Source organism: Poecile atricapillus, chromosome 2 (genome assembly GCF_030490865.1).
Source record: "Poecile atricapillus isolate bPoeAtr1 chromosome 2, bPoeAtr1.hap1, whole genome shotgun sequence".
Taxonomy (NCBI): domain Eukaryota; kingdom Metazoa; phylum Chordata; class Aves; order Passeriformes; family Paridae; genus Poecile; species Poecile atricapillus.
The window spans coordinates 82718009-82790097 of NC_081250.1; the positions used below are offsets into that span (position 1 = coordinate 82718009).

General features: G+C 41.0%; 1 long non-coding RNA gene across 1 annotated transcript; it reads left to right on the top strand.

The window, feature by feature from the left end:
• The first annotated feature begins 30576 nt into the window (after positions 1–30576).
• LOC131575712 (uncharacterized) lies at positions 30577–36185 on the top strand. Its single transcript, XR_009276840.1, has 3 exons — positions 30577–30622; positions 31462–31552; positions 36105–36185. It is a non-coding gene; the product is annotated as an uncharacterized LOC131575712 (long non-coding RNA).
• Positions 36186–72089: the final 35904 nt, after the last annotated feature.

Genomic DNA, 72089 nt, shown 5'->3' on the forward strand with positions numbered 1-72089 from the left:
TGCACAGCATCGAGGCTTCCTCTGTTTCTTAGACTGTGAGTAGACTGGCATGCTAGGGTAGGGAAGAGCTTGGGAGGGGGCAGCACAGCTGACCCTGACCGACCATATTCAACACATAACACTGTGCTCAAACTTTGTGTGTGTGAGGGTTTTTCTGAACTAGCCACTGATCAGAGTATGAGTGAGCATTGACGTGATACTGCTGAGATGCTGAGTGATTGCCTGTGCAACACTTGTTTTCTTGTTTTTACTTCACTTACTAAACTGTCCTTATTTAAACTCACAAGTTTTTTCTTGCTTTTGCCCTTAAGATTTTCTCCCTGATCCCACTGGTGCAGTGTGAGCAAGCAACAGGATGGTGGCTTAGTTGCTGGTGGGAGTCAACCCACCATGTGCTTACATTTCTAACTGTTTTGAGAGACTGTGATCGCTCACTTGCTAGTTACAGCCATTACAAATGTGTCATTGCTTGATCATCTTGTGCAGACTTTCTATTGCTCTCAAAGAGAGACAAAGATTTGAGTATGAGGTAATATACTGTAAAAGAACTAGGATTTTAATGGAAGGTATTAAAATATGGGATTTTACTGAAATGTATTTGTGTTTTAGAATAAAGGTGAACAAAGTTATATTGGCAAATCAAAGATCTGCCTTAGAAACTTGTGTATTTTTGTTCAGTCTCCCTTGTTTCAAGTTAGTTTTCCTGAACTCAGGCTTTAGAAATTAGCTTGGCTTTGTTTGTACATTTTTATTTTCTTTTTCTATGTTGGGATTGCATTGGTGCTTAGAAATAATGGTTAAAATAAGTTCCAGAGATAAATTACTTGGGATAGAATTTAAAAAGTCTAATAAGAAACATAAGAGACATCTAATAAGAAAAATAATAAGTGGAGTGAAAAAGCAGCGCAAATAGAAGAGCTGGTGTCTGCTGTCAGATCAAGAATCAAAACATTCACTAGAAGACCCATCTTCCAGTTTCATTATTTATTCTAATGACATCCTTCTACCTCTGCAATGTCCCTAAAAGATGTTTTAATGGCCTACATTTTATTCTGGGGGAGAATGGTGCTACCCATTTCTTTCAATGAACCTGATCCACCTTCTATAAAGTAACATTTCTGGAATAAGTACTGACATCTGTATGTACAGACTTATAAATGAATATCATAACTAATAGGCTTGTAATATTTTCTCTTTAGTGCATGTATTTAATTAATGAACACTCAAGTTTGACATTTCAAGTAGAATTGCCTAGTATGAGACTGCAAGTTTTGCCTTCTTCTCCCAGTGTAGTTATAGGATCTTGGTAGGAAATGTTTTTTAGAGAGAGATATATATGTGTTAAAATCCTCTCAAATACCGCCCCAAAAACGTAATCAAACAAACAAACACAAAAATCCCAAAAACCAACTTTGCTGTTCCATCATTAAGCATTAGATGTTGAACTGAATTTTATTTCCTCCAGAATGCCTGTAAACACAAAACCCATTTTTCTTCTCTGCCAAATATAATTTTAAATTGTGGGCCATTCTTGGAGAACAGAAGCTACAGTAGTTTGTAAAAATAGATTCACAGGAATTAATTGTAATAGCTTTTGTAATGCTGTTACTAAATGCACATGGAGAAAGTAGTGAATATAGTTTGTTTTATATAGACCAAGAGTTACAAAGTTTCTGAAGCTAATTATACAGGGAAAAATTTTGTGCAAAAGGAAATTACTCATTTGCATAGTGTTAATAGCCATATTTAGAACAGTGCTAATATAAATACTTATTTGCACTTCTGCAAATTCAGTAAGGTTTCTAGATTGATCATAGGATGATCGAAAAATTCTGGTCAAGAATCATCTCCGGTGATACAGTCTTACCTATTATTTGAAAAAGCATCATTGTGTGGTCAGACCAGGTTGTCTAAGACCTTTCCCAGACTGACCTTGAAAATATCTAAGAATGAAGACTGTATAACCTTTCTAGGCAACTTGATCCACTGCTTGACTGTCTTCATGCTGGAAAAGTATCTCCTTCTATCCAGTCTGTATCTCTGTTCATTCAACTTACACACCTTGTCTCAACCCACTGGCACACACAGGCGGAAAGCCTTCTTCCATCTTCCATTTTTTTGACAACATCCTTCCAGATTTTAGAAGGTTGCTACAGGGTTTGTGTCCCACCCCAAGCCTTCTTTTCTCCAGGCTGACAGGCTCTGTTCCCTCAGTCTCTCCTTCCAGAGCAGATGCTCAAGTCCCTTGACTGATCAGGTGGCCTCTGCACAGTGTTCCAGCTTGTCAAGTTTGTCAAGCATAAGTGGGGCCCAAGGCTGAGTGCAGATTTTGAGATGCAGTCTGATGAAGGCTGAGCAGCAAGGAACAGCAATTTTCCTCAATATGACACCTACAATACTATTTATGCACTCCTTGGTAGAGTTGACCTGTTTGGCTGACAGAGCACACTGCTGGCTCATGTTCAGCTTGCTGCTACCAAGACTCCCATTCCAGCAAAGCTGTTCCCCCACCTGGAACATCACCAGCCTGTGCTGTTGCAAGCACAAGTTTCTTCTTCCTAAGTACAGGACTTGTTGAATCTTTTAAGTTTCCTTCTAGACCCTCCCTGAACCCTGTCAAGTTCTACTGAATGGTAACTCCACCCTTAACCATGTCCAGGATGCTGGATTCTGCTACCCTTCTCAGGTACACATCCATAGGCATTCAAGCTATTTCCCATCAATGTTATTTGTGGTAGAAGTGTGTAAAAATGGAAAAAAAGCAATATAATTTAATTAAAAAAAAAAAAAAGAAAAGGAAAATGGTACATCTAAAATAACAAACATGGAGCCAACACGTGCTTAGCTAAAGTGAGCTTTGGACCATCTCTTGGCACAACAAATGTGACAAGTGAATGCAAAACGAAAAATGTAAAACTTTTCAGTTAAAAGCACCTCTAAATAACCCATGCTTTTTCTGTGAAGTAACTGCCCTTTTTATAAACTATTTTCATACTTCACACCTGAGTAGACACGCTGTGAGATACCCTCATTTCTGTGACACACACAAAAAAAAGAATTCTAGGATATTTCTTATCCTGAAGCCATGCAGTACTAAAAAAAGAAGATAAAAGAATCATAAAAACTACTATTTATGAAACCTAGTAATTCAGGTTGTAATGTTTTCTGATAAATGTCATTAATGTTTTCATTAACATGGAAGTTTACAACCAATTTAACCTGAAGATAATTTTCTCCATGGAAAAGTCCTGGCAGTCTGATACAGGAGCTAAAAATGGATAAGTGGGGAACAAGTGGCAGGAAACTTACAAAATGAATGGTATATATTGGATTGAGCTGGTTGAACAGGATTATTAAATTACAAATTCAAATTGGTATCTACCAGCCAGTTTGGTTGACTTCTTTTGCCAAAGCGTATAGATAATTGTACAGATAATTGGACAAGAATCAGCAACCAGTAATTTTAGTTCAATGTAGGCTTTCATTTTATGATAGGCTTTGCTCAAAATAATTTCAATTAAAAAAAAAATCTATAAATAAAATAAATTAATTTGTACATTGTGGCCCTTACCTGGTTGCTGGTTAAGTCTGACATCCAAGAGAATTTTCAGACCTGCAGGTGCTGAGTTGAGACTAAATACAATAAAATATCCATAGCAGGTAAGCTATCAAACAGTGCCTTGATAGTGTAGATCACTTCTCCGGGAAAAAAGAATCAACAGAAAATAGAAAATTTCTAGTCTGTAAGACAAAAGGAAACCTTGCTAAGGTACTTCCCATTCATGAAGAAAACATACCAGTTGTGCTGATAATAGCGTCACTATATCTTTTTCTGTATACTCAGCCATTCCGACTTACATTTCAGTCCTTTGGAATGAACCAGGAACTTTAAACTCAACTCCTTCCCATCTATACAACCACACACAGGACATGTTTTTGTTCTGTTCTTTTTTCATGCTCATTCCCAAAGGGAATCACCACCTACCTGGCAAAAGTCATGAGCAAGATTTGTTTATTATTATTTTCTTGAATGATTAAGTCATGTATATTTTCACTTTGCAAGTAAATGCAAGTTTACAGCACTGGTAAACTTAACCCCCTTTTTGTTTCTTCCTACTCTCATTACACTTCTGGAATATTATTAAACCATAAATTGTAGTCTCTTTCACTCAATGAGTGCCAAATACTGTTCAAAATTTGGAACCCAGTACTGTCTGAGGAACTTAGGAGCGCTGTTTCCATATGGTACTGGAACCAAAGTGCACTGGAACCATCTGAATATCACTCTGCCTCCCCATCCTACCTTCATATAATGTATCACCTCACACGATACACATACAAGCAGAAATCAATTAGATGTTTTATATTTAAATTTATTTTATTCACTCTAGTTCAATGGTACAGGAAATTTATATTGTATAATACTCATTGGTATGGTTCATTTGAAATAACACACTTAAAAGCTTAAATTTCACCAGATGAACCATCATAAACGGTAAACATGAAAAAATAACATGGAATAGAAGATAGAAATTACATAATATGGTGCAAAATCCTTTCAGAAAATATGTCTGAGAAAATCTGAAGTTTATGAAGACTACAGTTAGACCGCATATGATGTGATCTACTGAGCTTTTAAAAATAAATTTGAATTATAAAACACTGTTTGTATTTTTCTTACAAAGAAACCAGAGAGCATCCTTTTTGACTCCCTATTATTGGAATAATATTTAAATAGACATTTTATGCCTTCCACAGCTGTAAATATTGCTGTGTTAAAATGATTTAATAGCCTTTTCTGCTTGAAAGTGAGCCTGTCTCCATGTGGACATTACACACTCTGCATTCACGATTTTGCAATCCATGCCTTAACCTTCCTATGACAGAAATTCTGGCTTCTGTACCATTCATATGAATTCTCAAATCTTAATTAGATATGAGCTTAGCTATGCAATGTGTGGGCAGCATTGTGCACCTGAGAAATGTTAACAGAAGCCATAACACTAAGCCAGAAGCAACTTTCGTGAGCCGGCAAGAAATGCCAAGACAAGTGATAAGACCTTGGAGCCTAAATTGTGTGGTTTAATTTATGTTTATTTTTCAGGAAGATGAGGATTGTTGTGTTTGACAAGTAGACTTGCAGAGGTGACTCCCAACCAGTATTATTCTATGAATCCATGACTCTGTGACTCCAAGTGGAGGAAGTGACCATTACTTCAGTCTTTGTGTCACATTAATGACAAAAATCTGAATGCCAGTTTGCACCCATGGTGCTGGCCTGGGGCGATCAGCTATAGTTGTTGCTCTGGCCAGGCCCCACGGAAGTCTGAGTGAATTTCTGCTTGGCATGTGGAATACACACAATGGTACCAGCACTTCTGAGAGCTCTTCACCAATCAGTAAAGACCAGTTTGAGCTTGGCAAGACCACACAAAATGGGCAAGATTACAATAAATGTCCTCCCTTCCCTTCACCCTTGCCTTTACTTACTTCCCAATGGCACCTGCAGTATCTGTAGTATCCTACTAAGGTGCTTCTAAGGCTCAGCTGCCCTGCTAAGTCTGACAGACAGCACAGACAGACAGACAGCAGGGTCTTTTGGGGCAGTTGGCTTCTAAACAACACTTAGAGCAAGAGGATAAATTGGAGCTGCATAAATTCTGTGTGCAGAGAGACTGCATGGCTGGTACAAATCCATGAATAAAATGCAGAATCCAGGGAAAGTCAAAATGTAATGAACTTGGCCAGGGCTAAAGGTTTGCCTTGGCAGTGGCTGGTAGAAGGCAGAGAAAACCTGTTGCAGCGTGTGTTTGTTTTAATAGGTTGTTAATTTATGCTTGTATAGTTAATGGTTTGTTTGTATGTTCCCCCTCATATTTTCCTCCAGAGTTGGCTTGACCCTAAGTTGTATCCTTCCCCTATCATTGGGCCTATCATTGTGACCCAATCCCTTATTCCTGAATCTTCCCTGCCTGTCACTGCAACCCTGCCCATTCTTCCAGGTCCTTCCAAGTCAATCCCCAGTTGGGCCAATCCCTGTTTGTACCACCCCCCTGGAAATCCCCTAACCCTCAATGCCCCATTGGCTTGTGTGACTTGTCCTCTCCTCCCCCTTATCCTTATTGGTTCTGCTGTAAATCCCACCTCATGTTCCTCCCCTGTATGTTCCTGATTGGGTAAAATTTTGTACCCACCGCCTGAAATCTCCCTGTGTTTAATCTTGAGGTGCTCAGGGCTCTTTGTGACCCCTTCAGATAATAAATGTGTTCCCAGAATTCCTTATGGAGAGCCTTTTCCTTGTCCTTTGCCTCTTCCATGTGCTGACAGCTTAACATGCTGTAGAGCAGCAGCTTTAAGGTTCAGCTCCTGCTGCTTAATTCAGGAGCTGTTCCCCACACTTGGCATGGTGCCCTGAACTGAGGGCTAGCTGAAACTCTGGCACTTTGTCAAAAACCCACAGATAGGAGGAAAGATTGGAGGTCATGGGTGCTTATGCAGGAAGTGGAGTTCTTTGGCCACTGCTGCACGGGTATAGATGGCCTCATACCTCTGCTTTCCCTATCAGCAGCTCAGACACGTGGGGAAAGAATATACAAATAGAGGAAACATAATGATAAATGCCTCAAATACTTTTCCAGAGTGAAGGAATTACAGCTTGGAAACTTGCCAATACAGAAGTGAATTCTCTGTATTTTACCACCCTGTGGATGTATCTCTTACACCATTCCTTCTCCCTTCAAAGCCAGACAAACAATCAGACCTCACCAGCACCTGGCAAGAGAATTCTTAACATCTGGTGAAGAACCTCCTCTGTTGATTATTTCAAAACTGCTACTAACTAGCATTATTTGATGGCTCCTAGGGATTTTTTGCAAGAAGCAATGTCCTTTGTCCTTTCTCTCTCCCAGGGCACTTTTGATGTTGTAGGCTTATTTTGGTACATTTTCCATTACCTTAGTCATCTTCAACCTAAATTGAAGAGTTAGTGTCCAGTTGTTATGATACAGAGGCTTCCCATACCCTTTATCTTCAATGTTGACCATATTCATATGTTTTCCAATCGTGCTATAGCCTATTTTGCAGTTAAGTTGTATAGAGGAGGAAGTTGGCAGTTTGAGAAATGCATGGCAATAGCGTAGCAGTATCTTTCATTTTCTATTCTTTGTCTAGTAATTTAGCAGCACTTACCATGGATTTTGGCCCTCACTGAGCACTGATTTGACATTTCCATGGAGCTATTCATTTCATGAAACAGGCAACTCTATCATATGCATACCAAAGAAGCATTAAAAGTTGCTAATTTAAGAGAGACTGTGGTATGTTAATAGAATTTGTAGAGCAATCTTGATAATTCCAAGGGGAAAAAATGCTGTATGATTTTATTTATTTGTGGAAAGAGAAGCTGCAGACAATATCCAGACAGTAAAGAAAATTCTGTGAACAAAATTTTCAGATTATGAAAGTTAGGATTCCTGTACCTTTTTGTGTCAAGAAACACAGTGAGGAATACAGTTGACCCAGAAACTCCACAGGTCATTTTTACCCTATTACGTAGAACTTTATAATTTAAAATACACAAGTGCTGAATTGCATTTTCTGAGTTCAACCAAGAGAATCTCAACAGCAAATGAATTGGGAGGGGATTTTCTGTTTGGGTTTTGTGTCTGTTTGGTTTTAGCAGTTTGATCTTCAGTTTTGTTCCAGACAATTCCATTATTTTTCCATGTATTCTAATCTACTGGTTTGAATATGTGTTAGCTCTATGAGAAAAAGTAAGAACTTGGGATTTGAATTCCAACATGGAGGATGAGTATTTTATTACCTCTATGACTTTATTCATTGAGACTGTCCAAACCTTTTATTTATGAAACAGAAGAAAAAATGAAAATGAACAAGCCTTTTTCTGCCAATTTAATGGTCTATTCCTGTGCATTTCCACTAAAGATTCTGCAACATTTTCTTTCCATTTTAACCCTGAAAAAATGAGAAATAAACAGCAGAATATGCTTCCAAAACTTCATGTAGAAATTGGAAATGAGAAAATTTCTTTTAATACCTTGGAGAAAAAAAAAAACTGGCAAAAAAGAATTGGGAGAAAATGTTTGGCAACACCTAGCAATATTTTTCCACTGTGCTTTGATTATGTACACAATTTTTGCTTACTTCACTCAGAAATTTGAAATAAATATGCTTATAAAAATTCTAAATGACTAGTAAGGTAGGTAAAGTTGCACTTACGGATAAAAGTTTGTTTACCCTTGAACAATACAGCAAGGAACATTAACCTCCACTTAATGGAACATTATATTCATTAGCTGACCACCTGTTAGTGTGAATGGTATTATCAATATCACTTGTGTAACAGCATGAATAATTACCTAGATATGCTGCCTGGACTTGAGAAACATTTGGTTTACTCTGCATTCAGTGAGTCAGCTGAAAAAAGGAGAGGCCCTAAAAAAATCTGGCATCCCTGGAACCTTCTGAAAGACGCTTCACATCTATGGACTGATTTTGTCTTCAGCCATTGTATTTACAACCCAACACCAAAATTTCAAGTAAGATTGGTTGTCATAAAACCTGAGAGAGACTCTGGTGAAACATATCCTGCAAAGAGCGCTCCAGGGTAAAGGAACTGGGAGATGTGATTCCCAAGATGTACATCTTTGTCCAGTGACTGTGGAAGGTACAATGATGGCAGCTTCAAGCAGTGAAGCAAAAATGGGTGACTTTTCCAACTTCTATGGACTTCTGCTTTTGCTCTGCGAAATAACCATCTGGGCTCAATAGAATGTCATCATTCCTCACTTCTTACTTTGGCTTTTATTTATGGTTGAGTCATTTTCATTTTGTCTTATTGCAATATCTTACGCCTTTGTGCTTACTGTGGATAAGTATTATTGCTTTTTCTTTTGTAGCAATGCCCAGAAGCCAACAGAGAACAGAATCCTGGTATATTTGGAAAACATTTGGTACATACAAGTGGTAGGAGCAATTCCTACTTATAAGCATTCACATCGCAAAAGGACATAGTTAACGAAGTGGCAAGAGAAAAAGAAAAATTGTTGTGGTTTGGTCTTCTCAGAGTTCCACACCTGGATAGTGGAAGAGGCATGAATAAATCAAAAGCCAACGGCTGCTATAGACTTTGCAGCACTACAGAACTGCAGTTAATCTAGCAGGGGGCCAGAATGAGATGTCTGAGGGGCTGGAGCATATGATATAAAGTGAGAAGCCAGGAATTTGAATTGTTTAGCTTAAAGAGAGGCTTGGGGAATCCAATTGTGTTATTCTGTCCAGAGGGGTACAAAGAAAGGAGTCAAGACAATACTCAGACTGGAAGAAGGAAAATTCCAAATGGATGGGAGGAAAAGTTTCTCTTCCGTTATGATTCTGTGTATTCACTATAGAATTTTGTCCCCAAGCTCTTTCACAAAACACAAGATTGTCTGGTGGGGTAAGAAGTCATCTGTGTTTCAAGCAGGGAAACAAGTGAGAAGAATAGATGGTTTCAAAGAAAAATGTTTGTATACATTTGCTGGCTGTCCAGTAGTTCTTCTGAGATTTCATATTCATAGTGAGGTATTCTTACAGCCAGACCCAGATCCTTTTCTAATGTCCCACAAGAATATGATTCTGTGCTATCACATTGTCTTACTGGTTATAAAAAATTCACCTGACTTTGTATCCTTGAACTGAGTCTGGTTACATAAAAAAGACAAATCATGGGCACTGCTGATAACTAAGACAAGCACTGAAACAATTTGCTGGTGTCACCCTCTACTACAAAAAACCATTTTTCTAAGATAGCAGTGGTTGTCTTTCTGTTGTGTTTTATGTGAAATTTACTACTTTTTTTCTCACAGCATTTCATAGAAGCTCTATCTGTGAACACTATTATGTTGCAGAACCGGCAAAATCTAATAGTGAATACTTGGGAGCTGAAGGTGAAGGGTAATAAAAACAGAATCTTCTTGATTAAATGAGAGAAAAACTTAAATATCAATTCTGTAGTGAGTAAAAAAAAAATCTCACTTGATGTCTTTATTCTTCAGTGTTAGTCAGTTGTTTTTGGAGAACAGTGAGAAGCCCTTAAGGAAGTGTTGGTTTTGTCACTACAGCATCCATTTTATTTACAGCTTGCACTGAATAAGTAATGCATACTAATGTGGCCTATTTGTACTGCTTTGAATAGATATCCATTTATACATTAAGATATTTATCAGCTTTTATCCTAATAAGTATGCCACAAGAAGTCTGTTGGGTTTTGGGAGTTTTTTGTTGGTACTGTGAGGGTTCTTTTGTTGTTTGTTTTAGTATATTCCTTTGAATATACTTGTTAGTTTCCTTTAAATATACTTGTTAGTTTTTTGGATGTCTGAGTGAAGGTCTGTACACCTTAGATTTCAATAATTTAAGTGCACAATTAGTCTGAGAAGTTTGCCACAAAACAGCTTAGTTAATATAAAATATGTACAGTTCTACTTGCTCTATTATGATGTGGACTGTTCACTTTTAAATTGCAGACAGTGATGTGGATTTCAGTAAATTTTGCAACCCATCCCAGATCTCTTTAGGAAGAATTTATTTTAAATATATGTGACAGAGCAGGCTGTATATTCATGTCTATTAACTTCTGCTTTACTTTTAATCACCAGACGAAAGGGGGAAGGGGTGATACTTGATAGCTTGAAAAAAGCTATCTGGAAAGCTTTTGCATTTTAGATTGTGGTTGCATACTTCATATATTTGTATATAAATTGTACCTCAGAAAATTTTCTATAGAATTACAAAATAAACTTTAAGTAATTAGTGCAAATAAAACAGAATATGTCTGTCTGTCTGTCTTTATGTATTTATTTCTGCACTGGGAACAGGGTGTCTTAATATATTTTTCCCAAAGTAAAATCTTTCTTGGACAATTTCTTTCTGCCTTTTGTCTGTGAAACACAATAAAATTTATTGATCTGAGAACTTCCATCACGTGTTATAATTGCATCAAGTGAAACATCTGGTCCATAATATTGTTTAGTAGACCTAAGTACTTAGCCAGTATTTTGTGCTCTACACACTGTTTATGTTGGTTTAGATAGAGAAAATAACGATGGAAGGCAGCTTATCAATTTAAAAAAAAAAAACAAAAACTTTCAGAATGGCACATAATTTTGTTATCTTGCACTACAAAAGCTCTAATTTAACTTACTTTCTCTGGAGAGGCAGCTCTGGAGCTTCAGAGAGAGTTATATCTTAGAGCCACACCGTTTCTCTATTCTTAAGGCCATGGCTATTTTTTTGTTCTTCTCTAATGGTTCTTTTCATTGTCTCTTTTCTTTGGTTAATGGGAAATTAGGCTCTGGAAATGTCTCCCATAAGCAGTTAAAGCCCAGTTCTGACAAACTTTTCAGGAAGCCCTGATATCTACAGGACAGGAGGCTGAACTGCTGAGATACCCAAACTTCTTTATCAGGTTCATCCTAACTTTCTACAATATTTTGACAGTCAGATATACTCATCGTTTGAGTCTAACTCATAATAGTCCAAAGGACTCATTTAGGTTAGAGAAAGCATAAGTAGGAATCAGCACCCTTCCTGAGCAGATTTTCTCCTATGCCACCTGGTAGGCAGCAGGAACTGGTATAATCTAAGGGCTGGCTCTCGCAGAACCTGCTCTGGAAGTGCAGAGTCACTTAACTGTTCCGTGGTTCACTGAAATCGGGATTTTCAGCTTTTCCTGTTCCTCAGCCTTCCTTGAGGAACATCTATGATGTTAAGGGGATAACAGAGGTTTTATGGAAGGAGTTCTGACCACATCAAAAGGCACTTTAGTAAAATTATTGTCAATCTACAGAGAATAGCAATTACTCTACTTGTTTAGATTGCTCCCTTCATTTCAAATAGCTGCTCTGACAAAAGTTTAAGTATTTTACAGCAGGTATTCTTTCAATAAGAAATTGGAATTCAAGTAGTTTTCCTCTAGAGAGCTTCTGGTCACAAACTAGAAGATCGCATTTTATTCTCATTTAGACAGATAACTCACGGAATAATAGAAAATGTGTTACAACTGTCAGTTTGCTGCCTAGGCTACAGTCTACCAAAAGCAGTATCTGTTTTCAATTGTTTTTAACATTGAACTAGTTTGTCTCATTCCTGCTGTCAACATAATTCTTTTGTTTGCTGTCTATTGTAATTACTTAATTAAATAGCTTAATTAAATAGACAAAATGCAGTATATCATAGGATCATAGAATGGGTTTGGTTTGGAAGGGAATCTTGAAGATCACCTAGTTCCACCCCCACTGCTGTGGGCAGGGACATCTTTCACTAGACCAAGTTGCTCAGAGCTCTACCCAGCCTGACCTTGAGCACTTTCAGGGATGGGGAATCCAGTTTCTCTGGGCAACCTGTTCCGTTGCCTCACCACCCTCACAGCAAAGAAATTTTCCTAATATCTAATCTAAACCTACTTTCATTTAGTCTTTTCTCCCTTGTCCTGTTACTATGTTTCATAAACAGTCTTGCCCCATCTTTCCTTTAAGTTCCCTTCAAGGTACTAGAAGGCCACAATTAAATCACCTTAAAGCCTTCTCTTTTTCCAGGCTCAGCAATCCGGATTCTCTCAACCTTTCCTCACAGGAGAAGTGTATCATCCTTTAATTCATCTTAGTGGTCTCCTCTGGATTACTTTAACAGGTCCTTTGCTGGGGTCCCCAGAACTGGATGTAGCACTGCAGGTGAGGTCTCACCAGAGCAGAACAGAGGGGCAGAATCCCCTCTCTTGCTGTTGTGGTTTTAAAGCAGCAACTAAAAAATTACTAGAAAACTTACCTATTTCTTGCTGTGAGATATGGATTAGAACATATTGAGAGACCGCCAGCTCTTCACCAGTCTTCACAGAAGTAATTGTGAATGCCGTTTATTTCTATCTTTAGCACACCTTTTATAGGGTTCTACAGGGTCTGCAAGCAGAGCAAGCTACTATTGGCTAACACACACAGTTTACATTTTTTCTCTTACACACAGGGATATTGTTTTGCTTTACTCTCTCTTCAGCATGAAGGTTTCAAGGACTTTAGCCCTTAATATCACGACTTATTTCAAAGGCTGGTTTGTGCATACAGGCCTTTACTAATATATAAAATATAGCAACAAGAACAAGAGCAAAACAGGCATAAAACTTAAAAGGAATAAAGAAAGTTTATTACCAAAAACTACAAGAATAAGAAAACCAGAATAAAACTTCCAGAAAAACCTTTTTCTCCCCCCACTATTCAACTGTTCCCTTGTTCACATGACAACATAGAGACAAAAAACCTTTGGTGTTTGAAACAGTCTCAATTCTTGCTAGAGTCTTCTTATCAGTCTTTGTAGAGAAACAGAAGTCTTCTTCTGCTAATCTATGGAGTTTCTCACAAGAAAACTAATTTTCTTCATAGCTTTCTATTTCTCTAATGCCAGCTGCTCGAAAATCTGTCATCAGTTGTCTCCTCCCATTTCACATCACTCTGAGGTGTGTTATGGGTCAAATGAGTCTAGGGATGTTATTTTTAAGGATGAGTTATTCAAAGGTAAAAGTTCTCTTCATCTGTCTCTGTGAGCCTCTCTGGAAACAGAAGTTTTTCCTTTGCCTCTACAAAGCTACAAATCTTCAGCTATTACTTCTCTCCCTCTGTTCCAGCAACTCACTCTATCACAACTACTTTACTTTTTCTCAAAATCCACACTTTGAACTCCCAATATACTCTGTCATGAATTAAAGGAGTTTTTTCAGAACACTACTGTCCATCTCCATAGCTTTAACAGAAAAATATTTCAGCTTATTAAAGCATCTTCTTCTTCTCTACCTCTTCTGAAGCTTAATTCCTTTCTTTACTGTCTCTGATAGTTTATAAAGTCTCTTAGCATGTTGATTACTCTCTCTTTCTCTCTCTGGAAAAAAAGGATTAATCTGCAAGTCTCCTCTGGGTAATGAAAGGGTTAAAATCTTGCCCAGGCTTTGTAGATGTTTCTGTGATCTCTGCCGGAGCAGCGACTGGAGCTGTTTGCGATGGAAGATTCTGCATGGCTGCTCTGGAGAGTGTGGTCACTGTCTCAGCCTGCCGCAGGTGAAGGGCTTCTTTTCGTTTTTTTACTCGACAGTCTCTGGTGAATTCAGTCATGGCAAAAACTGCAGCCGAGCCAGGGACCAGCCTGGCCCGGCCAGAACCTGGGGAGAAGCCCTGCAGGCCCCATCTCCCAGCCAGGAGCCACAGCATGCCCAGCCCAGCCCCTGCCTGGGCCGCATGGCCCGGGCAGGGGAGCAGGAGCCAGCTAGAGCTCTGTTACCTTTCACAGCCGGGAAACAAAGAGACAAAGAAATTCCCAGGCTTAGGTCTTAAGGTGGTGTTCACAAGTTGATCTCACTTTTCAATGGTCAAAACTGCTGTCAATTCTTAGAAATGGCCAGATGTTGGCCGGGAGAAAAACTCCCATCAGCCTCCAGCAGTTTTAACTTCTTTAGGTGTTTCTCTTTGTTTTCTTAAATGCTAATCTATCACACTTGCCCTGCTAGCCACACTGCTTTGGATGCGGCCCAGGACACGTTTGGCTTTCTGGACTGCAAACACACTTTGCCAACTCATGTCCAGCCTCCCATCCACCAGCACCCCAAAGTCCTTCTTGTCAGGGCTGCTCTCAGTCTGTTCATTCCCCAGCCTTTGTTGGTGTTGGGGGTTGTCCTCATCCAGGTGCAGCACCTTGTACTTGATCTTGTTAAATCTCATGAGATTCCCATGTGCCCACTTCTTGAGCTTATCCAGGTCCCTCTGGATGGTATCCCATCCTTCAGATGTGGCAAGTGCACCACTCAGTTCAGTGGCATCTGCAAATTTGCTGAGGGTGCACTCAATCCCTTTGTCTGTATCATTAGAAATTAAATAACACTGGTCCCAGTATGACTCCCTTGAGGGACGTCTCTTATCAATGATGACCATTGGGACTCTGAGCCATTGACTACTGACTTCTGGATGTGACTCTCCAATCTGGAGAGAAGGATTTTGTGGGGGTTCATGTCAGGGGCTTTACAGAAGACCAGAGAAATTACTTCTGTAGCACTTCTCTTGTTCACTAGTGCAGTCACTCCCTCATAAAAAGTCACAAATTTGCTCAGACAGAATTTTCCCTTAGTGAAGATGTGCTGTCTGTCTCAAACCACCTCACTCTTCTCCATGTGCCTTAGCACAGCTTCTAGAATATCTGTCCCATGATCTTCCTGGGCTCAGAGGTGAGGCTGTTAGTTCAGTAGTTCCCAGGGTCCTCCTTTCTTCTTAAAAATATTTCTCTTTTTCCAGTCACCCAGGACTTCCTCTGATCACCATGACTTTTTGAATATCATGGAAAGTGGCTTGGCAACTACATCAGCCAATTCCTTCAGGACTCTGGGGACGCATTCTCTGGGTCCCAGGAGCTAGCATGAAAAACAGTCTTCAGAGAATATACTGTACAGCAATGCCTGGGCTCACATCCATGCCAGGATGAGGCACCATTCTCAAGTATACCATGGTCTTGTCTGCCCTGCATGAGATCACCAGTATCATAAGGTTTTGACTTTTCTGAATCCTGCAGGTGTAACAGCTGTCTGGAAAGCTTCAGAATATGTAACCTTTGCTCCAGTGAAGAAAATGTTCTCCTACACAGCTTTAGATAGGGCTGTCTGCTGGCCTGCAGTCCTATGAAATAAGTGATTGGGAACATCCAGCAGATTCTTTGGATGCTTTGGCATTTGGAGAAGAATGTCAGGGAGCAAAGCATGGCAGAAGAAGCAGCACTACAGTCAGCAGCACGATGGGATGTCATTGATGTGCTTAATACCATGCTTGGCTTGCTATAAATCTGAACTACCCCTGTGGGGGGGGGTGCATGTCTCTCTAATGTGTTACCTCTGTGATCTTTGAACAGCCAGTGTCAGAGATGAGCCCTTTTTTCACCTAGGGCTAGATTCACAAGAAGATAGGTGAGTCCAAAAATGTAAATGGGCACCTGCTGGGTTTAATTTTTGTTCTTTTGATTGATTTTCAATTCTCATTACTTTTTAATAAGAGGGATGTTGAGCATTTATCCACAGTCCCATCCCATTTTAAAAGCAGTCCTTATACCTCAGAGAAGAGACACAGAGTCCCTCTAGATTCTTTCTGCAGCTGTTATGTCCCAGACATTCTGGTTTCATTAATCCCTACAGCCCAGTTGTTGCTGAGGAACTTCCAGAGGAATATTGCTGCTGAGCTGGGGAAGCAGTGCAATGCAATGGTTCAAAGTAGCCACAAGAGCACTGAACATGATTTCAAAATACCAAGTTGTTTTTACTAAGTATGGAATTTTTAAACTTTAATTTATTGAAGTTGCAAAAGCTTTTGCATATGTGAAAAAACGTGGTTGCTTAAGCAAAACAATACTTGTCCCATCCCAAAATATAAAAGCAAAAGTTAGGGGAAAGCATTTTAATTGTTTATTTGCAATGCTATACAACTGTAAATAAAAAAGCTAAAGCCAAGTTGTAACTTCAGTGAAAGAAAGAGAAGGAAATGCTTTGGCTGCAGTGGTAAATTCAATCTCCCAAATCTGTGACTTCTATTTTTATTGCTGTCTAAAATGCTCGCTCGCGGTGAGAGACTTCTCCAGGGTCAAGCTGTTCGGGTATAAGCAATTTATTATATGGGTAAAGAGAGGGGAGACCTGTGTCTGCCACCAGCCTCAGCGTCCACGTGGTCCGGGGGAGGGGAGAGAGAGCGGGGAGAGCAGGAGAGGAGAGGTTGGAAAAGGGGAGGGAGGGAGTAAGAGCGCAAGGCTCTTGTTACAATCCATTGTATGCTTTCCTATAGTGAATATTCTAATTCTTAGTAACCAATCACCATGAGACACACCCACTAAAGAATTTACATACAGCCTATGCGCTTCCCTATATTAACATACAGTGTTGCATTTTAGACTCTACAAAGCTTTACAAGTTTTTTCCTTGCTTCTTTACCTTTGGACTTTCTATCAGCAGAAGGACATTGTTTTGTCAGCAGGGATTCTCCTTTAGCTGGCTAGGCTATTGTTCTTTGGTCATATAGTAACCAGTACTCTGTATCTTATGACTCAAAGCAGGCTTTCATTTCTATCTCGATTCTAGGCCTCATACCTTCAGAATCTTTTGTTAAACAATCATATTCACAAGGTTTCCCTGTTTCATCCTCCCCAACATATTTTGATAGTACATTTCCTTTTTTTTTTTTTTAACATTATATTTGCCTCTGCTCGCTCCAGGATTCCAAGGCCTGGGCTTCAGTATGACTGGATTTACAGCAATTAAGTGAGTCTGTTTTGCAACATGTCATGTCCTTTGTATAAAGTGAAAGGCCACTTAAATCATAGGACCTATCTTTGCATCTGGTCAAAGCAGATAACAGTGCTATTTGTTAGGCGCAGGCCAGTTGTTATCCCTCCAGACTGTTTGTGTAGTCCTTGTGAATAGATTACAAAGTTTAGAATAGGTGCACTTAAGTCAACAGGCAAAATAGATGTTCTCATGCTAAATCACTTCTTTGACAGACTTCCCAAGTCAATGGTTATGTCTGCCTTTTTCATTGTAATAACCTGTGATGGATGACTTTACCTGGATTTGTTTAATTGCTTTTATGAATTATATATATTTTGGGCAAGTATGGCTTTATGAGGGAAATAATTATATAGTTTAGCTTTTAATTTTAATTTTAATTATAGTTTTTGTGGAAGTAGTCCTTTGCTTGCTTCTGATCTACAGCTTGGTAATTTCTTTTGATGTTTACTATAGTTCTTGTCAAAAATAGTGAATTATTCCCTAGTCACCATTTTTAGGGCATCATGGCTTTATAAACTTCTTCATAATGTCTCATGCAATTATTTATTTTCTATATTGAATGATTCTAAATTCACTTAATCTCTGCTTGTGTAAAAATTCTTAGATGCATTTGCTTCTTTGTTCTATGCCCAGCACTTCCATAAAATAGATCCTGGATGGGAAGCTGTACATACTGAAAACTAGAAAAGCATTTATCAAAAATTTACCCTAAGTAGGCAGTGTGTTGAGGTCAGTGAGACTACCATGGATAACGTCTAGTTCTCCAGGCCTCCATGAAACTTCTTTTCTTACTACAAAGCTTTCTTCGCTGACTTGAGTAGCTGCAATGAATCAGAACACAGTCTTGACAATGCCGCCTTTTCTGCTGCACAGCCCTAAGTCAGCCCAATACCTAAATAAAACAGAGATCATGTGGCTGAAGTGTAAGGCTGCAACTGAAAAGGCTCTAAAATAATTCATGCTAGAAGCTATCAAACCAAGGCTGTGAAGATAAGAAATGCCAGGACTAAGACAAACTTTTGTCTGCTTGATTGTGGTGCATGCAAGTTTTAGATTTTCTTCACTTCCAATAGAAACTCCCCCAAAAGCTCCCCCAGAAAATGCATATTGCATTCATAGAATGATACAGATTAGAAGAGGCCCCTGCTGGTCTTCCATCAAGCCTTCTGCTTCATACAAGAGCACTGTTGAAGATGAAGCAGGTAGCTCACAACCATGTGCAAACAAGAACATCTTTGACATCTTTAATGATGGAAATTTCACAGTCTCCCTTGGCAAGCTGCTCTGCTGCTAAAACAACTTCACTGTGAAATTTTTTTTCCAGTATCAGAACTGTGATATCTCTTTAGTAACTTGTGTGGTAACAAGATTAGATTTTTTTCGGAGGTCCCTTTTAATTGTCACAAAAGAGTGACTGGCAAGAAAAAAAGTTTTCCTCTTTTTTTAACTTAACCACTGAAAAGACAGGCTCAACCAGTGGACTTCACACTGATTTTGATAGAGTCAAATTATACTGGTTAGACATCTTAAGTCTTGTTCAGTCTTCCACTTTTCTGTACCTTTGTCCTTTGGTGTTATCATTCTCTGGGCCATGACCTCATCTTACTTAAGGCTCTCCTCTCATCTCTGCCTGACTCTTTTTCGTTTTATTCCCATTTCCCCACACCCTTTGGATTTTTCCCAGGTTCAGTCTCCCTGATGAAGCAATTATTTCCAGTCTTCTCATGAAAATTGGCCCCTGCACCATCATTCTGGCCCAGTCTGTGCCTAGGACTGCGTCCTGCTTAAGTGGTTTTTCACCAGCCGGAGGAGTGCTGTGATTGCAAGAGAGGCATCACCTTTTTTCACAGCCAGGTGCTGCAGCACTGGAGCAGAAACCACAGGTGCATTTCCACTCACTTCCTCAACTTCAAACTCGCTTCAGGTGGACTACTGAAAAAATTACCTGTCCTGGCATTTCAAGAGGAAAATAAGATTTTTGTCTGAAAAACAAACAAAAAAATGTGTATAACTCATATTTGTATGGTTTGATTTGACTAGAAATTCCTCAAAAAACTGTTACACCGCTTTCTTGTATTCACATATAGTATTTATGTATTTATTTATGTCCTAATATTATACTTAGACATTTTTTCTTACTTCAATAGTAATTTTGAAACCTATCGTGTCTCAAAATGGCATCAGGATTTTCCAGAATAACTAGGGGGCAGGGGATGTGTGAACCATACATCAGATACTTTATTTCTACCAAGGTCTTCATCCTAGAGAACAGATATGTACTAAAGCATTAGCTTTGTAATATGCATAGTATTTTGTATTATAAAATGACATCACACTAAAACAAATACTGTGTGAAAATAACAATTTCTAACTGGTTTCTAAGAACCTGTTGTGTGTCAATTTGATATATGAAAATCTGTTAATTCGGTAGCATTATTATGCAACTTACCCTGTGTGTTGAAAAGGAGCAGAACCCTGTTCGATAATGCAGGTGTGTGGACTCCTTCCTGCCCATGAGTCTGTTTATGCTACCCAAATCCTAACAACAGCACAGAGAACAAATTGTTTAGTGTACTTATGAAGAACCTAAAGGAAAACTGGCCTGGCTGGTGGTACCTGGGAGACTAGCTGTAGTGCACCCCTGCAGCTTGTTTCACCGACTACCCTGCTAGGTTATATGAAGTTTGTTCTAAACTGTTTCAACATTTAGTTCTCCCTGACCAACTTTCTTACACTGTTATGGAAATGACTGTTTTGTCACCAGCAGTCACTAGTAATGGAACTTAACTCCTCGTTTTTGATAATTTTACATTTTCTTATGTATTTGAAAATCAAGAGCTGAATTAGAAGTTCTAGTCAATTTTCACTTCCTATAGTAGAATTTCAGAATAGCTTTCAAAGCTCTGAATTAAAATTTATATATTGATGAAAGGAGGTGATCAAGGAGTGTTGCTAAATTTAGACTGGCAGGACTTCCCTGTTTTTTTTGTTATTTCTGTCTCCTATTTTGGCCTGAAAACCTCAGCATCGTTTTTATAGCATATTTCAACCTGAAGAGCTACCCAGAGAACAACAAACATAAAGCTCTTTTTTTCAGCTAGCATTGAAATTTAATCAGCAATATACTAATTGAAATAGAGGTACCATAACATAAAGTCTTAAAGTAATTTACAGAAGAAAATATTCTAAACAGAAGTGTCCTGGGGTGACTTTACCTTTAAGATAGCTTTGAGAGCTACGGAAGTTGAAACTGCTGGAGGCTGATGGGAGTTTTTTCTCTTGACCAATGACTGGCCATTTCTGAGAATTTGTGGCAGTTTTAACCATTGAGAAGTGAGATCAACATGTAAACACCACCTTAAGATGTAAAGCTGGAAATTTTTTGTTCTCTTCGGTTTCTGGCTTTTGAACAGGTAGCAAGGTTCTGGCTCCGGCTGCAACTCCAGCTCGGCCAGCCCTCCTCCCTGCCACCAGGCCAGACAAGGCCGTGGTCGGGGGGGGGGGGGGGGGGGGGGGGGGCGAGGGAGGGGAAGGCGAGCGGGCCTAGGCTTGGCTGCAGTTTCTGCCACTGCTGAGTTTTATCACAGACTGCCAAGTAAAGAGAGGTCATCGCAGACAGCTCCATCTGCCACCCCACCAGAGATAACAAGACCAGCTGCAAAGCCTGGGCAAGATTTTAACCCTTTCATTACCCAGATGAGACTTACAGATTGATCCTTTTTTCCAGAGAGAGAAAGAGAGAGTAATCAACATGTAAAGAGACATTATAAACTATCAAAGACAGTGAAGAAAGGAATTAAGCCTCAGAAGAGGTAGAGAATAAGGAGATGCTTTAATAAGCTGAAATATTTTTCTGTTAAAGCTATGGAGATGGACAGTAGTGTTCTGAAAAAAAACTCCTTTAATTCATGACAGAGTATATTGGGAGGAATGGAGTGTTTCAAAGTGTGGATTTTGAGCAAATGGTGAAGTGGTTGTGATACTGTGAAATCCTGGAACAGTGGGAGGAGAAGTAATAGTTGAAGATTTGTGGCCTTTGAGAGGCAGAGAAAACTGTTTCCAGAGAGGCTCACAAAAACAGATGAAGGGGACTTTCGCCTTTGAATAACTCATCCTTAAAAATAACATCCCTAGACTCGTGTCCCACACACACCTCAGAGTGATGTAAAATGGGAGGAGGGAACTGATGGCAGATTTTTTTCGGGCAGCTGGCATTAGAGAAATAGAAAGCTATGAAGAAAATTAGTTTTCTTGTGAGAAACTCCATAGATTAACAGAAGAAGACTTCTGTTTCTCTACAGAGACTGATGAAAAGACTCTAGCAAGAATTGGGACTGTTTTAAACATCAAAGTTCCAAAGTTTTTTTGTCTCTATGTTGTCATGTAAACAAGGGTAGTGGGGGAGAAAAGGGTTGTTCTGGAGGTTTTATTGTGGTTTCTTATTCTTGTAGTTTTTGTTAATAAACTTTCTTTATTCCTTTTAAGTTTTAAGCCTGCTTTGCTCTTGTTCTAATCCATATCTCACAGCAAGAAATAACTAAGTTTTCTAGTGATTTTTTTTTTAGTTGCTGCTTTAAAACCACGACAAGAAGATACTATTAGAGTGTGTTTGTCATTAAATCATTGTGATTTGCTCACACTTTGCCTTCAGAGTCATAGCCATAAAATTATGGAATCATTGAGTGGTTTATGTTGGAAGAGACCTTAAACATCGTCTAGTTCCAACCTCTCTGCCATGGGAAGAGAAACCTTTCACTAGAACAGGTTGATCAAAGACCCATCCACAGCCTGACCTTAAACACTTCCAGGGACAGGACATCCACAACTTGTCTGGGCAGCTGTTCCAGTGCCTCACCACCCTCAGAGTGAAGAATTTCTTTAATAATATCCAATCTAATATCCAATCCAAACCTACTCTCTTTTTGTTTGAGTTTCCCCTTGTCCCATAACTCCATGCCCTTGTAAAATTCCCTCTTTCTTTTAAGATCCATTCAGGTACTGTAAGGCTGCTATAAGGTCTCCCTGAAGCCTTTTCTTTTCTAGGTTAAACAGCCTCAACTCTTTCAGCCTGTGTACATATGAGGAGAGGTGCTTCAGGCCTCTGATCATCTTTGTGGCCCTGATCTTGACTCAATCCAGCAGGTCCATGTACTTATGTTGGGGTCCCCAGAGCTGGACACAGGACTCCAGGTGGGGTCTCAAAAGAGCAGAGGGCTGGAATCACTTCTGCTGATTATGCTTTTTTTTTATGCAGCCCAGAACAGGGTTGTCCGCAAACCAAAATACAGTTGGCATACTTAATGCTATGGCATAAGTCCACATGATAGTATATCACTCCTGAGGTGTTTCCTTTAGTGAACCAATTGGTTCCCTTGGTGTATAGCCACAGGTATAGTACACTGTAAATCATCTTTCTTAATACCCAACTCATCTGTCACTTTATGGAAAAGAATAGTACAGGGCCCCAGGGGCTGCCTGGGACATGAACAAATCAGTGAGGGGCCTTACATATGTCCATGTTGTTTGCTTGTGGCTCCCCTGCAAGCAGCCTCTCCAGGCACAACCAGAAAAGAATACACAGAATTCTGGTTCTGCCAAGAAAAACCCCTCAGTGATACAGTTTAATAAGGAAAGCTGGAAGCTGCTTATGCAAACAGACCACAGTTCAGTGTGATGAGCTGCATTGGCTCTCTGGCTGCTGTGCTGGATTAACCCTGGCCAGCAGCCAAACACCCACCCAGTCCCTCACCCACTCCCCTCTCGCATGAGACAGAAAGCAGGGAAGGCAGGAATGAAGACTCATGTATCAAGACACTATAATTTAATTGCTGAAGCAAAAGCTACATACATGAGCAGAACAGAATGAGGAATTAATTCTCTACTATTTTTTTTTTTTCATATCGCTAGTAATGTACTTGTTTCTAACCAGAAAACTTGCACAACATTTCTGTTTTGAAGGGTTTGGGTTTACAGATACATACACTGATATGTTCACTTTCATCCAAAATGCATGAAATGACAAAGATAGTTCTTATACTTGTAACTGTTTTCTCAAGTGAATACTAAGCTTAAGAGATTAAATAGCTCATATGAGAAAAATACCAGCTTTGTGATTCCTGCCTTGGGCATGGAACTGCTTTTCATTGCTTTCAACATTGAAAGATTTATCTAACATTTTCTATGTTGAAGATAATGATTGAGTTTGAAATGTTGCAATGCACAAGAATTTTTGAATGATAAAATTTTTACTTGTTAATAGACATAACTGGTATTTTTCAACATAATTTGTGTTACATGAGGGCATGAAGGTTAGCTTTATTTTTATAATTCCTTCCATGACTATTCCAGATTAGATTTTTATACTAAATTAATCAGTACATTGGAATGCTTCCAGATGAGAGGAAATACATGCATGCAAATAAAGCAACTTAAAATCGTAATTATTACCAGAATTGGCTTTTGCAGCATCTGACTTCTCTGCTCATTAAAAGTTTAAAAAATATAATTTATTTTTATTTTAAAAAGTCACACGATCTTTTAATAATTCTGACAGTGAGGTTTGTCATGGCTGATTCACTGTGACAATAATCTAATTAAGCACATTTTCTGTTTATGTATATATTTTAAGAATGTATAGAAATACTAATATAAGGGATGAAGAAGCTAGGTGAGAGGGATGAAATATCAAAAAGCAATTATGAAAATCCACCTATCTTTGGCTAGCATTAAAAGAAAGTCCTCTTAAGTCTCCATAACATTCTCCAGTTCTTGAGGTAAGGGTAATCCATAAGGTGTTGGATTTCTCAAACATTTTACTCTTGTTAATGTGTTTTTCATCTTCTTTCATGGGTGATTTTAAACTTAAAGGTATGATGTCTTATAACAATAGTTTAACAAGTGCAACTCACAGTTCTCTCCAAGAAAGAATTTTCTTTTTGCATGAATCATGTTCCATTTTTTAATTTTTTTTTTCTGTCTTTCTTCAGTATCATGACTCTTACAGACATATCTGTGGATGGGGAGTACTTCCAGATCCTTGAAATGAAGAAATGAAGAAATGAGTTTCCTGGAATCTAAAGAGTGTGGTTCAACCCTCTTCAATCTAGGAAAGCACAGAAACCTAATGTTCCTCCTTCTTAAATGACAAGTGATAATTATACCAAAATGCCACTTGCAGCATCAAAAGCTAGTTGTGAGTAAGAAACCTGAGTATGTAGGGCCTAGGTCTTGAGCATGTGCAATTTTCTGTGTACATGGAGACTTGAGACTTGAGTACTGACCTTGGTTTAGAATCATATCAGGTGCACAAGCCTTCCCCTCTCTCTCCAGATAGAAGTACGCTCAGGAGCCCAAGCTTACCTTGCCTGGGAATGTTAACATTCACAATTAAGATTATTTGTATATTTGTTCTAATCTGTTTGCCAAGTTAATCCCTGTTTGGACACTTAATCTTCTGGTTATCCAGACAGCTCTGACTTGGACCAAGCCAGATAATTCTTTCTGTGGGGAAACATGGGTGTTTTCTGCCCAGATGCTGTCTGCCACAGTCCTTGTTTAGCAGTTTGGTCCCAAATTGTCCTCTTCTTTGTTATGCAGTCTTATAAGATATCAGTGATGATTTCTGTGCTTAGAGCTTATGACAGGCCCTTATAAACATGCCATGTGTCTGTCACTGGGCTGTAAAACATCACGTCTGGCAGGCTGCAAATTGCACTCCTGTTACAGGTACTGCTATACTTTTAAATGGTAATGGCTTAGGACCAGGGCAAAAAATCTTACAGTCTAGAGGGCACAGGAGTCAGGGTATGCATTTGCAAAGGACTTGTTCTCAGCTAGAACTCTGCTGTGTCATGAGGCTATGCTGGCAGCCCCATGAAAAGCCTGCTGGACAGTTCAGCACTGCTAGCTCCCAGCGTGGCACCAAGCAATGCTACTTTAAACTTTTGAATTTGAAATGGCCTATTTGAAGGTGCAGAACCACTGAACAGGAAAAACCTGGAATTTTGCCATGCCTTCACTTTCAGCAAGCTGCATCAGCCCTTTTCTAAAATAGTTTCAAATACAAGCATATATTTGTGAGATTCTCTACTGTAAAGGCTCAAAGGATTCTTTAGTCCTGGTCAGGACTCTACATGATAAAAAGGATAAAGGATAGTTATGAGAAATTCTATCCCATTTGATCCAAGAACCAGGTTGTGTACACAGTGAAAATGGTATAAATGTAGACTGAATGTTTGAATTTAGCTGCAGACAATGAAGGAGCAGTGTACACTGCAGGTACACTACACATGTACCTAGCTCTTATTATTTTTCAATATCAAAATGTTAGACATTGTTTAAACTGTTCAGAGAAAACTAGGATATTTATCATTACTTATCCTTGTAATCTACAGTATGGATTCCATTATCCCATTGGCCAGATTTAGTCCAATTTATACAACGTGTCTATTCTGTGAGACACACTTCCCTGTAGTGTGTCACCCTGAAAACTCAGCTTCTGAGCTTGCTGACATGGTTTTCTAAAGACTTTCCCAGGACAGTAACTGTAAACATAGATATGTGTACATTCTTTCTGTTACACGTCTTGTGATGGGCATCTCTCATGGCCAGTGCAGTGAGAAAGTGTTATCCTGACCATCCAATCCCTGGCTGTGATCAGGAGCCTATAAATCCTGGGGGGAAAAATAAACTTTCTCTTCTTTTCACCACACCTCGACCTGTGTCCGTGTGATCTATTCATCTTCACCGGTAACGGTAGTGGTTTTTTGTTATTGTTTTTTGGGTTTTGGTTTTTGTTTTTTAAAGTATTCAGAAAGCCTGTCAGTTCCCTGGAAGGACTCTTTTCTCTACCAACTGGAAATAATATTTAACATTTCTCAATTTAATTTTTAAAATAGTTTTAAACATTTCCTTTTTATAGTTCAAAGTTTCCTTGATTTTTTTATCAATTTACAGCCATGACACAAAACATATTTGAAATTCTGTATTAACATGATAATTCAAATTTAACCAAATGCTTTAATTTAAATAAATTTTGAAGGAATGGTATTTCTCACTGGAACTGTAGGCACAAATATTTCAAGTGTGAAAGGACCCCAAGGTCAAATCAAATATTTTGAAGAAGTTAAATGGTGAATGAATCATAGCCCCAGAGTTACATGCAATTGTCTCAGAGGATGCTCCCATTATTATACATATTTTCTTAGGACTGATACATCATTTTAGTAACTGAATTCCTGCCACGGCAACGGAAAGCCCGGAGCACCACGATTTCTCTAGAGGCAGCCCTGAAAAGGGCTGGTCCGAAGCGCGTGTGAGTGACTTTGGGCAGTCGAGTGATTCCAGCTCAGCTCAGCGGCGGCGGGCAGGCGACACAGGAAGCAGGGACGAGAAAGCTGGTCTAGCGTTCCGCTAAACACAAACCTTTATTCAGGCAGAACTTTGGCGAAGGGTGCCAGCAACAGCTAATCTGCCGAACAGGGGAAAACCCAGGATATTTATAGGAGAGGAGAGGGGCGGAGGGAAGCCCGAGATACCTGTATCGGGGTGGGACAGCAGAGGGGAACACCAATGAAGCACAACAGTTTAACATATCTAACTCAAAGATCCCTGGGAGCGATACATTGTGTCTCTCTTACAGAGAAGTATCTTGTCTCTAGGGGAGAGCCAGGATCTCGGGCTCGGCAGGCTCCTCCGCACCCACAAATTCCCACAGTGATTTAAGATAGTTTCTTTTGTCATTCCTCATAGTTAATTTAATCTATCAGGTTACAAATTGTCTAGAATAGGAAAGAATCCAAAATATATGCTAAGCTATTTGTACCTAACTCAATTTGTCTATTAATAAATTCCTCAGCTTTCAGTGCAATGTTTTGGTTTTAAGATTTAAAGAATTTTTTTGGTTTTTTTTTGTTTGTTTGTTTGGGTTTTTTTGGGTTTTTTTTTGCCTAACACTTCACCATGGGCATGTCACCTACCAGGAAGTGATCAAGTTCACTTGATCAGGAATGCATCACTTGTCATTTAACTTTTCATAAAAAACCAGAAATACATTTTTAGCTTATTACAGTTTTGATGCTCAACATATTGGCTTAAATCTCTCTGGATGAACTGAATGTGGGTACATGAACAGTCAGTTACTGCCTCCCAGATGATGTGTTGTGACTGCTGAACTGTAGGAACCTGTTTTTACATGATTCTACTTTGGGTTGCATTGCCTCATATTATAAGTGTGTTTGTCATTTTATTATCCATATGAGGCTTTCCACAGGTATGTTTTCTTCCTTCTGCTGTCTGTGGACATCTCTTCTTACAGCTTGGTGATATTCTCACTAAGTCCAGGTGATATGTATATACATGTATACTACATTTTACTCTTTTTTTTGGCTTTTACTTTCCTGTAGAAGTCTCAGTAGTTCCTGTAAACCCATGCTGAAACTGCAAAGTATCTGTGCTCCCCTATGATCCATGACATCTCATCTCAGAAAAGTCAGCTTTGAAGCAAGCCTTTCACCTTGTTCTGAAATTGGCTCTTCAGCAAGCTGATAAAAATAGATTTTTCAAAAAGGTTTTGTCCTTAGCCTCTACTCTTTTCTTTCCACCAAGCAAAAACTCTTCCAGAGGCCTACCAAGGGCCATAACGCTCAACTGTTTGCAGTTATTTCATTTGGAAAATGTACAGCTACACTGTGTAGTTGGGAAAGTCAGGAATTTTACTAATTTGGGAGGCAGCTATTGAAAGGTATTCTGCTAGAGATGGTGCTGGAGGAGCTTGGCAATTGTAATTACTTCATAATTAACACTGTTGATATTTTAGACTGGTATATTAGTCATTACTTTATGCGAGAAAAGGCCCAGTTGCATCTCTGAGATAGCATCTCAGGCTGCTTCTTAAAAAGAGCTTTCAAAATTGAATGGGTATTGCCAAAGATTCCCATGGTGCTGTTGAGGGTTAGGTGTCCCTTTTTTTCAGTTTTGTCCTTCTGGCCTTCCCGTGGAATTTTTACCCATTAGCTGTGGAGACAACCTAACTGTGGGTATTTAGTGGGTGATTAATAAAGGACAAAGAGTGGCCGGGCCCAGGGGGAAAAGGGGGCAGGAAAGGAGGGTGGGGACAGTTTTTTGGCTGGCTTTCTTCGGCTTCGGGGAAAGACATTCGTTTTGCTGGGTCGCGGAGCTGCTGCGGGGGGGAGAAGGGAATTTTCGCCATCACCCAGACGGAGCTGCTGCTTCTTCTCCTTCTTCCCTCTTCGTTGGTGGCCTCGCACCCCCTGTCCTGCCGGGACGTGTGGCAGTGCCAGCCACCGCCGCAGAGCTGCTGATACACCTCAGCCACCAGCCCAGGATCTCAGCTCATTCCTGCTGTTCCAGCCGACTGTTCCTCGGAGCCCCGCAGGAGCACCGGGACTTCCCGCCCGAGGGGTTTGTGAAAACAAAGCCTCTCCTCCATCCTGTCTCAGCCGAGAAAGCTGTCACGGGGTCCCTGTTTCTGTTTTCTTGTTAATGCTGTAGTTATTGCTGTTTGTTTGCCTGGTTATACTAGTAAAGAACTGTTATTCCTATCCCCAGATCTCTGCCTGAAAGCCCCCTTGATTTCAAAATTATAATAATTCGGAGGGAGGGGGGTCAACATGCTTTCATCCCAAGGGAAGCTCCTGCTCTCCCTAGCAGACACCTGTCTTCTAGAACCAAGACAGGTGCTTACTCAAAGAGTAAAGGATTTAATTAAGTGGTATTTTAGCAGTTAAGTAGACCGGGAATTATAAAAATCTGAAGCATTTTTCTAGCATTAGAACTAGCAAGGTACATTGATTGTGGCTGGGTCTGGGGGTCTGTCTGACCCCCAGTTCTGCTGGCAACAAACCCAGATAGACGTCCTGGAAGAACCGCTGTCCAGGGGGTTCCAGGAAGTTTCCAGGCAGGGGTAACCCTTAGGAGCATGTGCAGAGGCTTAAGTGAACAGCTCTTTTAGAAGTGATTTCTGATCTTGCAGTGACCAGCTCAGATCAGCCCAGCCAGCTCCATTCAGGGGTTACCCCAGTCGATGCATAGATAAGCGTTCCACGGGAGTTCTTAAATGTAGGCTTCCGTAAAAGGGGCCAGTGATGATCTAACCACCGATCTGGGCAGAGGCTGGGGTTTTTATAGGGGAGGGGAGAATTGGGAAGGGGACCAATGGTCTGAGACTGGGATAAGATGACCAGTAGTTAACAGGGAGATACCATGGGGTCCTGAAGCAGGAAGGGGTCCACAGCTTAGTCACTGTGACTAGGCGGTTTTATCTTATCTTAGCGGGCATATCACCAGGGAGGAGGCCTGCCAGAGGACTGGGCTTCCTCCAAAGTTCATGGTAGAAAACTAGGCATCGTAAATGTTTTATCTTAGGAATCTGAAAAAGCCGATTTTACAGGAAGATGATCTCAGAGAGGAGTCTAAAAGTCAGTTTTGTTCTTCATTGATATGAAAAGTCCAGGAAATTTTCAAACTTTCCTCTAAGAAAATGCTACTTTGCAAAGATAATTCAATATGAAGCCATAAAATAGATAGCCTTCGAGAAATAATGGGTTAAAACATAGAATATGAAGGGAACATCTGGAAGTAATAAACACAACGACAGGAGGGAAAGAGAAGGATAAAAAAATCACCGGACTAAGCGTAATTTAAGCCAAAGCTAAAGCATGCCTAATGTCAATATGATAAGTTGGCCCTAGGAGGTTGGGAACTCGGCCAACTACACCGGGAAAGGACCAAATTTGGAAAGAAGTTCAAAAGTTTAAGGAGGAAGACTCCTCGGAGACCCTCGCCCACGATGAAGGCCGACCGGAACGACCCCCGAAAAGATCCTCAAAATAGAAGTTTCCGCCCACGCCCCGCCTACGGCACGCCCCATATGAATATGCATTGATATGATGTAATTCCAAACCTAAACTGTATAAAAGGCATGCTTTTGTTGTAAGACTTTGGAAAACTCCCTTTAGAGATTTCCCCAACGTGCACGTTGCTAATAAAATACCTCCTGTCTATCTGACTTAAACTGCGTCTCTTAGACAGTTATTCATCGCCTTTTGGGGCAAAATTCGGCATCAGTTCTGGCGACCCAGATGGGACGAAACAGGAGACTCAGACTTTGAGGGGTTCCCTCCGAAGAGCCGGTCCGGGGCCGGGACCCTCTGGGGCCCCTGACGGATTTTTGTCAGAAGAGACTCCCCTCCCGGACCAGCGCTCTTCGGCAGAGGAAGGATTCCCTGCATCTCCTGCTCCAATTAAGAGGTATTTTTAATTGTTTATTGGTTTTGGTTTAAAGCGCTTTATTGGGACACGGGGGTCAGACGTGACCACCGAAGGGTAAACCAGGGGACGCCCTGGTAAAAATCCCTAATTGGTACCATTTGTGTTCGATATCTCGGACATCATAGGTTTTGGTACTATTGGTGTTTGTCTCTAATTGGTACCATTTGTGTTCGATATCTCGGACATCATAGGTTTTGGTACTATTGGTGTTTGTCTCTAATTGGTACCATTTGTGTTCGATATCTCGGACATCATAGGTTTTGGTACTATTGGTGTTTGTCCCTAATTGGTACCATTTGTGTTCGATATCTCGGACATCATGGGTTTTGGTACTATTGGTGTTTGTCTCTAATTGGTACCATTTGTGTTCGATATCTCGGACATCATAGGTTTTGGTACTATTGGTGTTTGTCCCTAATTGGTACCATTTGTGTTCGATATCTCGGACATCATAGGTTTTGGTACTATTGGTGTTTGTCTCTAATTGGTACCATTTGTGTTCGATATCTCGGACATCATAGGTTTTGGTACTATTGGTGTTTGTCCCTAATTGGTACCATTTGTGTTCGATATCTCGGACATCATAGGTTTTGGTACCATTGGTGTTTGTCCCTAATTGGTACCATTTGTGTTCGATATCTCGGACATCATAGGTTTTGGTACTATTGGTGTTTGTCCCTAATTGGTACCATTTGTGTTCGATATCTCGGACATCATAGGTTTTGGTACCATTGGTGTTTGTATGTGTTTTGTGTGTTCGTTTTATGTGTTTGTTGCAAAGTTTTATAGGAGACATCTTGTCACTCTTTATGTAATAGATTGAAACGCGCATTGTGCTGTCTACGTGCCTTGAATTTGGGAAGCCGGTACTTCACAGTTTGAGGGCGACTTTTTTTATGACCAAACCTGGTAAAACAATTTTATTTTATAAGTGTGTGTTGTATGTGAGGGTGAGTGAGACGCAGCGTAGCTGCGAAGCGAGAGGGAGTCCTGCTCCGCATTTCCTGTTCTTCGCGAGAAGCCAGGTCGGAAACGGACGAAGCGATTGAGATTGTGTGCATGAAGTGTTAAAATATATCAGCATATCGTGGTTGCGAGAGAGGGACTGTTTCGGTTAACAGAAAACGCAGATACAGGGGATAGTCATGGGAGGTCAACAGAGTAAGGACGTAAATATGAAAACCCCCTTAGGGTGCATCCTAAAGCATTGGAAGGACCTGGGAGGGAGTCCGGGGTTGGAAGGAGGGCAGCCCATTAAAATCAGAGATTGACGGGAGAAAAAACAGCCCTCAGGGACTAGATAGTCCACAGGGGTCAGGGAGCTACATGAATGCTGACAGCCCACCCACACTGGAGGTTGAGGGGGAGGAAGGCAGTGGGTCAGAAGCAGAGAGCCGAAGGGAGGCACGTAGCATACCCGAGCTCAGTCCATATGGAGATAGCAACACCTCCAGAAATGGAGGCGTCTGTAGAATGGAAACCAGTGCACCAAGGACTGGGGATAAAAGCAATTCACCGGGAGGCGACGTCCCTAAATTGAGATACAGCAAGAAGAATGATAATGAGGCATGCGAAAGGGAGGCAGAGAGTAACTCACAGAAACTGAACATAGTAATTCAGATAGAGGATAAGAGAAGTGGAGGGGGAGCAGAGGATGAGAGGAACCGCAGCCCGGGACAGGATAAGAGCTGGCAGATACAAAAGAGGCGACAGACGCAGGATGAGAATCGGATGGATTGTGTGATAGAGATAGGAGAGGAAAATGAAGAGCAAGAAGGGGGAAAGAAGAAAGAGAAGAGAAAGAATAGGGAAAGCATTGAGGCACAGGAAGAAAATCCCGGGGAGGGGACCAGTCACTCGTATTACACCAGATCTGTGGCACGGGGGGAAGCAAAGCAAGGGGAGAAAGGGAATCGCACGATAGCTCCTCTCCGACAAGTTATGCCAATAGTAGGGGAAAAGACTAGAGTAAAGGTGCCATTCTCGACGAGTGATTTGAACAATTGGAGGGATGAGGCAAGGAACTTCAGGAGGAATCCAGAGGGAGTAGCAAAGAGGTTTGAACTAATGGCAAAGAACTTAGATATTGATTGGGAGGATATAGAAGTGATGTTGTCAGAGTTGACAGATACGGAAAGGGAACTCGTATTGGAAACGGGGAGGCGACATGCCCAACTATTATCGGGGAGACTAGAAGATAATTTTCTCAGCAGTAAACCAGAGTGGGACCCGGGCAACGCGGAACACTATCAACGGCTAGTGCAGTATAGAGCTAGGGGAGGGTAAAAAGGAATTAGACTTTTTGATTGATACGGGAGCAACCTTTTCGGTTTTAAACCAAGAATTTGTACCTAAAAGTGATGAATTTGTGCAAGTTGTGGGAGCAACAGGCCAACCAGAAAAGGCTTACTTTTGAAACCCATTAAATACAAAATTGGGAAGCAAATGGGAATTCATCAGTTCCTGTATTTACCAAATTCACCAAAACCCCTACTGGGGAGAGACTTATTGGAGAACTTGGGGGCCGTAATAAAGTTTAACAAAGACCAATTGGAGTTTCAAGTAAATGAAGAACAACTGATTACAGCTCTAAGCCTAACGATCAGTTGTGTGGAGCCTAAACCTGAAAGCCACAATTTCGAGCAAATCCTGAGCAAGATGTACCCATTGGTGTGGGCTACTGATATACCTGGAAAATCAAAACAAGCAGCACCGATTGTCGTTGAACTTAAAGCTGGGACAAAACCGGTGAGAAAGAAACAATACCCTCTGAGGATAGAAGATAGGAAAGGGATTGAGCCCACAATCAGAAGGTTTATGGAACTGGGGTTATTGGTAGAATGCGAATCAGATTTTAATACACCAATCCTGCCAGTCAAGAAACCTAATGGAACCTATAGGTTAGTCCAGGATCTGAGAGCAGTAAATGAAATAACTAAGGCATTGCATCCGGTAGTTGCTAACCCATACACGCTTTTGACCAGACTGAAGGAGAATTTGGCCTGGTTCACCGTATTAGATTTAAAAGACGCGTTCTTTTGCCTCCCCTTAGCTCTCGAGAGTCAAAAGATTTTTGCCTTTGAGTGGGAATCTGTAGATAGTGGAAGAAAGACCCAACTCACCTGGACAGTGTTGCCCCAAGGGTGGTGCAATTCCCCTACGATTTTTGGGAATCAGTTAGCCAAGGAACTAGAACAGTGGGAAAGGCCGCTGGGAGATGGCACCCTTCTGCAGTACGTAGACGACCTCCTAATAGCAACAGCGACAGAGGAAGAATGCATTGAATGGACCATTTCCTTGCTGAATTTCCTGGGTTTAAATGGATATCGAGTCTCTCGACAGAAAGCACAGCTGGTACAGACACAAGTGGTGTACCTGGGATACGAAGTCTCCAGAGGACAGCGATCCCTGGGAGCAGCTAGGAAAGAGGCCATCTGCCAGATGCCCAAACCAGAGACGGTGAGAGATCTGCGCGCCTTTTTGGGGATGACAGGTTGGTGTCGGTTATGGATCTACCAGTACGGGATACTCGCTAAACCACTGTATGATTTGTTGAAGGAGGCTAAGAGTATCCTAGTTTGGACTCCCGAGGCAGAAGAAGCCTTCAAGAAGCTGAAGATGGAACTAATGAGAGCACCAGCCTTAGGTCTCCCAGACGTATCAAAACCATTCTGGCTGTTCTCCCACGAACGACAAGGGATGGCCTTAGGAGTCCTAGCACAGCAGCTGGGACCGCACAAGAGAGCTGTGGCCTACTTCTCTAAGCGATTGGATGAAGTAAGCAAAGGATGGCCAGGCTGTCTGAGGGCAATGGCCGCAGTGATAATTAACATAGAAGAGGCCAGGAAGCTCACGCTGGGCCAAAAGGTGACTGTACTAGTATCCCACACCGTGTCAGCTGTGCTGGAACAGAAAGGCAACCATTGGTTGTCGCCTTCCAGATTCCTAAAATACCAGGCCGTTCTGGCTGAATCAGATGACGTAACCATTCAGGTAACTAACATTGTGAACCCAGCTTCATTTCTAGAAGGAAGAGCCCCAGCAGAACCCATCGAACACGACTACCTGGAGACAATTGAAGCTGTCTATTCCAGTCGCCCGGACCTCAAAGAAGAGCCGTTCGAAGATGCGGACAACTGGTTCTCGGATGGCAGCAACTTCGTGAAGCAAGGAGTAAGAATGGCTGGTTATGCGGTCACTACTACAGAAAGGGTAATTGAGTCGAACCCCTTACCCACAGGAACTTCAGCCCAGAAGGCAGAACTGATAGCTCTGACTCGAGCTCTGGAATTGGCAGAGAATATGCAAATCAATATATGGACAGACTCTAAATATGCCTTTTCTGTTGTACATGCTCATGGGGCCATCTGGAAAGAAAGAGGACTGTTGACTACACAAGGGAAAACAGTCAAACATGCAGAAGAGGTTCTGCGATTGCTAGAGGCGGTCCAACTCCCAGCTCAAGTGGCCATAATGCATTGTAAGGGACATCTGAAAGGCAATACTATTCCAGAAATAGGAAATAGAAAGGCAGATACAGAGGCCAAATTGGCTGCCACAAAGTCTAGGGAAGTGGGAATAATGGCCCTAATACCAGGAGACCTGGATATCAGTATCAAGCCAGATTACCAGGAATCAGACCATAAATGGATTCAAAGAAATAAGGGCAAAATATTAGAAAATGGTTAGGGTCAATTGGAAACAGGACAGTTAGTAGTACCAGGAAATGTGATGTGGCAGTTTGTAAAAGCAGAACATGAGAAGGCCCATTGGGGTTTGGATCCGCTTTACCAATATTTGCAAACCAGGATAGCAGGACCGAAATTATTTACTACTATAAAGCACGTAACATCCCAGTGCGAACGGTGCCTGAGAAATAACCCGAATACGGGAACCAAGATACACCAAGGAGCCATAAGTCGAGGTAAATTCCCAGGTGAAGTATGGCAAATTGATTTTTCTGAGCTCCCAAGAAAAGGGGGGCTCCGATATTTGTTGGTATTAACTGATACGTTTTCTGGGTGGCCTGAAGCATTCCCTTGCAGGACAAACAAGGAAAGAGAAGTGACCGAAATACTGTTGAATGAAATCATTCCGCGGTTTGGGGTACCGAAGAGTATTTCCTCGGATAGGGGTACACACTTCTGTGCGAAAGTGGTGAGAGCAATAAGCAAAGCATTATGGTATCAAGCCTTGCCTATTGCTCTGCTGAGGCTGAGAGTCAAACCAAGGTCAAAAGAGAAGCTAAGCCCATTCGAAATCCTGTATGGTAGACCTTATGCTATGCAAGTTGTAAACGGGGATGCCATAGGCCAAATCGGTAACCAGTACATTTATGATTATGTAATTACAGTGGGGAAACAATTGGATAAGAATGCTACCGTGGTAATAAGAGCACCAACCTAAACAACCTGATTGTAAATTGCATCCGTTTAACCCCGGTGATTGGGTGTATGTTAAGAATCTTTTAGGAAAACCCCTACAAGAGAAGTGGGAAGGACCTTTCCAAGTGCTGCTGACTACCTTCACCGCGGTCCGGATCAAGGAGCGACCTACGTGGATTCATTACTCGCGGGTCAAGAAAGCTCCAGAGAGTAAACAAGAGGAACGGACATCATGACCTTGACTTCACCTCAAGCCCTTTCAACCCTGATCATTGGACTCTCGATAAGTATAGTTCTTCCCCGAGACTCTGACCCGATAGATCCATGGTCTCACGCACACCAGTGTATCCACCCAGAATGGGGAGCGAAGAGACCCTATTTCGAGGTATATGCCCTACGTAACAATCAGCCATACGCAAGTAAATTATGGCATCAATCTTCCATGGTAGCATACAAGGGAGACCAAATCCAAATTGGGTGTCGAGAGCTTGACTCAGTGGAAGGAAGAACAAAGCAGCTAGTATTGACAATTCGATCCTTGGGGAAGTCAGCATCCGAACATAACTTAATTACCTTTAGTCCGGTAAAAATGGGTAAGCCCACTATTTGGAGGCAGCAAAAGGGCCCAATTTCATGTTGGTGGAGTGATTTCCGGGAAGATCCAACCGGATCACAGCCCCAAAGACTTGCCCCAAGAAACCACTCCACCAGCGGAATGCAAACAATGTTTGGGCCAGTTATGATTATATCAAAAATAAGTGGCAATCGGTTAGCACAGAAGCATGTATTCCTAGAGGACAGCTAGGTTATGTTTGCGAAAACGCTGTAGTAGAGGCAGAAGATTTATGCTTAGATGCTGAGAATAGAGTGTGCACCTTTGAAGTGCTTTTGCGTAATCGAACACAGTCACAAGTTTACTATATAGGGAATGGGTGTGCTTGCGTACGGACAGCCTGTGACAATGTCACTATAGATAATTGCCAAGAGGAAACTAACAATACTAACTTTTGTGTATGCAACTTTACCAAAATAGTGGGTTGCGATTTTCATTATACTGTCCCAATAACTACTCAACAGCTAATTAACACAGATTTTAACCTGTATCGAGAAATACCAGAATTGCAAATAGGGATGGATGTCAAAATTCTCAAAGCAATGCTCGCACACCCTAAAGTAAAGGAATTGGTGCAAAGAGTGAATCAAACAACTACACGGATGGTATGGCAGGTAGAACATGATTCAGAAAGAATAAAGAATGTCCTCACCGAAGTAGAACAAGTAGGCCAGCATCATTGGTGGGGTATCTTCACAGGATTTTCCCCAACAGCCACACAGGTTTTCAATTACCTGGTGCCCCCAATGATATTGGTAGTTGGAGCCTTGTTGGTTTTAACTTTTACAAATATTTTCATGTGGTGGAAGCTAAGGATCATAATGAAAAGGACCCAAATGGTTTGGGCTATGGTACGAGCGCATCAGCGCTCTTAGGATTAGACATCAGCACTCTTAGGATCAGACCTTGACGAAAGAATTCGTAAGTCATAAGAAAAGGGGGGAATGAAGCCATAAAATAGATAGCCTTCGAGAAATAATGGGTTAAAACATAGAATATGAAGGGAACATCTGGAAGTAATAAACACAACGACAGGAGGGAAAGAGAAGGATAAAAAAATCACCGGACTAAGCGTAATTTAAGCCAAAGCTAAAGCATGCCTAATGTCAATATGATAAGTTGGCCCTAGGAGGTTGGGAACTCGGCCAACTACACCGGGAAAGGACCAAATTTGGAAAGAAGTTCAAAAGTTTAAGGAGGAAGACTCCTCGGAGACCCTCGCCCACGATGAAGGCCGACCGGAACGACCCCCGAAAAGATCCTCAAAATAGAAGTTTCCGCCCACGCCCCGCCTACGGCACGCCCCATATGAATATGCATTGATATGATGTAATTCCAAACCTAAACTGTATAAAAGGCATGCTTTTGTTGTAAGACTTTGGAAAACTCCCTTTAGAGATTTCCCCAACGTGCACGTTGCTAATAAAATACCTCCTGTCTATCTGACTTAAACTGCGTCTCTTAGACAGTTATTCATCGCCTTTTGGGGCAAAATTCGGCATCAAATACATGGGTGGTGATGATCCAGAGAAATGACTGCGCAAATCAATAGAAAAATTTTAAGGGAAATGGTTCAATACTTAAGGAAACCACAGGAAAAATTAATGAAAAAAATGAATTCATTTTCTCCCTTATTACCATTTCAATGAGCTTAAAGTGAGCAGTTAGCACAATAAAATATGATTACTTTTTAAACTATTCAAAAATATCTGAATAAAAGGCAGTAAGTTTCGCATATCAAAGTATTTAGAATGCAGTTTTTATTAAATAATGTCTGAATTACAGACGTTTTAATGATGAGAAAAGATTATAAATGTGCTAAAGATTAATTTCCACTTTGGGTGAATGAGAAGTCTTATATTTGACTTGTGAAGCCGTAGCAATGTCAGAACGTAAGCTTTCATTAAACTGTCATGATACATGACACAGAGATTAAAATTCCTTTTGCTTGACTGCATACAGTTCTGAGGTTACTTTAGATTTCATTTCTTCAAAAACAATACATTTCCAGGTCTTGCAACTACATAAAAAAGTACTGAAAATACTGTCTAAAATCAAAGAGCAAATAACAGAGAGAGAAAAGCTAGAACCTATATAGCACAGGACATCTCTTCCCTATTATGACATACTTATGGCTTGGACCGAGCCAGCTAATTCTTTCTGAATTACGTCAGCCGACAGCTGATGTTACGATGATGTTATGATATTCAGACTAATAGCAGATGTTATCATAATACCACACTATGAGGCCACTCTCAATTCCCTTTGAAAGGCTGTGATGATTAGAGGAGCTTCTTGAGATGCAGATAGCAAATCAGTCAACAAGAAGGGCCCAGGGAGATACAGATGAGTCAGTCTCACTGAGAAAGTGATGGAGCAACTAATTCTGGAAACCATTTCCACACAGATGAAAAAGAAGGTGATTTGGAGCACTCAGCATGGATTTATAAGAAGAAAATCATGTTTAATCAAACTTTTCCAATGAGATGACAAGTTTGGTGGGTATGGGGAGTTCAGTGGATATTGTTTACCTTGCCTTTAGCAAAGCACTGCCTCCCAAAATATCCTGCACTGGGTTTCTGTGGCCAGGTTTTAGTATCGGGGGGGGTGGGGGGGTGGGGGGGGCTACAGGAGTGGCTTCTGTAAGAAGCAGCCAGAAGTTTCCCCCATGTCCAACAAACAATGTTAGCCAGCTCCAGGACAGACCTGCCTGCCACTGGCCCAGGCCAAGCCAATCAGAGCAGCACCTCTGGGATAACGTATTTAAGAAGGAGAAACAGCACCTGTGCAACTACAGTCAGAGAGAGGAGTGGCAATATATGAGAGAAACAAAATCCCTGCAAACACCAAAATCAGTGGGGAAGAACGGGTGAGGAGGTGCTCCAGATTCCTCTGCAGCCCACAGTGTAGACCATGGAGGCCTATGGTGGAGACGAGATCCACTGCAGCCTGTGAAGCACATGCCAGATCAGGGGGATACCTGAGGGAGGCTGTTACCCCACAGAAAACTCATGCTGGAGCAGGCTCCTGCAAGAACCTGTAGACTCATGGAGAATATTATTAATTTCTTTTATGTTAGTAGTTGATAGCTTGGAATGTATTTTACCCCCTTTTCTAGTCGCGGCTTTTCTTTCTCCCCCCCCGCTTTTTTTTCTCCCAGCTCTAACCAAGAGTCAAGTTACCATGGTTACCAAAGTTTTCTTCCTCAGACCCTTTTGTTTGTGTCCTTGCTGCCTCGGGGGGTCAGGCCGACCCTCCCCTCCCTCTCGGCCCAGCAGCGGGAGACAGCGGGAGACAGCGGGAGGCAGCAAGAAGAACGACAGAGTGGAGAAAAAACCCCGCTAGCCCTTCCAGCAGCTTGGAGTCTCTTTAGCCCGAGAAAGGGTAGTAGCGGCGGGACCCCGCTCTCCGGTGCGGGAGCTCGTGGCTTTGTTTTCCCGACCTCAGACTACCTCTGAGTTTCCTTCCGGTTCCTGTGTCCCAGCTATGGAAGCCGAGAGGGCATTCTTACCTTCCCTTTCTTTCCTTCCTGCGTTGCCAGGAAACCATGCCCTCCCCCTCTCTCTCCCCCTCTGCTTCTTCTGTGGGTTTACTCCTACACCTCTGTAGGCATTTGAAGAAGTTTGTGTCTGTTATTTCTTATCTTAGCGTGTTTAACCTTGATTTGTAGAAAGTTTGTAAATGTGCTATCTGAAGAAATAATTGGTTCTCTCTCTGATGTTCCCTCCCTCCGAGAAACCCTGTTAAAAGAAATCCCCCGAACCCAAACCCTTTGTCTTGCTCTCTGGATTTCCCTTCACAGCAATAAACTGTGGAACAGAATTCAGCAGAGGAGGTTCACCCCTTGTTTCTTTACTTGTTCGAGAGACTTGAATTCCAGAAGTGAATCAGAGAGCCCCAAATCCTACATCTGCTGGCTCAGAGCCAGAGTGAGGAGAAACCCCATCACTGAGCTGGCTGGGTCACTCTGGGGGTTCAAGTCAACCATCCAGATCGAATTTTCCTACAGTCGTAACATCTCATTTTTCTATTCTTTTTTCAACAAAATCTTTCCTTTCAGAAGAGTAAAACTACAGAGTATTTTAAACTGCTATTTTAAATTAATATACATTATATAAATCACCTATCCAAGGCCTCTGTATTTCACAGATACCTCATTAGTATTTTTCCACATGGTATGAAGTTGAAAATGTGTTGTTATTTATTTCTGTAAGTTACTTCTAAGTCATGCTAATCGATTTAAATATCTTTAAATGTATTTAAAAACCAGTTGCTAACAGTCGTACTACCTTGCAGCACGCATAATCTTTTAGATATTCGGTTCTGTTACATTTTTAAGGAACCAAACATTATGCAAATAACCTTGTGTTTCTGATTATTTAAAAACTCTCAGCTTTGAACTTGTTTTCCTGCTCTGCTTCAATTACAGCATGCTGAAGAGATTACTTCACTCTTAGAATTTTGTTCTCAGCTGTACATGATAAATTCCAAATTTTAGACTGAACCTACACAATCTGTTTTTGAGCTGTTCAGTTAAGACATTGGCTGCTGCATGTGCTCCGCGAAGGTATAAAAAACATGTTCTGGACTACTACTGATATTGATAATTATTTTAACTGCAGTCCAAATAACATTTATTCTACTGATAATGTTTCAAATATCTTTAGAAGGGTCTTAAGAGAAGTGAAAGGATGTACTTGAAAAGCTGGACTCTGTAGTACTTTCTGTCACATTAGCAAGATACAGATGTAATATCAGGAATTGTGGAAAACGTTATTTTTTAAACTTTATTTTGTGAATTTCGTTCTTGAAATGGTATTAATTATAGTTTAATCCAAACTTCACACACAGTATTAAAAATATATGTGTTGGGATTTGGGTTTTGGTTTTTTGGGGTTTTTTTGCATGATTGTTTTGATTTGGTTTGGGGTTTTTTTTCTTTGTTGGGTTTTAGTTTTAGCTTTGGTTGTGATAGTGTTGGGATTTGTTTTGTTTTTGTTTTTTTTTTTTAATTCTGATTACTTATTTCTAATAGCGGCTGTGGCATTTGAGGTTGAAACAAGAAAGTCTTAATGAATGTCTGCTTCTCTGCTTTGCTCCAGTTGGGTTTAGAGTCACTATCAGGCAAAATCAAGAGAATCAAGGGAACTTGTTAGAAAAGGGGTACACAGTGAGAAGAGTAAGGATGATCAAAATTTGGGATACTCTCAAGGGAGTTCAGAGAGAAGAAAGGTGTCTGTTTCCTGAGAGGGTGCAGAAAAGGCACAGCACTTGCTCCCATTCCTCAAGCTTAGAAGCTTTCTTAAAATGTCATCTTAACCACTAAAGACAGCCACAGTGATCTGCCAGAAATGAGGGAAAAAGTGTTCCCTGGGAAAGGGTTGTAGTAAGGTTGGATGTATGACATGACTCTTGTAATATACACTTTTTAAACATTTGGAATTAAAAATTTCAGCTCTTTCTGGTTTAATAGCAAATACTGCTAATTATTTGAGCTGGGAATCTAGAACCTGAGCAAGGCCTTTTGCTGAACATATGCCTTTAAGATATATCAGCAGAATGTATTACTGTTATGATCAGTTTTGTTGCCTGAGCAGAAAACAAACATGAAAGGACAGCCTAAGGCACAGTTTGAAGGTCTCTTTAATTACTGTTAGTGGCAGAATTTATTTCCAGAAATGTTATAATGGAATTGGAATTAAAAATGTCTTCTGGCACCACAAGAACTTTTTCAGATACTGCTCTCAAATGTGACACTTCTGAACATGTTGGAGGAAAAAAGAGAGAATATTGTGTGTCAAGTTCAAAAATGAGGGATGGGACCACCATGCTATTTAAGATTATTTATGGCTCAGATAAGTCAGATAAGATATCAGTCTCGAAGGCATGAGATTTGGAGAGAAGCAACAAGTCAGCCGTAGCTCAGGGTAGTCATGGGTTTCTTCCTCGCATAGCAATACATAACATTTTGGTCCAATAGACAGTTAACACAAAACTTGTTTCTACTTAGTAACATATCGCCTTAGCTTAATTTTGCCACACTGTGTCTGTCTTTGAGCCAATAAACTGATAGATCACTTACACACACATCTGTAAATGAAACCCTTCTGTGTCAGTAGGAGTTTTAATTTTTCTGTTTCCCACAATTGTGCCCACTGACTTCTGACAAAGGGAGAGGGGGAGGGGGAGGGGGAGGGGGAGGGGGAGGGAAGGGAAGGGAAGGGAAGGGAAGGGAAGGGAGGGGAGGGGAGGGGAGGGGAGGGGAGGGGAGGGGAGGGGAGGGGAGGGGAGGGGAGGGGAGGGGAGGGGAGGGGAGGGGAGGGGAGGGGAGGGGAGGGGAGGGGAGGGGAGGGAAGGGAAGGGAAGGGAAGGGAAGGGAAGGGAAGGGAAGGGAAGGGAAGGGAAGGGAAGGGAAGGGAAGGGAAGGGAAGGGAAGGGAAGGGAAGGGAAGGGAAGGGAAGGGAAGGGAAGGGAAGGGAAGGGAAGGAAAGGAAAGGAAAGGAAAGGAAAGGAAAGGAAAGGAAAGGAAAGGAAAGGAAAGGAAAGGAAAGGAAAGGAAAGGAAAGGAAAGGAAAGGAAAGGAAAGGAAAGGAAAGGAAAGGAAAGGAAAGGAAAGGAAAGGAAAGGAAAGGAAAGGAAAGGAAAGGAAAGGCGGACAGTGCGCAGACAGAAAGGGACCTGGGGGTGCTGGTTGACACCCGGCTGAACATGAGCCAGCAGTGTGCCCTGGTGGCCAAGAGGGCCAACAGCATCCTGGCCTGAATCAAGAATACTGTGGCCAGCAGGAGCAGGGAGGTGATTCTTCCCCTGCACTTGACACTGGTGAGGCCTCACCTTGAGTTATGTGTCCAGTTCTGGGTCCCTCAGTTTACGAAGGACGTTGAGATGCTGGAGTGCCTCCAGGGAAGGGCAACGAGGCTGGTGAGTGGCTTGATACACAAGCCCTATGAAGAACGGCTGAGGGAGCTGGGGTTGTTTAGCCTGGAGAAAAGGAGACTCAGAGGTGACCTTATCATTCTCAGGTGGGGGTCAGTCTCTTTCACCAAACAGCAACTGACAGAACAAGAGGACACAGTCTCAAGTTATGACAAGGGAAATTTAGGTTGGACATTAGGAAAAAGTTCTTCACATAAAGAGTAATTAAATACTGGAATGGTCTGCCTGGGGAGTTGGTGGAGTCACCATCCCTGGATGTATTTTAAAAAAGACTGGATATGGCACTCAGTGCCATGGTTTAGTTGAAGTATTAGGGCATTGGTTGGACTTGATGATCTTGAAGTTCTCTTCCAACCTAGTGATTCTGTGATCCTGTGAAGTCAGTCAAATGGGAGAAGCAGGATGGATGAACCTGGGGTCCCATTGTAAGGCAGCAGTCTCTTGCAGCTCTAAAAACTGGTTCCAGATCTTCTGCTGCATCAGGTTATGCTGGCAATGAAAGATGGCTCCAGAGAACACTGCAGTGGAGACCCTTTATGTTATTTTTATATTGTTTCAAATTCCGTGCCAAAAGACGTTCAGAGTACCAAAGCCATTTTTAATATCCTGTTTTGAATGTGGTCCAATCATTCATAATTAAAATTATTATAACTGAGAAATTATAAGTTTCCTTTTACATTAATATCATAGATACTCTAAAAGGAATCTACCTTAGCATGCATTCAGATTTCAATATTCCAGATTTAAATAATTTGAATAGTTTTTGTCAATGTTATTATTTATCTTTGACAATATTGTGGTCTGTTCCAGTCTGCATGTTATGTTCTGATGCCATGAATCACTGATGTCTATTACAAAATTACAGTCATTTTATCTCACCTGTACTATAATTCTACAAGTGTAGAACCAAACAAAAAAACTCTTTAGAAGAAGAATTTGAAAACTGCTGGCTTTTCCAACCCAAGAGACTGACAGTGTTTTAGCAAGACATAACAGCCACACACTATGCCCAGAAAAAAAAAAGTCATACCAGTGTACAGAGTATTGCAGGCAAGGATACCTTAGCAAATTATAAACTGCTGCTTGCATCTCTTAATATTTTTTTTTTTTTTCTGCAAGTGTAGAAGAAAAAAGTGTAGAAGAAAGCGTAGAAGAAAAAATCTGAATAGCAGCAAGACCCACCTTTATCGCAGGGCTTGGAGAGAGCTTTCCTGTGAGTCTCAAAGGACTCTTTCTTACAGGCACCTAATCTGCAGAGACAAACAAAGATAAATAAAGACAGCAGTAAATTTGATAACATCTTGTCACTCACTTGCTTATTTTGGTGTTCTGCTTTTCTTTTCTACTACAGAGATTTGCAGAACTGAAATATTAAAGTACCTTTATATCTAAAATCATCTGGGCTAATATTTAGTGTCTTAAATGCAGAAAGTGCTGTAAGTAAGTAATCAGTTTGTATCTCAAAATGCAAATACTGGAATCTATCTTGCTCAGCATTATGGAAAAGCAAATGTCGTCATTTTTCTATACAGCTATCTAAATATTGTTTTACCTCAATATTTACATAATGACTTCCCACTGAACAAAATTACACATATTCATCCACAGCATGTGAAATACTTCCAAGATTTTCTGAACTCAGCAGCCATCATTGCCGCAACATGCTCCCTCTTCTACTCCTTTTCAGTGCTTCTTTTCAGGAGGCAACACATTTTGCTGTTTAATCCTCATGTGCTTTTGCAGTCCCATGCCTTTTCTCAGAAAATCCAGCAATTTGTCCTGTCGTTTTCTGATTACTTATCACTTTGTGGTGTAACTGAGATCATAGGATAATAGAAGCATTTAGACTCAAAGGAACCCTGAAAATCTTCTGATTCAAGCACAGTTACAGACTCTCTTTAAAACTAATTCAGGTTACTCCAGGTCTTGTCCACACAAGTACTGAACATCTCCAAGGATGCTGATTCCACAGCCTCCCCAAACAATGTATTTCAGTGATCTTGTTCTGAAGAATTTCTTCCTTACATCTATTCAGAATTCTCTTTTTAAGTGCTACTTTTTCCCTTTGCTCTGTTGTGCTTGTGAAAATTCATGCCTCCTGTTTTCTCTAATAACCCTTTGGGTGATACAAGACTGGATCTTTCATGCAGGATGAAAACAAATATAGGAAAGTATATTATTCTTGAAATATCTTGAAAATAGGAGTCCCTATTGGTGTCACTAATTTGGATTTCACAGGTAGAAGTTGTTCTACTAATGGTATTTTTGCTTAGGGAAAAAAATGTAATGCAAACAATTATTAAAATAACCCCTACTTCTTCTTTTTCATTAAAATCTCTTGTCTCCCTGTACCTGTTATCTTCCTACAGGTTTTGCAAATCTCTGAGTGAATAACTCATTCATAGTCATTGTTGCTCCAAAGTCTACGACAAGGAAGCTGGCAAAATTACCCCTTCTCCTTTGCATTCTGAATTTTCTTAAGGGGATAAAATAATTCGCAGCATGTATTAATATGCACAGTGTTACGCTATCCAAATGCCTGAACAAAATGTATAAATGAAAATGTATAAGCTTGTCCAAACAAAAAGACATCTGGCTTCTCTAAAGAAATTATGCTGTACATTCCTAGGCCTGACATTTATTTCCAAAAAGCTTCATGAATGTTTGGATACTATAGATTTGCTTTTTAGGACTACTTAATTGCAGAACTACTCTGCAGAACACTTGACCACACTCTGATGTCAGAAGTACATTTCCATAATTTCCATGGAGACACCATGTAGTCTTCTGACCCTGGTGTAAGAGTCCTCAACCCTGCTGAACTCAGTTCAGGTAGGTATTTGCGGAACAGGACACATGACTTCACAGGGGAACTCAAGTTCACCTTTACCTAGGAAGAGTTTATCTAAGATTTTTTACCTCCTTATTTCTCCTCTTTATTGACAAGGAACTAAAAGAGAAGTTAAATTCCTGAGAAAAAATCCTTTTTTCCTGGTTAATCTGAAAGCACAGTCTGAATAGAAAAGACTGAGAAGAATCAGCTAAGATTCAGAGGTGCCAATATATTTTATCATCCAATCTCCTCAATGATGAGAGTTCAACATGATAACAACCAACCACTGAATCAACAGTTTCTTCTTCACAGGGCAAAAAACAGAGAATCTAGGCAAAACATAGAGTGGTTAAGAGAGAGGAAGTTTCTTAAAGTGATAATTCAGTTTCTCTGGGCTCTTTCTTTTTTCTGTTTGTTTTATCTAGCAGGCTGAGAAATGTAGTATTCTCTCCAGATGAGGTGAAGATAGTCTTCACTAGAATTGATAGAGGTATTTAATGAACTCCACTGATGATATCCCTGGTAACAGAATAAAGAATTGCAGTAAAATATCTGACTTGCTTTGTATTCACAGCAGTTCAATTTAATAGTAAAACTTAATGTTCTACTGGTACAAAATAGGTTACCCATCCTGAAAGGTCTTTCTAAGTAATAGGAAGAATAAAACAAAGGCAAGGAAGAGTAAAACAGGCAGGCAGTGCAGCAAAAATGTTTTCCACTTATTTTGGTTTTTTAATTATTTAAAGAGCTGTACATAATGCTAAGCTTATATGCAAATGCTGAAATGCTTTCTCTATGAAGTATGATGCAACATCCCTATTCATGCAGTTCTGCCAAGAGCTCAGGCTAGCTCAGAGAAACACACCAGTAGCCATGCCAGGTGTGGGGAACTACCTTGACTTTATCAGTGCCAAAAAGCAGAACCTTTGAGCCTTGTGCTCAACAGGTAGGATTGTCAGCTGCAGTCAAGGAGCGGGTAAAGGAGGAGGAGGAAGCTCTTGGTGTGAGGTTCCAGCAGAGAAAAGTTTATTGCTAAAGGCAATCAGGGACCAAAGAGCTCCAAGTGCAGCTGTGCCCAGAATTTTAAACAGCAGCAACACAAAGGGAGGGTACAAACAAACAGCCAATGGGAAATCCAGGAGGGAGGAGCAATGGGAGGGGGTTAAAATACAGGGACCAACAGGGATGAGGGGGAGGAGAGGACCAGTCACGTAGGCCAATGGGGCCTTGAGGGTTAGGGGATTGACAGGGAAGGATCCAGAACAAAGGCCAGGGTTTACAATGATGGACAAGGGGTAGGGGCAAGGTTGTGGTGACAGGCAGGGAAGGTTCGGGAATAAGGGGTTGGGTTTACAATGAAGGGCAGTTCAGGGGAGGATACAAGTCTTAGGGATAAACTAACTTGGGACGAACAGGGGGGAGTACAAGAATGAACCATATAACTGATAAACTTAAGTATACAACCACAAATAAACTTTAACATTTGCCACAACACCCTATAATGTCTTCTTCAGTATGCAAAAAGATGTAAAGTGTCATGGGGGAGTGGCATGACAACACATATGTTTCTCACCATTCCTTCACTGTACAGTTTAACAGCTCCATATCACAGGAGGTGCTCTAGCCCTCCAAGCCTTAAATTACATGCACCATTAAAGTTCTTAACGTAAACAGTATGAACTGTTTTTATGCTTCATAAAGGAGCTGTTTACTCCCCTCCTCTTCCTTTAGCTATACAGTTGCTGTGCTCCAGGAGGGGTGCAACATTCTTTCTGAATCTCAGTAGGAAAGACACAGCAGCAAATAGTGTAACAAAACTGTTTTAATAATAATTTTAAAAAGTAACACAACAGAAATAGGAAGAGAAATACAAGTTAGCACGTAAACATTATGCTTCTTCAGGTGCTGGAAATCCTCCTCTTCCGCAGCACCCAACAGGGCCACGGCATGATCCTATCTGTGGAGATGTTCATTCTCACCCAGTACCATGTCTCCTTATACCTAGTGTAGCAAACAAAACTAATCATCCTGTTTTGACATTTGTTTCTCCATAATGCTTTTTCTGTATGCCCACCAGAGCATGCCTCAGTACATCTGCCCTCCACTGCAATATCCTTGGGGCTATGCAGCAGTCACTCATGTAAACATATGGATATACTAAGCCACAGACCCAGTGTGTCTCTTGAACATAATGTCTTCCCTAAGCCTCAAAATGCAACAATGTTTCTTGGTTTTATCCCTTGGGGAGCTGAGACAGAAAAAGGTATACAAGAAAAAAAGGGGACTGGAAAAAAAGACTGTGATGAGATGACAGCCTGTGGCAAATTGTGTGTCTTCCCACTCTTGATAGTCTAATGGTGTCTACAACTCTGAAGTTTTATCATTCCTCTGCTGTCAACAAACATCTGTGTAATCAGGGCTGATTTAAGCAGAAGATAACAGCAGCTGTTGGTGTTTGTCTTTCCATTATCTTTAGTGACACACAGGTGTGCAAGAGATCTGCTTATGATGGGCTTTGTGACTGTCCTTTCTCTGATGGGATCTGTGCTCTTTAAAAACAGATGAAAGGCTTCCAAATGTCACACAAAGGAAGTAGTCGTTTCACAGACAAAGTTCAGAAGCATGAACATTTACATTCAGTGCAAAAATCTCTTCTTTTTCTCTTCAATATCCAATTCAGCACACTAGATGTATTTGCCTGGTAGGTGAAACAGAATAGTATAAGAGAGATAGAACTGCCAGAGTTTGAAGGCATGGTGTCATCAAGGCACAGGGCCATGTGAGATCACATTAGTCTCCTGATTAAGAAAATTAAGCACTGATTAGTCGGCTTAGTCTTGCCTCTTCAGTGTTCATGTAAGGATGCTTGTTAAATTAGTAGATGAAGTTACCTGAAAGCAATAACTCATTTATGTTCCTCTATTCTTTGATTCCTTAACTGAGGCTCTATGGCCTGATTTAAATTTATTTTTCTGATTTGTGACTGTACCAAGTACTTGCAGCTTTAAATTAGATTAATTGTACAATGTCTCTGATTCTATAACAATTTCCTCCCCCTCAGGGGTACTGTGAAGGTACAGTAGCAATATATTATGCATGTTCATAGTATTATGATAAATTTAGGACAATAATATTTCAATAAAAAATATTTGGGTTTTTATCAGAGGGAATGGTACATAGTAAACAAGGTACCATTGAAAAATAAGGAGAAAAAGCAGATAATGAAGATAGTTGCTTAAATTATCTCCAGCTAGGCTGCACACTGAAAGATGGAGGATGACAGTGGGATGCATCTAAAGAAGTTCTAAGGCTCATGATCAACTCAGAGAAAGCTTCATGGCCCAAAATCTCATTTTTTCTCTTTGTGAAATGTTAGTGACCGCCATTGAAAATTCCAAGATGTGTCAGACCACTGAGGGCACTGAGAGGCCCTTGGCCATCCACCCATTCTGCTCATGAGTCCAGGCCCTTTTAAGATCCATCTTATGCTATTAGTCTGTAATGGTTTAGATTTTCCAATCTAAGTTTCCCAGCCAATGCACCAAATAATGTAATGGGTTTAGCGCTGGCTAAAATCACCAGTGCACCTACTAGAATTATTTACTCATTTCTTGCTGTGAGATATGAATTAGGAGGAGGGCAAAGCAGGCTCAAAACTTAAAAGGTATAGAGAAAACTTTATTAACAGAACTAAAAGAATAATAAGAATGAGAATAAAACCTTCAGAACCCTTTACTTCTCCCTGCCTGACTGCTTTTCTTTCCCAACTGACAACATAGAGACAAAATCTAGGATTTTCCATCAGCTACCATCTCTACAATAGTCTTTCATCAGTTCTTGTAGGGAACAGAGTTCCTCTTGCCATGCCATGGAGACTTCTCCACAAGAAGCAGTTCTCTCATGACTTTTAAATTTCCATGAATAGCAGCCACCCAGAAAATCTGCAGTTGCGAAGTTCCTCCATTTTCACAGCCTTTCCACAGCTGAGTTCATAGGCCAAGCCAACTTATGAGGTATTATTTTGAGCAAAGGTTCTCTTCATCTATCTCTGCAATCATCTTCATCTCTGGGAACAGAGATCTTCTTCTCTCCCTGGGGGCAAAGGGTCTTCATCACTCTCATCTCACTCTCTCGGTTCAAGCTTCTCATGGGATCACAGCTGCTTCAACGTCTGCTTTGCTTCATTATGGACGCCTCTACTCATGTCTACAGTTTGAACACTCCATCCCCCCATACTTTCTCATTAATTAAAGGGGATATTCTAGTGTATCATAGTCCATCTCCATTGCCTTACCAAAAGAACTTTCAGCACAATACAAAGGCATCTCCTCATTCTCCTTCCCTCTGGGACTTGGCTCCTTCTTTACTGACATTGCTGTCTTCATGTTGTTTTTTGACGTGTTTCACTTTTCTCTCACTCGAGAGAGGATCAATGTTTTGCAAAGTGAAAAAGTTAATATCTTGCCTGGGGCCTGTGGATGGTCATAATGATTTCTACCAGGCGCTGGCCAAAGCAGTCACAGTGATGGATTTCAGGCTGCACTGGGGGCTGTGCCAAGATCTCAGGGGCCCAGCCAGAATGGGAATGGTGGCGGCTGCTCTGGCCCCATGGCTGGTCTCTGGCAACTGCTTCCTTCAATTTCAGCTAAGGGCCAATGGCTTCCTCTCCCTCTGCCTGGCAGCCACTGGGGCAGCACAGGCCACAGTGGAGGGGGTCTGGCCTGGTCTGTAGCTTTCCTGGGGCCCAGTGGACTCCAGCTTGGCCCAGGCTGGCAGCGGGGCAGGGCTTAGTGTCAGCAAAATGTCAGTGGCTGCAGCCCGGCCCAGCATCGGCTGGGGCCCCATGGCCTCCTGTCCCCCCACCCCGGCCACTGCTGGGGCTTGGCCCAGCCCCAGAGGCCACACGGGCTGTGGCAGAGCGGGGCCGACCTGACTGGCACCCAGTTACCTCTTCAAGGCTGGAAGCAACAGAGCTTTCCCGGGCTTGCCTCTCTTTAAAATGTGGATCTCACAGAGGTGGACCTACTTTCTAAATGGTTTAATAGGTCATCAATTCTCAGAGCTAGCCAGCAATTCATTTTTGCTAGGCACAGAGGAAGCTCTCAGAAGCTTCTCTCAGAAAGATAATTTCCGTGGGCGGCTTCTTCCCTCCTCACCAAATGTCAATTAATGCAAAACCAGCACATAGTCCCTGTTAGTCTGCTCTGTGCTGTAGGTTCACTTGTCTTTAACCATATCATGGCACAGCTGTGTTCCGGGCCATGAACCCAATTGCTATGCCTGAGCTCTGGACTGACTGCCTGGTTTGACTTCAGACGTGTCTTGCCACCTGCCTTGAAACTGATAGGCTGGATCTGACAAGAGGTAGAATTGGCCTACATTTGTGGATAACTCCTTGCCTTGCTTCAAATGTGGTCATGGATTTTTCCTTCAATTTTCAAGTCTGACAAAAGCATAGTCTTCTCATGGCTTGAGAAAGATCTGAGAATGAAAACAACATTGGGTCTCAAAAGTTATTTGTGCTCAAGACCTTTTTGTGTCACGGTACTCTATTGAACTGTAGAGCAAAATATTCCTCCTTAAGAGATGCATCAGTGACATGAAACTTGACAGGAGTCAAGCAATTCCAGATTAGACTTCTGAAGATAACAAGAGCTCAGGGAGGAGAAGTAATCTATCTTGGTGGCTTTGGAGATTTTTCTTATTATCTGGAAATGTGCTGTATGAAACTGGAGTGTCCTTCAGGCATGGGAAAGGCTCTGATCCAAACTTTAATATTAATCAATCCTGGTGTTTGTGTCTCAATCCAACAGCATCTAACTAGTGAAAATTAATAGTTCTGATTTTCTTCATTTTTTATGGGCACTTATTCTACGTAATTTTTCATGATTCACAGCAGCTGCAAATCTAGTCAACAGGCAGCTCATAATTCAGCCAGCACTGAATGTGTATTTTTATAACAGGTAACTTTGTTCTTATCATATAATTTGAAAAGTGGACTATCAAAAATTTATTTCTCCTTGCAGAAACTTGACTGGGATAAGAACACAAGGTAAAAGAGACAGCTTCTATATCCCACAGATGAGGACATTTATTTAAATCTTTTTTTTAGGGAAAGGTGACAATAGGCAAAATATCATAAATTTTGTTAAGAAAAAACAGTTTGTTTCCATGGATTCCATGAAGGCAACAGCCACAAACCGAACAGTCCAAATAATTTTTTAATGTCAAGTGTGATCAGGTGGATGATCTCCTTTCACTGGTGGCCAAGATTAGGGAAGAAGTTGAAAGACTAAGGAGTATCAGGGAAAGTGAAAGGGAAATAGACTGGTGGAGTTTGGCCCTTCCATCTTTAAGTGAGACCCACCAAAAGTCAGAGGACTCATATGCCTCCCATTGTCAGGCAATAGAAGGGCATATGGTAGATGAAGGGGAGTGGAAATGGATCCCTATTTGGGGAGGTAATAATAAAAATTCTTCCCAACCCCCATCCCCTAGCCAGGTGCCACTTCAGAATATGTATGAGGACCTGGATCTAGAGAGCCAACCAGATGATTTAGAAGAAAATTATCTCCCCAGTGAGCCTCCCAATTATGATTTATATGTAAGATGGATCACCACTTCTAACATCAAAAAGTAAAGAAGGGTGATTGTAGTGGGTGACTCCCTTCTGAGGGGAACAGAGGGCTCCATATGTCGACTGGACCCATCCCCCAGGGAGGTCTGCTGCCTTCTTGGGGCCTGGGTATGGAATATCACTAAAAGACTTCCTGGGCTGATTCAGCCCTTTGATTATTACCCACTGCTGATACTTCAGGCTGGCAGTGATGAGGTTGAAGGGAGGAGTGTCAGAGCAATTAAAAGGGACTTTAGGGTACTAGGTCAAGGGGTTGATAGGGCAGGGGCACAGGTAGTGTTCTGCTCAGTCCCTCTGGTGACTGAGAAAAATGGTGAAAGGAATAGGAGAACTTACATCATTAACAAGTGGCTCAAGGGTTGGCATCACTGGCAAAATTTTGGATTCTTTGATCATGGGGCAACTTTTACAGCACCTGCCCTGCTGGAACCAGATGGTCTCCATCTCTCTGTTAAGGGCCAAAGGTTTCTAGCTCATGAACTGGCAGACGTAATTGAGAGGGCTTTAAACTAGCTTTGAAGGGGGAAGGGGATACAGCTGGCATGTCTGGTAGCAGGCCCAAGGGTGGAAAGCCTGAGTTAGAGGTGAAATCAGTAGCCCAGCTGAGGTGCATGTATACCAATGCATGCAGCATGGGTACTAAACAAGAAGAGCTGGAGGCCATGCTGCTGTACCAAAGCTATGATGTTGTTGCCATCACAGAAAAGTGATGGGATGACTCACATAGCTGGAGCACTGCAGTGGATAGCTGCAAGCTCTTCAAAAGAGACAAGATAGGGAGAAGAGGTGGAGGGGTGGCCCTTTATATTAGGGAAGCTTTTGATGCCATGGGTATTGAAACTAGTGATGATGAAGTTGAATGTCAATGGGTAAGAATTAAGGGGAAAGCCAACAAGGCCTATTCCTAGTGAGAGTCTGTTATCCACCCAACCAGGAAGAAGAGGTGGACTAATTCTATAAGCAGCTAGATAATGTTTCAGGATCATCAGCCCTTGCTCTTGTAGGTGACTTCAACCTGCCAGACACCTGCTGGGAACTTAGAGCAGAAAAGAGGCAGTCCAGGAAATTTTTAGAGTGTATGGAGGACAACTTTTTGTTGCAGCTGGTGGGTGAGCCCACCAGGGGAGGGACTATGTTAGATCTGTTGTTTGCAAATAGAGGTGGGATGGTGGGAGATGTGGTGGCTGGAGGCTGCTTGGGGCATAGTGATCATGAAATTATAGAATTCTTGATATTTCGTGAAATCAAGAGGAACATCAATAAGATTTTTACATTGGACTTCCGGAGGGCATAATTTGGCCTATTTAGGAGACTTATTCAGAGAGTTCCTTGGAAAGCACCCCTTAAAAACAAAGGAGTTAAGGAAAGATGGGGATGCTTCAAAACAGAGATCTTGAGGACACAGGAACAGGCTGTCCCTTTGTGCCAAAAGACAAGTCACTGAGGTAAACATCCAGCCTGGATGGGCAAGGAGCTTTTGGAGGAACTTGGGAATAAAAAGAGGATGTATCATCTTTGGAAGGAGGGTCAGGTCTCTCAGCAAGTATTTAAGGGGGCTGCTAGAGCATGTAAGAAAAAGATTAGGGAGGCCAACTTAAAATGGCAACTTCTGTAAAGGATAATAAAAAATGTTTTTACAAATGTACTAATGGTAAAAGGAAGGGTAAGACCAACCCTTGTTCTTTATTAAATGTGGGAAGGAATTTAGTAACTGCAGATGAGGAGAAGATGGAAGTGCTCAGTGCTTTCTTTGCCTCAGTCTTTAGTGGGAAAACAACTGGCCTTCAGAACAACTGTCCTCTTGGGTTGGTTGATGCTGTCAGGGAGCAGAATGGTCCCCCCATTATCCAGGAGGAGGCAGTCAGAGAACTGCTGAGATGCTTGGATATTCATAAATCTATGAACCAGATGGGATCCACCCCAGGGTGATGAAGGAGCTGGCAGATGAGTTTGTGAAGCCACTCTCCATCATTCATCAACAGTTTTGGCTCACTGGTGAGGTTCCAGATGACTGGAAGCTGGTCAATGTGACACCCATTCATAAACAGGGTAGCAAGGAGGATATTGGTAATTATAGACTAGTCAGCCTGCCCTCAGTACCTGGTAAGGTAATGGAGCAGTTTATATTGAGTGTCATCACGCAGCATTTAGAGGATGGCCAGGGTACCAGACCCAGCCAGCATGGGTTTAGGAGGGGTAGGTCGTGTTTGACCAACCTGATCTCCTTTTATGACCAGGTGACCCACCTAGTGGATGTGGGAAGGGCTGTAGATGTAGTCTATTTGGACTTCACCTTTGACACTGTCTCCCACAGCAAACTCCTGAAAAAGCTGGAAGCCCTCAGCTTAGACAGGGGCACTCTTTGCTGCATTAAGAACTGGCTGAATGGCTGGGCCCAGAGGGTGGTGGTGAATGGTGCTGCATCCAGCTGGGGGCCAGTCACCAGTGGTGTCCCTCAGGGGTCTGTGCTGGGCCCAGTTCTGTTGAATGTTTTTATCAATGACATGGATGAGGGAATTGAGTCCTTCATTAGTAAATTTGCAGACGACACTAAGCTGGGAGCATGTGTCGATCTGTTGGAAGGTAGAATGGCTCTGCAGAGAGACGTGGAATGGCTGGATGGATGGGTAGAGTCCAACATGATGAATCTTAAGAAGTCCAAGTGCCAGGTCCTAGCATTTTGGCCACAATAACCCACCGCAATGTTATAGGCTGGGGACAGTGTGGCTGGACAGTGTTCAGGTGGAAGGGGACCTGGGGGTACTGGTCGACAGCAGGCTGAACATGAGTCAGCAATGTGCCCTGGTGGCCAAGAGGGCCAACAGCATCCTGGCCTGGATCAGGAATAATGGGGCCAGCAGGAGCAGGGAGGTCATTCTTCCCCTGTACTCAGCACTGGTGAGGCCAGACCTTGAGTGCTGTGTCCAGTTCTGGGCCTTCCGTTTAGGAAGGACATTGAGACACTTGAGCGCATCCAGAGGAGGGAACAAGGCTGGTGAGGGGCTTGGAACACAAGCTCTATGAGGAACAGCCGAGGAAGCTGGGTTTGCTTAGCCTGGAGAAAAGGAGACTCAGGGGTGACCTTATCACTCTCTACAACTACCTGAAAGGTGGCTGTAGTCAGGTGGGGGTCGGTCTCTTTCACCAGGCAGCAACTAACAGAACTAGAGGACAGTCTCAAGCTGTATCAAGGGAAATATAGGTTGGATACTAGGAAAAAAGTTTTTATGGAAAGAGTGATAAAATACTGGAATGGTCTGCCTTGGGGGGTGGTGGAGTCACCATCCCTGGATGTGTTTAAAAAAAGACTGGATATGGCACTAGGTGCCATGATCTAGTTGAGGTGTTAGGGCATGGGTTGGACTTAATGATCTTGAAAGTCTCTTCTGTAATAAATTAATCTGTAAATAAAAATTCGTAAAAGTATAAATAAGATATGTATGTGTTGAAATAATATAAAATCCAAAATGTACAAAAAAACCCTTTTTCCAAGTCTGGCCGGGAGTTTCCTCCCAAAGGCAACGGATTGCAGCCAACACCCAGATAACGAACATCAGCTCGGAAAATAGACAGGACGAGGGCCATCAGGAAAACAAAAGAACTAGCTCCGAGGAGATATCCATCTCCGGACCTGACCAACGTCCCTGCAGATCTCTGTTGGGAAACAATCAGGTCGACAAAAGACAAGCCTCGGAAAAAGTAGTCGTCGCTAGACCTGAACACCTCACCTGTCAAACCAGTGTTGGAGATGCAATCAACGGAAACAAAAGGAAAGACTCTGCCGAGATACCCATCGGCACCGATCCCGGATCACACCACTTTTGCCTTGATAACCCAAATTGAAATACATACAGAGTCTCTTTACATATGAGGAGACTCTGTCCGGACACTGGTTAGTTCTATTTTTCCATGCCAGGAAATCCATTCACCGGACAATCAAGGACACTTGGTGAATGGAGCCTGCTTGGAATTTTAGCCTGAGGACTTAAAATCTCTATAAAACCCCAAGCTTGAGAACACTCAGACGTGGATTTGGGAACCCTGCACCTCCGGTGTAGACCCTGTCCACCCAGCGCTGCGCTGACCATTTTTATTGTGGTTTTTCTCGTTGTTTGTTCTTTGTTGTTTATTAATAAATTTCTCTTTTTAATTTTATCCTGAAATTGCCTTTGCATTTATAACACTTCCAACCTAGTAATTCTGTGAATTCTGTAAACAGAATTTTGACACAGGATTAAGCTTTATGTTGTTCCACATCTCACAAATGTTTAAGGATGGATATTTCCCAGGAATCTGGTTCCATCTTCCCTGCCATTCCCAAAGGTAAAGGAAACCTGCAGTGAGGTTCACCCCTCACCATCCAAGCTTCTTTTCTCCAGACTTTTAAACCCAGGTCCCTCAGCCTCTCCACACACATGACATGCTCCAGCCTCCTAACCACCTTCCCCAACAAGAGAGTTCAGCTCAATAGGCAATGGCAATATACATTGTCTGCATGTCACTCTATCCCAAATGGCTAGCTCCCAATCCACATTTGGATTAACTAGGAATTTCTTCACACAGCAGCAACTGAAAAGTGGGCCTCTGGATGCAAAATAAAACTATGGTGAAATCAGAAAGTACCTTGGACTGTTGTAGTTGATAGCTTGAAATGTCTTTTTTCCCATCTTTTAGTTGTGATTTCCCGCCCCCCAGCTTCTCTTTTTCCTAATTGTTTACCTGGTGTCAAGTTACCATGGTTACTGAAGTTTCTCTCCTCAGCCCCACAGTGAGAGGCCGGATAGAATAAAGAGAAGACCGTGCTGGCATTTCCAGCTGCTTGAAGTTTCTTTAGCCCAGGAAAGCACGGGGTTGGGAGAAGAGAGACCCTTCTTTCCAACACGGAAGTTTCTAACTTTGTTTTTCCTGTCCCAGAATGCCTCTGAGCTATGGAAGCTGGGAAGGCATGCTTACCTTTCCTTCCCTTTCTTTCCCCCCTTTGTTGCCAGGAAACCAAGCCCCCCCTCTCTCCCCCTCTGCCCCTCTGTGGAGAATACTCCTACACCTTTGTGGGCATTTGAAGCAGTTGGTGTCTGTTATTATCTTGGTGTGTGTAACCTTGATTTGTAGAAAGTTTGTAAGATGTACTAACTGAGAAAAATAATTGATTCTTTCTCTGATGTTCCCACCCTCCGAGAAACCCTGTTAAAAGAAACCCCCCAGACCCCAAATCCTTGGTCTCTCGTCCTTTGGATTCCCCTTCACAGAAATAAACTGTGGAATGCAAACCAGAGAGAGAGTCCCCCCCTGATTTCTTTACTCGCTCTATAGACTTGGATTCTTGAAGAAAATCAGTGAACCCCACAAACATATGCTGGCTCAAAACTCGAGTGAAGAGAAACCTCATCACTGAGCTAGCCGGGCCACTCGAGAAGATCGAGTCATTGGACTTGACTAGCATAAGAGATCTGATAGCCAGGATGAATTGGCAGGAAAAAACAGTTTTGAAGATTACAAAAAGATTGAATCAAGGCTGCCAACAGGAAAGAAGATTGAATCAAGTAGAAGAGATGCTGAAAAAAATGTATGTTTGTATGATGTTTAACCCAATCATTGTAGTAAAAAATTACTAGCTTTCCTAGAATGGTATATAAGCTTATGTAGCCCACAGTAAAATTGGATTCTGATCACTGAGTCAGTTGTCCTCGTCTCTCTTCATCACCGATATCAAACTGCTGTCACAAACTAACAAAGAGCAGGCAAGGCAGTTGTTTTTTGAGGGTTTTTTTTCACATATTGACACAGAATTTATTACAAAAATCCCACTTTGCATCAAACAGCACAGAGTGCCCAGAAACAAGAAATTGAAGTGAGCTGTTCTTAATGTCTTAACAAATTGCAGAACATATTTTAAGGAATATCCCACATCTGGCTTGGAAGTTAGCCCTGCTTGGAGCAGGAGGTCAGCCTAGGTGGTGTCCAACAGCTTCATTCAAATTAAATTACTTTGGTTTTATTCTGTACCTTGAAACACTCAGGAAAGTTCTATAACATACTTAAAAGAACATTATCTGTAAAGACAAGAACAATTGACTGACTGGATGAAGTAAAGAACTCTAAAAACCTTTTATAAATGGACATAAATGGAGGTGAAAGAACATATTGGTGCTTGAGTTCAACATTTAGAAACCACAAGAGGTTTCTAAAATACGCATTAACATCTTACTTAAAGCTCTCTACCAGTCTCTTTTCCTTGAATTATCAATTCAGCCCCAGAGTCTGATTTGCATCCCTGCCCCACTGCCTTTACTGTGTCACTGCACAAATGCGAGTGGAGTCACACAGTAGAAAGGCCACTTTAGTAGAAAAGTAGAAGTTTAAGATCAAACACACGCAGGCACTTGACAAGCATCTGATTGGTAGGTGCCTCGCACATGATGGGCATGTGATTGTCACGTGCTGGGCACTTCATTGCTGCGTGATGGATGGACGCCTGTGATGTGGTGCATGTGATCAGTGTTATAAATGCAATGGCAAAATAGGGTTAATAAAAAACGATTTATTATAAAATAATTTCAAGCACCAGCAACGAGGGAAAAACCCACAATAAATAGATCAGTGCAGCACCGGGTGGACAGGGGTCCGTACCCAGAGGTACCGAGTTCCCAAATCCACGCTGTAGGCACTGTAGTCCAGGGTTCTTATAGGGGTTTTTGTATCCTGGGGCAAAATCCGGAGTAAGCAGCATCCAACAAAAGAGTTTGAATAGACTTCCCGGCTCCCGTTGAGCTGAGTCAATGGTCGGAGGAGCAGAGTCTTTTCACATGCGAGAGGCTCTGAGTGTCCTTCGATTGCATTTCCCAGAATGGAGTGTCCAGTTTGGGTGCGGGAGCAGATGGATATCTCGACGAAGCAGAGTCCCTTTCACATGCGAAATGGCTCCGAGTGTTCTCTGATTGCACCTACCGGGGTGGAGTGGCCAGTTTGGGTGCGGATATCTCGACGGGGCCACTCTCATTGTCTGGTTTGATGGCTCGTGTCCTGCTCTTTATTTTGTGCTGATAAGCGTTGCTGCCGATCTTACTGCCCGACTCGGGAAGGTATCTCTGGATTGTTTTACATTTTGTATCTTTACAGTATTACAAATATAACATATAATTCTTTATTCTCTTTCACGAATTTTTATCCAATGTTATATTTATTACAATCAGTATTGGACCAAAGGCTTTTACTCAGTCCCATCCCCTCAGTCCCATGATTACTGACCACTGGTCCAAGTGACACAGCTGGAAACATGACACAGGTTTTTGAACACAAAAGCCCTTCCCTGGAACATTTAGGAAACCTTCCTACAAACCTCTGAGATGCCTCCCAAACTTGTTAAATCTAGCATGTTTCTACTCTACAAAATACAGCAAAAGGATCTAGACTGCAAGAAATCAGTTGCAATGAAACAAAAGTTTGTCAGCAGAGCACCACTAACACTGTGATGTGACAGAATCATCAATACAAAGGGGACCATGTTGGATCAAACCCAAAATACGTCTTCTTTATGCTGATTCTAGTATCCTGCTTCTCTTGCCCAAGAGAAGCTGGTGGACTAAGCCTGCTCCCCTTGTATCAAAAAGTCCATTTACTTTTTAGCCATCTTAGAGCACTAAGCTGGCATATACATGTTTGCTGCAAATTTTTCCTTCCAAGGGGCGACAGACAGCTTGGACCCATGGACTCAATAAAGACTCTTTTTATGGCACATTATAGCCTACTTCCTCATCCTCCAAGTATTTTGTGCTCTACAGAATATAAAACTTCTCTCTCCCTCTTTCTTTCCCCCCTTACATTAATATGCTGTCTGTTCCAAAGACTCCAGAAACCTTTCCTTGTAAAGTCAAATAATTCACTGGTAAGTGCTAACTTATTGATAAATAACTCACCTCAGAGGTGATTTAATTCCTAGCTATGTCCTGGGGAACGGATTTGTCTGCTCAGAACTTGTCCATTTGTCTCCTCATGATACCATGCTACATAGTTTAATAAGTTATTGCTTCCTATAGGCCTCATTCTAACAATGAATGACCATCATGTCTATAACAAAATGCAATACTTTGTTTTGGATTTGCGTGTTTGATTCTGGTCTTTTTCATTCACAGGGGATGCAGCTGGACTGTCAGATCTCCAGTCTTGGATACTGACCTAATGTTTCCCAAATATATTTACCCTGGTGTTGCAGTGAGGGTGGCTGTGACAAACCTTTAGGTCCCCTAATTTCAGGGCAGAGGGTGGTAAGAAAATAAATAGGAGTGGGAGCAATAGTTGGCACCAGGAAAATAACACTTTAATGAGGAATAAAAGAAAATAGGGATGATGCCCAAAAGCCAAACAACGATGACCAGAGGGAGCTCTGGGGGGGTGACCAACCAAAGACAAGAACAAAGGAAGGCACAACGATATATAACTTTATGGGATGAACATTCTAGTAGTCTAACCATATAGGGAGCAACATTAACCAGTCTGTAACTGACATGTAACTTATTTAACTTAATAACAGAGGGGTATCTTGGGAACTTAAATGAAAAATTCCCATGGCTTCAGATAGATAGGTGGCTCTTCAGAGGCAGTAGTCAGCTGGCTCAGTCCCTCGCCAGGCTGAATTCCACACTTGGGGTAACAGTCCCATGCAGTGCACTGATCCCAGGCTACTCCAGCTTAGGCTGACCTTGAGCTATCTGAAATACCCTTTTTTGTTTTTTGTACATATGTAAACATCATCAGATGGCTTCAACTTTTGGCCATCAGTGAATATTAAGACAGCACTCAATACCAGAACCCAGACCAGACTGTGCAGTATCCAGACTTTGATTCTTCAGTCAAAGAATCTCTTGGTTGCCTTTCTCATGACTATCTGTCAGATAGCAAGTAGAGACATCCTTTTCTAACAGGCTGTGAATGAAAATGGAAAATTACACTCTTACTGGATATAGTAGAAGACACAATGGAACTGCAAGTTCTAGTGCTCTTCATATAGCTGATTTTTTTAATGGCCTACAAGAAACTGCAAAAGGAACACATGACAAAAAGGGTGTTCTGTGGACATCTTCTGTGTCCTTTCAAAAGAGGTTAGAGGTTAAACAAAGTTATTGTAGTTTTTCTTGCTTACCTTCACTCAGACCAAATGTGAATGCAGCCATATTCAGGTTACACATCAGTGCTACAAGTGCCAGCCAGGAAATAAATTATGCACAGCAGTAATGAAGTGCCTTCCAGATTCACAAGAAACTGCTGTCCAGACAAACACACATTTCCTAACACAGTCTGAAACTAAATGAAGTGTCATTAGGGAAGATAATATTGATAAAGGAAGTATTCAAGAACAAAAAATTACCTCATAATCTCACTTATTCACATCTTTTTAAATTGCTATAATTGGGGATTCTAGGTTTTCATTTTAACATTTTAATATTGTTAGTTATTGTTATAATGTTAGCATTACCACAGTATGTAATGAAGGAATATGTTGGTCTTAAGCACTCAGAAATGGAGGAATTAAGGGCAGATACAAAGGAATATTCAAAGACTTATCATCCTCTCTAAAAAGAATTTCAGAAATTATACAAAAAGAAAAAACGATGAATGTTGGATAGGTTTTGGACCCACTTTTATCCTGAGCCAAAAGTCTTTGTTGTATTGTAGTTACATTGGTTTATAATTTTTGCACACATAAGTGAACTTTTTTAGTTCACATGCCCATGACATGAAGCAATAATATCAGTCCTGTGCTGAGATAGCTCTCTCACAACTGAAACCAAAATAAAATCTTCATTTTACTGATAAATTTAAGTAACAGTTCAGTTGTTTCCTACTTCTTTCCCTTCAAATATCATTTATTTTTAACAGGCAAGTTTATTTAGAATGACACTTTTTGCTTTGTCTCCTGTAATTTTTCAGTTAATGCACTTTAAAAGAATATTTAGACAACTAGTAGCACTGATAACATAGAAAATTATAAAAAGCCACAGTCCTTGATCAAACAGTTTCACTGGGATGGAAGCAAATTATTGTGGATTCAAAGTAACTAATTTCCCTCTAACATGTTTCTGCAACAATGCTGCCAAGTATCTAACTGCTAGAAGAGAGTAACAGCTCCTTTCTAAACTTCTAACCCCACACAGTTGATATAGGAGACCGTATATGTCTCTCAACACCTACAGCTTGCAGCAGCTCATGTCAGGCATGGAAATAACTAGCATGACAAACATTTAATATGAACATGTCTGGAATTTCCACCATAGGAAAGATCTAGGGATCAGAGAGGTAGTCTCAAATCAGAGTGAGGTTTTCTTTCCTGAGATGCCTCTTGGAGACAGAAGAGAAAGGAAGTGGAAAAGGACGCAAAACTTTAGAAGAAAGATGTGATGTACCTTGGCTTGAGGTACTTCCTCTGAGAGCATTCTTATTTGAAAGTTGAATGTAATGGGTAAGACTGTTAAAATTGTCTGGACTAAAATGCTCAGTAGCTCCATCTGGAAGATGACAGTGAACAAAGCAGAGATTTGTACCTGTTCCTCTGTGGTCTTACATTTCTACCTGTAGCCTGGATGGTGGCAGAGTCCATCTTCAACAAATCTGTAGAGCATACTGACCTAGGGATATGGCTATTAGGATTTGCCAAACTCAGGCAAAGTCAGGACTGGAATTCTGTTGCCACTTCATGCCTGCAGGACCAACTGGTATCAAGGCTGAGCAGGTTTTGGCCAAATGCAGACACACATATACGTGAGCAGCACATGTGCACATATGCACACACTAGTGCACAGCCACACTGCAGGGTGTCAGCACAGACAGGCACACACAGCCAGCACCAGTGGCCCTGTACTGCCTCCTCTCCAGCTAAGGAAGAGTGAGCAAGGACACTGGGAGGACCACGTTGCCTACACTGCTTGAAGAGGGCGCTACACAGGCAAGGAAAAAAAAAAAATCTCATCATAATGTCAGGCCGTATCATCCACAGCAACAGCTGCATAAAGCACTTTGGGGATGCTCTCCCCAGGAGAGCTCCAGAGCAGAGCAGGCTGCCCAGGGAGAGATGCAGGATGCATAGCTGGTGGCTTTCAAGCTGACTTTGCAAATCCCAGACTGGCAAAACCTCCTGTTGTTCTGCTCAGGAGGAGGAAGTTGAGGAGCAGGCTTAGTTTGAAGTGGGGTTCCAGGGCCATGGGCAGGAGAGAAGTGGCCCCAGGTGGGGCTGGTCAGGGCCAGGAGTCTGGATATACCCACCCCTCCGACTGGATATGGAACTGGATGTCTTCAGATGGAGCTCAGTTAATCAGGGCCAGCAGCTGCAAAATTTCCACTACCATTCTCCTCATCTGTGTTACCGAATCCATGGAGAAAGCTGGAGAACCAGATTTCCTTTACCTTTTTTTTTTCCCTATACCCCAAGATAAGCTGGAGAGGGCAGAGAGACTGCCTGATCTGCTTTTTGTAAAGTAAATCTGATTCTGAAAGTAGCAAGTGCTTGCTAATGCAATCAGCATTTCAAAATGTGTATGATTTTAATGAAAAACCTAACCAAAGTTTCCTAAGTGCACTTTTAAGCAGATGTTCATCTTCAGCTTTCTGTATTTCCATATATTCTGCAATGTATGTTTGTCGCACTATATTAGGAATGGTGAGGTGGTATGACATACTCTCTTGTGACTTGAACAGGAGAGCAAGGTTTATTACTTCAGATCTTCTTTTATAGACTGATACGCAAAAGTACAGAAAGGTAAAACTCTTATTGGTCAGTAAACTAACACATTACCATCATTGGTCAGTGGAGTACTGTTGGAGTGTGAGATACAGAGTGTGTGCCCTTGTTTCTAATACTTAGTTCTAGGATTCAAAGAAACACTGAATTTCATATAATATGAAATTCATGAGCATGTTTTCATAGTGATACATGAAAACAAATGTTAGAATTAGATAGGAAAAGTGTAAGTGTGTAGATTAGAAAGTTTCTTAAATCACTGGGTGAAAAAGTAGTTTAGAGAACAGGAGACAAGATGGAGGATTTAGGGTGTTGTCTCTTGTCCTTCTTCTTTCTTCTTCATGTTCTTCTCCTAGCAGATTTTGGGTAGTAGTAAGTGATTGGATAGAAAATACCGTAGTGCAGCACACAGGTGTTGGGTCATTGGGTCACTAAGAAAAATAATTTAGTTGGCATCTGTTAATTGGGTAAATAGACATATAAAAGACCTTGAAGAGGATCTTTGTTAGCCATTTTACCCCTTTTCTATCATAGTGCACATAGCTCCTTGTACTTTGTAATGCTGATAAGAAAAGAATAAACAACTGAGACTGAACAAGAGAAAACTGCCTCCCTCTTGTCAATCTTCAGTTCAAAGGGAAAAAGAACCTAATCCAAAAGTCCTTAATGAGACAGAGTACACCACCCCTCGACCTTCTCTTGCAAGAAAACAAGAAACTGACAGACGACACCTGCAAGGCTGTCATCTGTTTCTGAGGATTGTTTTGATTCCTCCTTATGATTTCCCAGGCCACTTTCTCAGGCAAGACTGGGAAAGTTATGTGGACTGCTCTTCCACAGGCACTGTGCTCTGTGCTTGCTACTTGCATTTAGCATCCATATATGTTCTGTGCTGACATCTCTGTGTTCTGTTGTATTTTATTTTGGCTTTTTGTGTCAACCAAAGGCACTTAATCAATAGAAAGAAAAGGAAGAAGTATCAATTTACTTGTTTTTGCATACACAAGCAGCAACTAGAAAAAAAGAAGGACCAAGTAAACCATGTGAGGAAGTAAACTTTGTTTTCAGCATTAAGAAGGTACACACAAAGGCAAAAAAACTGCCTCTGAGTGATCAGCTACTCGAAATCATTGTGAGAGAGAGGGTATGAAAACTAACTATGAGATGTGAAAGCCAGATCTGTGGTTTTGTGTGAAAATACTAGCATAAGGAGGGACAGAAAAAGACACATGATGAGATGCAGGCAAGTTCAAGTGAATAAGGAGGACTATATGAGTTATACCAACAAAATATACTATGCTTCAGAAAGGAGCACATTCAGTAAGAACAAAAACCAACAAGATGTAGAATGAAAGGTGATATATAAAAATGAATGCATATATAAAAGTAACAAATAAAACCTGTAAAAGTCATAAGTGAGGAAGCAAAGTCATGATGAAATGGAAAAATAATGACAAAATTTAAGCATGTAAGCAGAGGGAAAAATGCAGAAAATATTGCACACTGATATGTAATGAAAACATGTAAACAAAAGGAAATTCAAATAAAAAGACATGTAATGTTATATAAAAAGGGAAATAAAACATCTTCGGTAAAGAATAGTCAAAATAAAGTGACAAATAAAAGATTAAAAAAGAGGTAGAAATTAAAAGCTGTAATGTGATACAAAGAAGGCACTTTGAAAGTAAAAATTAAATGGTGCAACAAAATGGCAAGTGGGAAATAACAGGTGCAAGAATACATGCAGGGAAATAAGAATCTATGTGATAAGGAAGTTAAAATAAATGTTGAGCGACAGAGGTCAACATGTCTTTAAAAAGCCTGTGTTAGAGGTAAAAATACACACTGAGTCAAAAAGTAAAATGCTTCAATGAGCGGTAAACAGAAAAATATAGTGAGAAGTGCAATTTGAGACCTAATAAATTGTAAAAAAAACCCCCAATGTGCAGTAAGAACATAGATTAAAAAAAAAAAAGGAAAACCTGAAAAAACATAATGAGACAATAGAGGAATGGATGATAAGATAGGCAAAAATCACATCTGGTGCGCATGAAACTTCTCAAAAACATAAACAAGTACTCATAAGTAGAAAAACACAATATGAGCAATGCATAGGGACTTGTAAAATGGAAATGTGTAATGGCATTTTAAAGACAAATGGAGAACAAGATCTGAATAATGAAGCTTCAGAATGAGTACAGCATAGTTATGAACATTAAAGGAGGAGACACACAAATTTAAAATGGGTAATGTTACACACCAAATAATGTAAGGTAAAAAAATCAAAGCAGGTGTTTCATTCACGAAAACTTATAAGAAAAATTACATTTGGTGATAAACATAAAAAGAAAAATTATTCTGAAAGGGGAAATTCTTTTAAAAATTCAGAAATAGAAATTAATAAATAAATAAAGAAGGAAAGTTTGACAGAAATGACACATCAGAAATGTGTCATGGCCTATAAAAGATGAAACATCACTAGAAATAAATCAAGCCGTGAAATTGCAAGCATTAGGGAAAGTGCAGAAATAGCTCTCAAAAAGAAAACCCAGAAAAAGTGCACAATGTGAAAAGTAAACATGGCGGGATTTACAGATATGAAAATGTATGCTAAGAGGCACCACCCCCATCTTCAAGTTTCAAAAAATACAAAGGTGGAAGTTCATTATGCATTCTTTCATTGAAAATTGAATATGAGATACAAAATTGAAGTTTGCAATATGACATAATTCAAATCCTAATGAGATACTAGAAGAATATATTTATTGAGGTGCAAAAGAAAGTTTACACAGAAGCAACAAAAAATTCAGTATTGAAAAGTCATAGTAGGATGCTAGTAGTAATATATAAAATTTCTCATAAGATGTAAAATTTAACTAATGAATGTGAGGAAAGAAAAATGCACAGGGAAGTCTGACACACTCAGAATACAGTACTGTAATGGGCAGCAAAAAGGAAATTGGCTAATTAACAATGATACATGAAATTTCTAATTAGATTTAAAAGCACATAATGAGACACTGAAACAAAACCAAGAAGTGAAATAAAAATTAACATGCACATCAAAAAATAAAACTGGAAATGAGATGCAAAAAATCATTCACACGGAGATCCAGAATTAAAAAAAAAGTGGGTAATGAGATGTGAAAAGGAAAACTCATAACAGGATTTGGCATCAGGAATACATAATAATTTGAAAAATTTTAGTAAGTCAAGAAATACAAAATCAGAGAGAGTAATGATAGGCAAGACCAGAAATGCATTTTTAAGATCAAAGAGGAAAAATTAAATAAGGTTCAAAATTAGGTAGTGAATCCTGTGATACAGTAGGAAAAATGCAGAACAAATTAAGAAATATTAAATCCATAAAGAAATACAGAGAGGAAAATTTGTAATAGGTTGTGAAAAATCTATGTTTGATGGAAAACAAACCCTCTGGTATATATTGTAATATGAGCACTGAAGTCCACAATGATGGCCTGGAAAACGAGTAATGAGATGTGAAATCAGAAATAAAATGATTTGTGATAACAATCATTCATAATGACAAACAAAAAAAATAACCAAAATTTTAATACAGTATGACATGCAAACTGCTGAAGTAGGTATTGTAGTTGAGGTGCATAATGGAATATGGAAGCAGAAATATATAATAAAGTGTGAAAAGAAAACATGTACCATAATAAAACATGCATTGCAAGTTATTTTATCTTAGAAGCAGCATGAAAATGGAACAATGGAACTGAAATGTTCAAGGGGTTCTGGGTAAGAATTTTACTTGACTGTTTGAGCAGCGGGGTTAATTACAAAGCCATGGGCTGTTGTGGGTTTATTTTACCCTTTCTTTAGTTTTGAGCTTGCCCCACTTCCTCATGCAGAAGGGATCTGACTCTGTTCACACAGGAGTTCCTGTCATCCAGCAATACAATACTGTAATGTGCCATCTTTGCTCTGTGTGGCATCATCTCTTAGATGTCATAGGGATAAGATGTACTGACAGATTACGTAGGAGAAACAGCCTTCGGGAATTCTCCCTCAGGCATGTCAAGGTCACCAAATAGCATATTGGTTGCATAAGTTTTAGCCCTAAGGCATTTGTACCAGACCACCAACAGAAATGTGGATGACTTGGTGAGGTACAGGTTTACGAAGGATTAGACATCAACAATTTCAAGCATGCTAATAGTACATATAAACAATGGGCTTAAGTGCTCAAAGAGGAAGACAAACAATTGCTATACTTTTTTGCTACCTTATGCTTTCATCATGCCGCATGATACATAGAAGACTAAGTTCTGTTGCTACAGAACACAAAATATCAGGCGCAAGTCTGAGCAAGAACACCATGGAGATCTGTTTCTCACGTGGCTAAAAAATTAACCTTTTATTGCAAGGTTTTCTAACTTTATATAGTTTTTCCAACCAGGTTACCCTGATTGGTGGAAGGAACAACACCCCTTTTGATCCCACTGGTGAGACCACAGAACACACATCAACGACATCTGTTCATATTGTTATGAGAAATATTCTCTTTACAACAACACAATTCTGGAGAAAAAACTGTTCCCAGGAACTGTTCCCTAGGAACAGATGAGCCCCTTACAGGCCGAAACTCTCTCAGGCTCAGGAATCTTGTCCACGAAGTTCCCCAAGCAGCAGTAGCAACAGCAGCATGTTTGGTCTCAAAGGACATTTGCAAGTCTGGTGAGTGTGCTCTGCTGAAATGCTGGGGCTGCTTAGTCTTTGTGTTGCCTTCTGGGGTGTCTCAAGCCATTGGACTCTGACCTTAATTCTCACCTTTGAATATTTAATGCTAAAGCAGATTTGTTCTATGGTACATACCCCAAAGGTAATATGACTTTCACATCATCTCATTCCCCCAGGATATTTCCATCCCACAGACAACTCATTTTTCCAAATTCTCTTTAGCATGGATAGCAGCTACCACTCTCACACAGGAGGCTCATTACGCCTGCAGATAGTGCCTGTAAAGAGGGAAACCTCTGAATCACAGGGAGGAGCAAGACTTGGATCACGCAGGATGTGTGCTGGGGAGGCTACACAGTCACAGGGAGGTTGCAAGCACGCTTCACCTTTACAAAACTGAGCAGAAGCTTCTCTGGGATCAACACAAGGGTGCTGAAGCAGTAACTCCAGCTGTGCCACACAGGGCCATTCTACCCCAAGATGGGTCCTTCATAGGCTGATCAGAGAAGGCACACCAGAAATGCAGAGACATGCTGTCACCCCGGTTGGGTGGTCTCCTCAGGAGGGGTCACTGCACAGAACATACATTGCCTTACTCTGCTGCCTGTCATCCCTGTCACCAGCCACAGAAAAGTCACTGCTCAGAAAAGACCTGTAATTGAGGCTGACAAAACTCTTTCCATTTGGAGTAGCTTTTTGGAGAAAGGGTCTCAAACTCTTCCAGTGAGCTGGCTGAAATAGAAATGGTCAGTGCTGGCACTGACCTGTCTTTGGAAAGACTTGCTGCCATGGTATAAACAAGCTGAGTCATCAAGCCTGATTGTACAAGAGATCAGTCTGGAATGCTCCTGGGGCTAGAATGGGTCAGCTATTAAGCAGAGAAAAGTGCAAAGCCCTCACATGATACCTCTAGAGCGCTCCCTTGTTTTATTACTTGCCACTAACAAGAAGTGTTCCATCCACTTTGTAACTGCCCACTATGATATAAGTAGTAATTAGATCCTTCATCAGTACTGTCTTTGTGTCAACGTCATATGCTTCCTTAAGCCATGTGTTATGGGGCACTGATCATCTTTATTTAATGTTATCATGCAGCCAGCTACGCTATCTTATGCTAAATGTTATGTCAGAGGTATGGAGAGGAATGCAAATAAATGGCTGGCACACCTTTCTTTATTTTTCTTTTTCAAAAGTGGAAAAGCTGCTAGAAACATGACTGTAATCTAAGCTTTGGCAAAAACTCCAGCTGATTGCAATAAAATCAGGATTTCACAAATAAAATTTTCTCTGCTTCAGAAACGCTGATCCTTTTAGTAAAATAACCTGTAAAATTTGATCTGACAAGAGGCAAAACTCTCAATGGCATTAAGTTTATTAGACTGATTCAAAAGCTAAAGTAATATTGTGATTAGTGCATATTTCATGCATTATGACCAAAATAAATAAGAATATAATCAGTTGCCAGAAGCAGCTGGTAACTTGTCTTATGCTGTAGAGTCAATCCAAATTACTCACTGAATTGCAGAACACTTTAAAAAATTGATAATGTTTTGGATGAGAAATAACACCAAAATACAGGCTCTGATAGTACAGATAATAAAGCTAACAGCTAAATAGAACAGAGATACTAAATGCACATCTAGAGTCCATTATCTTTCCACAGCATGCTTCCCTTCTATATATCCTGCAGTCTCCATTTACACTGTCTGGTAAAACACTATTAAAACCATACTCAGCCAGCTACAGAAAATGTTCAGATTGTTTGAAATAAATAAGCATTCAGCAGAACTTAACTTTAATGGTGCAAGAAGTATTTTGTCAGAGCTAAAGACCAACATGAGGACTGTCTATCTTTGATGATAAATTTAACCAGTGAGTTGGTTAGTGATTTCCACCTCATGAAAATGTTAAACAATGTCCCTCTTTTGACTAAATGAAGATGCCATTACAAAATATTCTCCTTCATTAGTTAAGTGTAAGCCATCTTTATGCATTCTCTGAGCACACATTATTTTTCCTGTAAATGAAACAGCCCCAATTCTTGGAGAGGTACATGCACACCTTGCCTAAACCTCCCAACTCTTAAGGGGTTGTTATTAGTTTTGCTTGACAGTCCTCTCTAGCTCACCATTTTGTTTTACCTCTGTATGATCCTCCTGGGGTTCTCCTTGGTTCATATATAGCACTCCAGTGAATTGAACCTGAACAAGAAGTTGCACCAAGGTCAGAAAACACCTCAGAGAAAAGTGGAGTCTCTCTCTGGGCATTCCAAATTGAAACATATGGAACATTGTCACAATCCGCTAACACAAGTGGGAGTCATGAGAGGCTTGTTTGATCTCAGAGTGCAAAAAGGACACCAAGGGATTTCAGTTTAAATCACAACAGCAATAATGCACCTTTATTTTAGTGCCAACAACATGGGTTATGTGATAGATGAGAGGGAGAGAAGGGGGGTGAGGGGGAGAGGGAGAGAGAGGGATAAAGAGGCAAAGAGAGAAAAAGGGGGGTTATAGCTACCAATGGACGAGACGGGGTCGCCAGTGTCTTCTTCTGTAGGGAGATCCCTCTCGAAGAAAGTAACTTAGAAAGTCACTTTTATAATCTG